Below are 72,089 nucleotides of genomic sequence, written 5' to 3' on the forward strand. Positions count from 1 at the left end.
GGGTGTTGATTTGAATAGCTAGTGCTATGCTTGTTTTTGTCACCACATTGGCATTTGATGATGGTGCACATACAATTATTGACAAGTTGTCATGTGTAGTATGATCTGGATTGGTGATTTCATTGATAAGGGGTTCATGAACAACTTGTGTATTGGAATCATGAGGGAGACTAGGAGAAATGATAATGGGATCTTGTTTAGGAGGTGGATGTTGGATGGTACTTAAAAGAACATCTTTCTCTTTCGAAACAAGGGTGTTATTATGAGTGGAATAGAAAAGAATGAGGGGATCATCATAAGATTCTTGATAGGTGGAGTCTTCATCAAAAACTGGGTAGGATGAAAAAGTTTGTTCTTGATATTGATTTATTTCATGACTGATTTCTTCTAATTTGGGATTGTCATCCTGACATAGGGAAGGAGTTTGGCTATTCATGGGAGATTCTTGGAAGGTTTCAACCTTTTGACTTGATGAGAAAGGATTCTAAATGAGACTCTCTGAATCATGACTTGGATTAGATTGGATTTGTGCTATGGATAGCCCTTGGGAGATTGTGCTATTAGATGAAGACAGCGAGGATTGGTCTTGTGTAACCTTAGGGGATGATGAAATGGTGGATAGATGTGGTTGATTTGGACTCTGGTTGAAATGGATTTGATTTTGGTTGAAAGGAGTATGATTTTGGTTGAAAGAGGTTTGATTTTGGTTGAATGAGTTTTGACATGGACTTTGTTTGAAAGGGATTTGATTTTGGTTGAAATGAGTTGGAATGTTCCGTCGATATGAATTTTAATTTAGACCTTCATTGAAACGGAGTTGATTTTGGTTGAAAGAGGTACTTTGAGTGTTGGGTTGATATGATTGGTATGATTGATATGTTGGGTTGAAAGAAGGTTGACATGACTCTAATGTTGGTTGAACTAAGGTAGGAATGATTTTGTTGAAGATTGAAGGTTGGTATGTTTGAATGGTCTCATAAGATGAATAAGGCTAGCCTTATAATGATTCCCTCGTGGTTATCACCTCCCTCATCATATTTTCTAACCAACCCCTATGGTTGTGTTGGTGAATAGATTTGTCTTCTCAAAACACCTGCACAAAATGACTCCTAAACACCCAAGGCTAAAAGACAAACTTGTAACACAATAGTTGAGTCACTTGCCACAATTATATACAAGTGCTCTCTGCTTATTTTCCAAGGTGCAGCTACCTTTGAATGATTCGCAAAGAATCAAATAACTTGCTATGCCTTTAACCTGAAGACAAAGAAGTTAAACTAACATTCATCCATTAACATGAGATGAATGTGATTACAGATTAATGAGTTTAAAGAAAACTAAATAAAAGGCACAAAGGCCATTTGTCTAATCTTCCAACTTCAAGGAAACAAAGAAAGATTGACATTTCATTTTGGATATATGAGTAATTAAAATTCAAAGATTTTGACAAACACATACGCATTTTAAATGAACAGGATAGCATCTGAAATGATTGGGACAACTCAAAGATCATCTCCAATCAAAGAAAACATACTTAAACTCAAAGATTTAACATAAGTTCTCTTCTTTTTACAAAATGCCAAAAACATGGCTCAAAGACCATTCAATCCTGTAGACAATCTCCTCCCCCTTTCCCTTGGCTACCATCCCTCTTTTTCTCTCAGTGAGACACTTTCAATTACCAAAAACTAAATCCTGGCATGTCATATGTTTGTAGCTGGATATAAATAACTGTCTTCATTCCTTCAACACTTTCTTGGCTTCAATCTAATATTTAATCATAATGTTTTAATCTAAAAACATTATAACTCAAAATACATAATATTTATGAATTAACTATGGGTTCCACTGTTACAAATATAAGTCGTGCTTAGTTAATATTTGAAAATAGTAAACTTGGTTGTTGTTGGTCACTTTGGATAGACCCACGCTCAGTCCACCATATCTTTTGAAGGAGACATAATTCGGTTAATCTCTCCAGTGGAAACGTGCACAACTTGTCTATGCACAACATATCAAAAAATGAGAAAAATCCAACTGTGGAATCAAAAGATATGCCCCCTACAACATGAAGGTTTTTCTATTACAAAAATCAGAACATGTTCTTTGTTCTACACTTGTATTCTGTCAAGTGTATCTTGCAAACCAGATTGAATTTCCACAATTCTTTTGGTGAGAATTTATAAAAAATAGGTTTCATAAAAAATATTCAAAATCTAGCTTGATCCAATGATTGAAGTGAGAGATATACCCCCTGCACAGAGACTGATTTTGCTATCTCAGAAAATTTGTATTTACAAGCTGCATTGAAATTTATAAACATTCTTCGTGCTAATTCTTTCACAATCCTCTAGGAAAAAAAATAATCAATTACTGCCTAAGTAAATGGTGAATCAAATTCCTCTTCCAAACTTTTCTTGGTTGACCAAATTTGTCCATTGATTGCTTTGTCTCTCCATTTTGGTTGTGCATTGAACCTTTGAACTTCATTGAACATGTTGAACATCCCTGAACTGTTTGAACTTCCCTGAACTGTTTGAATAGTATATGACATATCACTTGCACAACACTTAAGTGAATGTTAGCTCGAAAATGTCTTAGACACAACTTAGAACCTACAGTACCTAAATGAACACTATGAACTTTGTTCAAGATGGTTCAAGGGGTTCAAGAGGTTCAACAGACCATTGAACCTTAATGTTAAGGATCTAAAAAAATGATTTACAAGTGGATAAGGGATTGAACCAATGAATTTTTAACAAGACAAAGACTCAACCAAAATTTTTGCAAGGCGGCTCACTCTTGTTATGAGGGACGAATGACAAGGTAACAGGTTGCTAGGACTAGTCATGTCTCTCATTTGTTGTTGCAAAGTATTGATTTGTTGAGCTAATGTTTCTATGAATGGCGATGGAATATGAATGGAAGAGATGATTTCTTCACCTTCCCTATGAAATGCATAACACCAATCCATGATGTGTCCTTGATTGGTCTGAACCTAAGATCACAACATGTAAGATGTTTTCTTCATTTCTAGAATGTTGCAAGAGTTTAATTTGATGTTGACATTGACAAGCTTGTTTGCTGCAGGGTTTTGATCTTGTTAATATTGAAACTTGACTTTGTTGAGGGATTTGATCTTGTTGATGTTTTTGACAAAACTTTGGTTGAGATTCCACTTTGTTTTTGGTATTTTCTAAAATGTTTGAACTTGGTGAAATGTAGCAAAGGACACAAAAGACACATCAAAAAGAATAAAACCATGAAAAGAATACTTGTTTAAGGATCTTTTTTCAAATTCCCATGAATGTTGGAGTATTTTTTAAGACCCTATTTTGTTTTTTGTTATATTTGGGAAATTTGATATCATAGCAAGCAGACTCTCCTAAGGTCAAAAGGTCACAAGTATTATCACACCACACATCTTGATACTTCGTCAGCTTAAACAACCCTATCACACCCTAAGGTGCGCCCATTTTTTTGCCTTTTTCTGAAAATTAGACCAAAGAAGATTACTCCACAGTTTGCCCATTATCCTAGGAGATATATGGTGTGATAACTCAATGATGAATATCTTGTACCAAACTGGTACTGAGACGGGGGGGTGAATCAGTACCAACACAATGTCTTAAAAAATGGTTTGACAGCAAATACTCCAAATGACTGACAAATAGGGATACTGGTAAAACAGAGTGCAACCGGTAACATCCAGTTTAGCTCAGTCAGTCATGAACCAGTCACTCAATAAGCTTTCTGCTTAGCTCAATACTAGAGTATCATTATATTCCTATGCATAAATAGGTAAACTTTTTCATTAGATCTTCACAACAGTGAGTTCAATATGTTTTATAGACAGGCATAAAACATAGAACCTTCATGTGCTTAATAGATAAAACAAAGCATCACAAGACAAAAGCATTTCACATGACACACATATTTTCACATGGAAACCCAACTGGGAAAAACCACAGTGGGGATAAATACCCACAAGTTTCTTTTTGAACTCTTTAAAAGTTCGCTCTGTTAGGAGCCTTGTCTGATTAAGGACATTACAATAGGTTCTGGTAGGAACCGATCCTGTTAGGAATCACCCAGTTAAGGGATACTTGGTTAAGGGTTAAACCCATTAGGGTCACCTTGTTAGAGGATTTCAAGAACTCAATAGCTGAAAGGATCTCCTAAGCTTCTGTATCTTCTCAGAACTCATTAGCCTCGAGTTACCCGGTTAAGGGATTTGAATCAAGCTAGTTAAGACCACCCAATTTAAGGGATTTTGAATCAAGTCAGTTAAGGCTACCTTGTTAGGGGATTTTACAACTCTTGAAGTGGTTAGAGGTCAATAGGTATTACAATGATCTATTAATAGCACTCAATGCTAATGCAGATCTGTTTAGGCTCCTCTTTTCCTTCTGCACATTCACTTTATAGGTATCTCTTCTCTCCTTTGGTCTGGCAAGAATCACGTATCACTTTCCTTGGATACACACTCACAACTTTTGCCAACAACCTCAGAAAGAAATCCAACATCAACCTTATAGGAAACATATAGGTCGGTAGCAAAAACCCTAAACCCTAAACCTATTAGGTTAAGCAATTCAAACGGTTAGATCCTGACCATTGAATCATGCAACATTAAATGCAACAATCTTGAATCGATCTCAAGACATTGTCCATCGTCCATTATCCACCATTTTCATGGCAGCTGATAACCCATCAAATGTTATCACTGTTTGACAGAGTTCGCACATTCTTGAGGTAGATAGGAATAGTCATCTTCATGCAAGATCCTTTATGTACACAGAGCTTACATGGCAACATGATCTATCCTCCATACTACTAACTCCTCACACAAGGATCACTGATTGAGTCACACAAACTTAAGCTACTCCAACCAGAAACCCCAAAGTGGAAGCTAACTACCAACCGGTAGTCATACAATGCTTCCATGTGCCAGTTCCCATAACTACATGCTGGTTCACCTTGAACAACTATGTTGCTTCACTTTGACATATAGACCGGTTCATACATATGTCGGTTCCTCTCTCTCTTCACCTATCACATGTGCTGGTTCACACCATGTCTCATATTGACATCAATGACAACATACAATATCATTATGTCTTCATGTTAGTTTACATAATGCCATGTCGGTTCATATAATGCCAACAATCTCCCCCTTTGGCATTGATGGCAATATACAAAAGATATCTTCTTGCTTCACTCCTTCTCCCCCTTTGACAACAGTGCCAAAGTGGAGATACAATCATCATTGTTCCATCATGCTACTCCCCCTGAGGACTAGCATCCTTAAACACACCAATCAACCAAAGATTTGTCTTTCTAGTACCTGACTGATGTGGAACAATCATTTTAGTTCACCTCCTAAAGGGGCAATACCCCTAATTCACCTCTCAAATGCACAAATGTTGTCTTTGGGAGAGGATTGGTGAATATGTCTGCTAATTGCTCCTTACTAGACACATGCTCCAGTGCAATCTCTTTATTCTGAAATTTTTCCCTTAAGAAATGATGCTTAAGCTCAAAATGCTTGGTTCTAGAATGTAAAACCAGATTCTTTGATAAATTGATAGCACTTGTGTTATCACAGAATATACTTACCGGTTCAAATACAGGGATCTTGAAGCCTTCTAGTACATGCTTCATCCAGATTGTCTGAGTATAGTTCATGAAAGATGCAACATACTCTGCTTCCACTGTAGACTGAGAGATACAAATCTGCTTTTTACTCATCCATGAGACCAGCCTACCACTGAGAAAGAATGCACCACCGGTTGTGCTCTTCTGGTCATCCACATTACCAGCCCAATCAGCATTTGTGAATACTTTCAGATTGAAATTATTGCTATATGGGTACCACAATCCATAGTCAACTATTCCCTTCAGATACCTAAGAATCCACTTGACTGCACTCAAGTGAGATTCTCTTGGACTCTTCTGGAACCTTGCAGTGATGCCAACTGCATGTGCAATATCTGGTCTACTATGCCCTACATAATGCAACTTACCAATCATTGATCGGTATTCCTTCTCATCAACCAGTGTGAAATCATCCTCCTTTGTCAATTTGCAACTGGTCACCATCGGTGTACCAACCGGTTTGCTATCTTCCATGCCAAAAGTATTCAAAACCTCTTTGACATATTTGGACTGAGTGATGAAGATTTCATCTTCCATCTACTAGATCTGCAGTCCAATGAAGAACTTAATCTCCCCTATGAGTGACATCTCAAATTCTTTCTTCATCTCATCAACAAACTCATGACTCATCTTGTCATCTCCAGCAAAGATGATGTCATCAATAAAAACTTCATAGATTAGAATCTGATCTCCTTCAGACTTCAAGTAGATATTGCTATCTTCACTTGTTCTCTCAAAACCAATCTTCACAAGATGGGAATGTAGGCGCTCATACCATGCCCTAGGTGCTTGCTTTAGACCATATAATGCTTTATGTAGCCTACATACCATGTCACTGTCTTCAGATAGGGCAAACCCATCTGGTTGCTCAATATACACCTCCTCTTCAAGTACACCATTTAGGAATTGAGATTTTACATCCATTTGATATACCTTGAACCTCTTAAAAGATGCATATGCAAGAAGCATACAAACTCCTTCCAATCTGGCTATAGGAGCAAAGGTTTCCCCATAGTCTTCACCTTCTTCTTGAGCATATCCTTTGCATACCAGTCTGCCTTTATTCCTAATCATTGTGCCATCCTCATTCAACTTATTTCTGAACACCCATTTGGTGCCAATGACATTTTTATGCTCTGGTCTGGGTACCAAGGACCACGTACCATTTTTTTCTATCTGGTCAAGTTCTTTTTCCATTGCCTTGATCCAGTCTTCATCTTTATGAGCCTCTTTGAATGACTTAGGCTCAAATTTAGAGATCATACATGAGTTTTCTCTGATCTTTCTTCTGGTAAGGATTCCTGCATCCTTATCACCTATGATCTTCTTGGGATCATGATTCAACTTGACATACCGAGGAATGGTCTTAACTGGTTCTTCTTATTTTTCTTCTTCATCCTCATCTTTATTAGTATCAGCATTCACCAGTTCAGGAACATTGTTAGTGGTACTCGGTTGACTGACAATCGGTTCTCAAAAAGTTGCAATCGGTTTATTTATAGCTTTCTCACTGCCGGTTTCCTCAGTCTTCTCAGAGGATTCATCAACTCTTACATTGATGCTTTCCATAATTCTCTGAGTCCTATTGTTGTAGCACTTGAAAGCTTTACTCTTGGTGGAATATCCTAGAAATATTCCCTCATCACATTTAGCTTCAAATTTGCCCTGATGTTGACTCCTCTTGATGTAACATTTGCTACCAAGTACCTTAAAGTAGTTAACCATAGGTGTCTTACCAGTCCAATACTCATAAGGAGTTTTGTCCTTACCCTTTTTGATGAGTACCCGGTTCATAGTGTAGACTACAGTGCTCACCACTTCTCTCCAAAAGGTGTGAGCAACCTTTCCTTGGATCAACATGGTTCTAGCTGCTTCAACCACAGTCTCATTATTCCTCTTTGCTAGGCCATTCTGCTGTGGAGTCCAAGGGGCAGATAGTTATCTCTTGATGCCAAATTCTTCACAATACTTGTTGAATTCACTAGAAGTGAATTCCCCTCCTTGATCAGTTCTGAGACATTTGATCCTTTTACCATTTTCCTTCTCCACTAATGCTCTGAAAGCTTTGAATTTTCCAAAAGCTTCAGACTTGTCTTTCAAGAATGTGACCTACATCATTCTTGAGTAGTCATCAGTGAGAATCATGAAGTACCTATCACCCTGCACACTTCTAGTTTTCATAGGACCACATAAATCAGTATGCATAAGATCAAGCAAGTTGTCAGTAGTGAAATATTTAACTTTAAAGGTTGAGGAAGACATTTTCCCCAATTGACATTCTCTACACAAGGTATTATCTGGTTTGCTCAGCATTGGCAACCCTCTAACTGCCTTGATCTTACTAGCCTTCACAATGTTATCAAAGTTCACATGGCAGAATCTCCTATGCCATATCCAATTATCATCAAGCTTAGCCATAAGACATGTACTTATATTTGCATTCAGATGAAATAAGTTACCTTTAGTCTACATGTCGGTGGCTACCAATTTACCATCTTTACCTTTGATTCTGCAAACTCTATTCTTGAATTGCAGAGTGAGACCACTGTCATTTAGCTGGGCAACACTTAGAAGGTTGTGTCTGAGACCATCAACCCAATACACATTTTCAGCACTACTCTTTCCATTTAAAGAGATGGACCCTCTACTTTTGACCATGCATGGTGCATCATTGCCAAAGCGAACCACACCACCATCATACTCTTCTAAGGATAGAAACTTGCTCTGGTCACCAGTCATATGGTGAGAACAACCACTATCAATGATCCACTCATTGGAATCATCAAACCGGGAGACAAGAGCCTTCTTGTCTGCCACATCTTTCTTTACAATAACAAACACGATGTCTTCATTCTCTTCATCTTCTGATTCCTTATCTATGACACCTTCATCAACTACCACAAAACAATTTCTTCGGTTTCCTCCTTTGAATTTATTGAACCTTTCTAGTTTATCCTTGTTGTCATTATTAGGATAGTTCATAGTAATATGTCCTATCCGGTTACAGGAGAAACATTTCAAAGGTATCTTACCTTTGTATTTACCAGTTCCTTTTGAGAATTTCCTAGCAAGAACTGCTTCAAATTCCATTAGAAACTCTTCATCCTTCATTTCTCTGTTCTGATTAGGTTCCCCACTAGTGCTAGCCTCTTTTCCTTTTCTGGAAGGTATAGCAAAGGCTCTAAAAGCTAATTCTGACTTTTGAACACTACCATCAAAACTATTCAGCTCATAGGTTGTCAACTTGGCTATGATGAGTCCAAGGATGCCTTAGACTTGTCTATTGATCTCAGCTCCTAAATAGCAGCAACCCTTATTGCATAGACCGGCAACAGGGATCTCAGGACTTTGCTAACCACAGTGGAATCTTCTAATTTGCCACCTGCACTCTTTATTTCTCCAACTACTATTTTGATTCTTATTCCATACTGCTGAATGGTCTCTCCTTCAACCATCCGCATGTCTTCAAACTTTCCTCTCAAGCTCTCTTCCTTAGCCTATTTTACATGCTCATCACCACCATAGATATTTTCAAGAGCATCCCATACCTCTTTGGGATTTGCCTTGTCCTAAACATCAATGAACTCAATGTCAGATAGACTACTGATGAGGGCTTCCATGACTTACCCATTTTCTTGAATCTCTCTCTTTTGGTCATCGGTGAGAGTATCGATAGGAACAACATATGCATTTTCAACATAACTCCAGTGTTGAACACCCATGCTTTTGATGGATATCTCCATCCTGGCTTTCCATATACCAAAATTTTCCCTGTTAAACTTTGGACCTTCCCTCTTCATCATTTGACTAGGATCTTTTCCTCAAGTGGTTAAGCTTACAACACAGAGGACCTGGAGGGGTCTGATACCAATTGATAACTTAATGATGAATATCTTGTACCAAACCGATACTGAGAGGGGGGGGTGAATCAATACCAACACAATGTCTTCAAGAATGGTTTGACAGCAAATACTCCAAATGATTGACAAACAGGGATACCGGTAAAACAGAGTGCAACCGGTAACATCCAATATAGCTCAGTCAGTCATGAACCAGTCACTCAATAAGCTTTCCTCTTAGCTCAATACTATAGTATCATTATATTCTTATGCATAAACAGGTAAACTTATTCGTTAGATCTTCACAACAGTGAGTTCAATATGTTTTATAGACAGGCATAAAACATAGAACCTTCATGTGCTTAACAGATAAAACAAAGCATCACAAAACAAAAGTATTTCACATGACACACATATTTTCACGTGGAAACCCAACTGGGAAAAACCATGGTGGGGATGAATACCCACAAGTTGTTTTTTGAACTCTTTAGAAGTCCACTCTGTTAGGAGCCTTGTCCGGTTAAGGACATTACAATAGGTTATGGTAGGAACCGATCCTATTAGGAATCACCTGGTTAAGGGATACCCGGTTAAGGGTTAAACCCGTTAGGGTCACCTTGTTAGAGGATTTCAAGAACTCAATAGCTAAAAGCATCTCCTAAGCTTCTCTAGCTTCTCAGAACTCATTAGCCTCGAGTTACCCGGTTAAGGGATTTGAATCAAGTTGGTTAAGACCACCCGATTTAAGGGATTTTGAATCAAGCCAGTTAAGGCTACCTTGTTAGGGGATTTTACAACTGTTGAAGTGGTTAGAGATCAATAGGTATTGCAATGATCTGTTAACAGCACTCAATGCTAATGCAAATCTATTTAGGCTCCTCTTTTCCTTTTGCACATTCACTTTGCAGGTATCTCTTCTCTCCTTTGGTATGGCAAGAATCACGTATCACTTTCCTTGGATACACACTCACAACTTTTACCAACAACCTCAAAAAGAAATCCAACATCGACCTTATAGGAAACATACAGGTCGGTAGCAAAAACCCTAAACACTAAACCTGTTAGGTTAAGCAATTCAAACTATTTGATCCTGACCGTTGAATCATGTTGCATTAAATGCAACAATCTTGAATCGATCTCAAGGCATTCTTCATCGTCCATTATCCATCGTTTTCATGGCTGTTGATAACCCATCACACGTTATCATCATTTGACAGACTTCGCACATTCTCGAGGTAGATAGGAATAGTCATCTTCATGCAAGATCTTTTACGCACACAGAGCTTACATGGCAACACGATCTGTCCTCCATCATACTACTAACTCATGACACAAGGATCACCGATTGATTCACACAAACTTATGGTACTCCAATCGGAAACCCCAAAGTGGAAGCTACCTACCAACTGGTAGTCATACAATACTTCCATGTGCTGGTTCCCATAACTACATGCCGGTTCACCTTGAACAACTATGTCGCTTCACTTTGGCATATAGACTGGTTCATACATATGTCGGTTCCTCTCTCTCTTCTCCTATCACATGTGTTGGTTCACACCATGTCTTATATTGATATCAATGACAACATACAATATCATTATGTCTTCATGCTGGTTTACATAATGCCATGTCGGTTCACATAATGCCAACATGGTGAGTGTCTTGGGGTAGATTCTTTCCCACCCTTGCACTGTGATAAACCAAGTGTCTATTTAGTGACTCAACTGGACTTCTAGTTTCTATGGTGTTTAGAATGGGTTTCGTTCTAGTGGTCACAATCAGCAGCGTTTTACGCTCCATTGAGGGAGGTCTCCCAGTATGTAGAGGTTACATTCTACATATTTTAAGGTAGCATATAGGCATTGAGGGAGGCATAACGTCGTTGTAACATCATATAACACATGTCGCATATGATTTTCATCACATACACATTTATTTATAGTGGCTCTGATTACTTGGCTTTAGCCATTGCCACTTAGGTCATTATCCTCTCACTGACCTTAATGGTACTCTAAGGGCAACTCGGGAGGGCAGGCCTTCTAAAGGATTTAATTGCAAGAAAAAAATTAAAGCATAAAAGAAAAGAGTGATTTTCTGATCACCCATTGAAGGGGAGAGCATAATACCTATCTCTTCGAAGACACAAAAAACAAAATATTTTTTTATCCTTCCATTGCAATGATTTTCTATTCTAAGTGGAGATGTTGCTCCACATAGACATGGTGTTCATTTTTAACCTTCATAGCAATTTGTGAAAGAACGTGAAAGAATTTGATTTTGTTCTTTTTAAAAGCACCAAAAGAAGTTCTCTACTCTAACCCTGCAAAGGAAATAATGTTAGTAGACACATGGTGGGCTATCCAGCCTAATTTCCTTCCATTGGTTGCAAAAAATATGCCTTTGTATTTATCAATGATCTGTTATAAAACAAAACAGTAAAAGACTAGAATTTAAGAAAAATAAAAGAATAAAGAGGTGTTTTTATGGTTTTTTATTTTTTATTTTTTTTTATTTTTTTTTATTTTTTTTAATTTTTACATGAGGAACTTGCTAAAAAATGAAAACTATCAAAAATAGAAACTTTTCAGAAACAAAAACCTACCAAAAATGCAAACTTTCCAAAAATAGAAACCTGCCAAAAATGGAAACCTGCAAAAAATGAAAACTTTACAGAAATGGAAACCTAGAAAAAATGGAAACTTTCCAAAAATGAAAACCTACCAAAAATGGAAACTTTTCAGAAATGGAAACCTGCCAAAAATGGAAACTTGCCAAAAATGGAAACTTTCTAGATGTAGAAACTTGCAAAAAAAAAAACTTTTCAAAAATGGAAACTTTCCAAAAATGGAAACATTCCAAAAATGGAAACTTACCAAAAATGGAAACTTTTCAGAAATGGATACTTGCGAAAAACGGAAACCTGGTAGAAATGGAAACCTACCAAAAATAAAAAATTGAAAAAATGGAAACCTGCCAAAAATGGAAACTTTCTAGAAATGGAAACTTGCCAAAAATGAAAACTTTCTAGAAATGGAAACCTGCTAAAAACGGAAACCTGCCAAAAATGGTTCCATAAAATTTCAAATTGTTGTTACTTCATGTCGGGTTCACCAAATGTTTCATGCTTAAAAATCATTAATGCAGAAATGGGAAATAAGGACGAATCACCAAATCCTTAACTATCAAAGCAATTTCAAACAAAAACCAATAGAAATTAACACAAGATAAGAATAAATTCAAATAAATGAAACTCCCTCATCCTGTATCGTGGCTTCCATTGTGCTTCTCTGAATTGTTCTTGTGGGTGGCTCTCAGGTATTATACTGGGATTCTTGCATAGATTAGACAATTGTTTGAAGACTGTGATTCTAGAATGAATTGAGCAAATAGGTTGAATTTATAGATTTTCAACACACAGGAGGTGAGGATTTGAACTCAAGTGTTGATTGATAGATAACTGATTTAGATTGATCATTTAATTCATTAGATTGATCTGTCAACAAAATTGATTGGAGAGTGAACTCAATTGATTGACTAGTAGACTTAATAGACTAGCTAGTTGACTAGTTTGATTGATTAGAAGACTGAATTGATTAGAGAGATAAGTGGGCTGATTAATCAGTAGACTGAATAGATAGATTAGTCAAAAAAAGGTGATTGAGAGTTACAAAGGATGATTGGTGAGTTAACAGAGTTAACTGATTTGATCAATCAGTTCTGATTTTAGCATGTGTTGTAGGATTTTGAAATTGAAATTGAATTTGATTTTCATTTTCAATTTGAATTTGAATTTGAATTTGGACTTTCGAATGCTGAAATGCACATGAAATTAACTGAAATGAAGATTTGGGGAAATATGAATTTGATGATTTGGAATTAGATGAAATGATATGAAATTCGAATTTGAGGAAACATGAAATTTAAATGAAATTAATTGGAATTATAATTTGGGGAAATGGAAGAATTTAATTAATTAATTTAAATAATTTAAATGAAATTATTTAAACATTAGAAATAAACTTAATTAAATAATAAAGATTATTTAACTAAGGAATAAATCAAAATTAATTAAATAGTTAATATTTAATTAATAATTGAAATAGGGTTAACTGATTAAAATGATTTGAGAATACAAATAGAATAATTAGAAGTGTTGAAGGGTGATGATTATAAGAAATAGTTAGTTTAATCAAATAATTAAAGAATTACTTAATTAAATAGATGCATAATTAGTGTAAAATTAATGAGACATTTTTAGGTGTCTACACATATCTATCATCCGCATGCAATTAATTCAAGTTTCTATGAGAAAGCTAAGCCAATAAACTTTGTCTTCGATACAATCACGATGAAGTTCTCTGATACATAGTCTCACATCTCCATTCCATATCGGTATTTTCTCACCAATTTGACATTCATATATCATGTAGGAATGGAATTATCATTTAGTTGCTTTCATTAACTCATGAAAGTTCATTCATTATCATTTATTTGCATTAGGTACATTTATTCATTAAATGCATTCATTCATTCATTTAAGTGCATTTTTTATCATTTAGTTGCATTTCAAGTCATTGCATTCATTCCTTCATTTAAGTGCATTTTTTATCATTTAGTTGAATTTCAGATCATTGCATTCATTCCTTCATTTAAGTGCATTTATTATCATTTAGTTGTATTTCAAATCATTGCACTCATTCCTTTATTTAAGTGCATTTATTATCATTTAGTTGCATTTCAAATCATTGCATTCATTTAGATTCCTTTAAGTGCATTTATTATCATTTAGGTGCATTTCATATCATTGCATTCATTTAGATTCGTTAAGTGCATTCATTATCATTTAATTGCATTTCAAATCATTTCATTCATTTAGATTCATTAAGCGCATTTGTTTATTCATCATTAAGTGCATTCATTTAAAAACAAACATGACATTTTTATAAACATTTTATTCATTTAGGTACATCTAAAAAATGCATAAGTTTACTCATATCATTATCTCATCATTTCAAACATATACAGTATTATCTATCAAATATCATTATTCATTATCTAAATCTCATCATTTAGCATAAATCATCATCATTTCATCACATTAATATCATTATAAAAGAATCATTCATCTATTAACCTACATCCACATATTAGCAAATCACCCATATCACATATATAGAAATCATATCATCAACATATACATCTAGAAAGAAAACATCCCCATTCCATGTATCTAAGCATAACTCATATCATCATCCTGCATAAAGTAGACATATCATCACATGGATCCATATTATATCATCCACAAAAATGACATATCATCATATATCGCATCAAAAATAACACATGTATCAGAGTACAATGATGTCTAAAAATATCAGCTACCCAGACCCATCCAAGTATCAGTCTAGTAAAAATGTAACAGTGCATAGAAACACCTTAAATGACACTTTGGCCAGATGCTGCTCCCCCACCACCCTCACCATCTCCCCAAGGAGGACCCATCACACCACCACTACTCTAATCCCTATGTGACCGCTCTGATCTCACCCGCCGCATCTAGGAGTAGCTCATCGCTCGCTAACTACTTGGCACAACCTGCTCATATAATCCCTACCAGTAGTCAATCTCTGCAGCTACTCACCGCATCTCCCTCATCATATCCCTAGTCGAGCCCTATCCCTACACTCCCTCAAAAAATTGAACTCTATCCTATAGTTCCCTCACTCTATCCACCGCATCTTCTCTCTCTTACACAACTACAGTCAATTCAGCCTCCCATGCAAAAAGATGGACATCCCTGGTTGCAATCTCTACATCTCTATCCTCCAACTATGCCTCAGCTTCTTTTAGGCGAGTCTGCAACCGTAATATCATAAAATATCATTGGTCTCCCTCACCCCCACCTATTTCTCCCTGTTCCATCTCCATCGGCTCCTCTCCACCACCTACGGCTTCGTGTCCCATCTCCAGCACCTTATCACCACCCTCTCCACCACTGACATCTCTCCCTCCTCTCACTGCTCCTTGTATGAGCAGACCCTGTGACAATCCTAAAGGCTTCCAACCTCTACCTCTCCTCTGTAATCGTCCTCCTCCACTACCTCCACCTCCAAATCCACCTCCACCACCAAATCCTCCACCTCCACCTCCTCCTCCTCCAAAACCTCCCCCACCTGTTCCACCTCCACCTACTCCTCCTCCTTTGTCATGGTGCTCTGTCATCATCAAATGATGGTATGGGATTTGTCAGATCTGAGATCTGCAGAATCAGATGAGCAATGCGATACTATGTATACTCCTTTGTCACCCTCACATCTACAATCTTTGGCCTCATCTACCATGGTCTCGCCTGTAAAGTCCAAAACTTTGCAAGGGCCTGATCATAGGGAAAAACTGACCCCCATTGAAATATCTCTCACACTACCCGTTCATACTCCTCCAAACCCCTCAGCATACTCTACCTCTATCCAAATTGTCTTGTCACTCTCCCTAGCAACTATCTCTCCATAATATGGGATGTGCAACCAATAAAAAATTAAGTCATATATACATACGGTAAGGCCTCTCCATCACCCTCCCAGTCCTCACAATCAATGTAAGGCCTCCATATGACCACTTCTAAGTCATCTAATGCCCACTGCCAAAACTCTAACTTCCCCAAATGGGGCTGGGTCATGAAACCTCTATACATAAATACATAGGGTTGATCTATTTCCCTAAACCTCAAAAATACCAATTGTGTGACTAGCAAGTTCTCCCAAGCCCAAATATGTAACAAAGGGATGCCTACACCGAGTGATCTACTCTCTCGATACATTTCCTTGTGCAAATCCCTATAGAGTCACACCAAAACACATGGCCCCCATACATAGTGAGTCCCCTCTGTCACCATCTTCTCTAATACCTGGTCCCACCCAATGGCCAATCCATGTGAATGCAGATTGAGGCAAAGAAAACCCGTTACAATACCTACTAGTACTGATGGTAGTGGCTCATAGAGCACCACTATGTCCTCCCACACCACAGAGCCATCCTTAATTATATATCCTTAGTAAATATCCACTGTATGGCTATTGTCCCCATGGTGCGATCATATGTCACAAGCTCCCCTCTAATCGAGATATGCAGTATCCTCCAAACATCCTCTAGTGTCATAGTCATCTCTCCCATTGCCAAATCAAAGAAGCATGTCTCATTGTGCTATCGCTCGGCCAATGCTATCAGTAATCCGCAATTCGTCTGAATCATAAGTAGGTACATCATATCATATAAATCAGTTGCACATACACAATCAATCTCTACCTCAAACAACTGCTCACACAGCAGCTGTGTCATGAGATGTCGCTCCCACATCTGTAAGATGGGTAGATCCTCCAACACATATCAACAAATATCAGTTGTTTTGCTACAAACTTTGTTAAGTTTCAACCTAGACTATCAACAGATACTTTTTAATCAATTATCTTTGGGTCTCAATAGGTAATCGATTATGGCAATCCTAAACTACAATAGGCATTTATTACAATGACCTAGTCTCAATAGGGCTGCTATGATTCACAAAAATAACCAATCAATCACTCAACACATGCATCAAGTGATATTTTATCTAACACTGGGGCATTTATCACAATTGTACCACTGTCTTGACAATAGCGCTATACTTGAAGCACAAACGCGCTACACCTGAAGCACAAACGTACTAGAACAACAATAGCACTACAAAAGCTATACAATTGTGCTATTTTATAGCAACAACGCCACAACAACTATAGAAAAGTGTTAAACTACAAGAGCACTATAACTATGATACAAATGCACTAAACTGAAAAACGCGCTAAAACGACTATGCAAAAGTGCCATTGGGGAATCATAGTGCTACTTTAGGTGACAAAAGCACTAAAACATAGGTCTAGTGCTATTCTCTTCCTTGGATTTTGACACTTGAAAAAACATGATAAAAATGTATCAAAAGCAAAATTCAACATTTTCATATCGGTAGTCCATAGTCCTCTGGTCACTAGTATTGACGGATTCGCTCTAGTCGGTGATCTGCTATAGGTACGAACATGATGACTGTTGCTCACTCCTTCGTCCAAGGTCACTATCAAAGCTCCAAACTGCCAAGGACATAGGTGCAAATCAGATAGTTTTACCCCTTCCCCTCCAAATATACACCCCCCAGCCCTAGCCCTACTTCACCCCGCTCACTATCGTGGTCCCTGTGAACTTCTGAAGCCTCTCATTTCTCTGTATTCACTCTGTTTTCTCCCATTCTTTCATTCATTATTTCTAATTTCTTCTATTCTACCTCCCCCCAACTTCTTTCTCTTTTTTGAGAGATTGCTCAATTTTTTGGAATTTTTTAGCCCATCTCTCAAGGGGGCATACCATCCACTAAATTAACATTTCTGGGGTATATTTCTCATACCTATCTTTCTTTCTTCAAAATGACATGATAAACAGAACCATCTCAAAGAGGGGCAAATGTAGACACATAAATTTTTTCCACTTAATTAAATAAATATTTAGTATTTATTTGATTATTTAAACCATCAATCAACAATTAATTAAATCGATATTTAATTAATTCATCTTGAGCCTCTTCTCCTATTAATTAAATAAATTATTGAATTTATTTAAATTAATTCATGAAACCATATTCCAACAATTAATTAAACGAATATAGCATATTTGTTTAAATTAACCCCCCTTTCCTCATTTAAATATTTATTTAAATCTCTAAAATCCCTCCCACTTGCATTCTCCTACAAATGCAAGTTGCACCAATAAATACATTTAATTTCTAAATAAAATCCTATTTTCTCTCACCCACCAAAACCCACTTGCCTCTTAAACCCCTTCTAGATTCTTCTAATCCATTCCAATTTAGCCTAATTCATCTCCTAATTATTGTAACATTCCTAAGAAAAGAGAAGTCATTTCTCAAAGCCTTCAGAGTCTTTGAAATGCATTAAAGGCTTTTTATCCTTCAACAAATTAACCCCCAAAGTCTTCTAAACCATTTATGGCTCTTACATAACCATCAATGGTTAAACTCAACTCACCCACATGGTTTGAGACTTTTCCTCTAACTCAACCCTCATTTAACTCATGGGTCTCTTCAAGCATTCATTGCTTTGACAATGGTTATCCCATTAACTCTTGCACAAGAGTTTATCCATTGGATAAAGGCATTATTCATTGGATAAAAGCTTTATCCACAAACTCAAGCCTAACCAAACCCTCCTAGGGTAACCTTAATGTCATCTCAAACATTTAATGCTTCTTCCCTCTCCTCTCAAGTCATCTCATGTTGACATTTGTCATCAGGCGATTAGTTTGAAAGCCATCACATGGATTGATTAACTTTCAATCCTAGCCCTTGTTAAGATTACTCAATCTTGACTATCCATTGCCCTATTTCCCCTATAAATAGAGCTCTTATTCTTCATTTTCAGGATCAAAAGTCTTTTGTGCATCAAACTTATAGTCATTTTAGAGAGCATTAAGAAGCATTTGCATTGTTATTATACTAAGATTTACATAGACTATAGGATCTTTCTCATAGTAAATCATCCACACTTGCATAAGTATTTGTTTTCATGTTTACAACCATCTTGAATCTTCATCTGACATCCATGGATAGTGCTAAAAGCTGAGAGCTACACTCATGTGGGACTTGGAGAGGAGAGTAACAAGGGAGGAGCATCTATGAGCATTTTGGGGAGCATCTTGGTGGGTTTTCTTTCTCTTTTTCATTTATGTATGTTCTTTATTGTGTGTTTTATATCTCTGTGGATATGCATCTTAAGGGTTTTAAGTTCACTTGTGTTTTGTTTTGGTTGTGACTAATCTACTAACATTTGAACTTATCTTTTGTGCCTTGTGCCCCTTTTGACGTGCATCAATAATCATTTTAAAATTAAAATGTTTGAATACAATAAATATATAAATAATAAATCTCAAATATTTTAACTAAAATATTGTATATTATTGTTAATAATTGATTTTTAAAGCTAAATATTGTTAAAAAGAGTTTTATTTGACTTTGACAATCGATTTTAATATTATATATGATTTCCAATACATTAAAAATGGTAACTAAAACTATTATATAAAATTATTTTGTATTCAATTTAAAATATTTAAAAGATAAATAATCAAAATGAAATACAATTTTTCTAATTTTAAAAATAAATTTATTTATTATCAAAATATTTAAAATAAATTTATTTCTTATAATATATTACATATACAAACAAAGATTAAAAATTCATCTTTATATTTACACATTAAAAGATAGTAAGCATAACTATATAATAGAAAATGTATAATATCTTTTTAACAATGAAAAAGTTGTCTTTAATGCAATGAAAAAGAAACGAAAGAATTTAGAACATTAAATATATATTTTATATATATATATATAGAGAGAGAGAGAGAGGGAGAAAGAGTTGAGTAATAGATACGTAAAGTATATAGAGGCATTCGGGGTGTGAATACAACATTCCTTCTTTATCACCATGTGATGCCGAAAGATTAGATTGATTATATGTGCTCTGTCACGCGCATGGTCGAATATACAACAGAGTCTAAGGTTGTTTAAATATTAGGCATTAAATATGTGTACGAATGTAGGATTACGTGGTATATAGCTGGAGACAAACTAAACACTAATATTTTACTAATACTTGTATAACTTTCTTTTTATTATCGTATGACATAAAAACAACATAACAAAAATGTTTTTAAAAAATTGTTAATTTGAACATGTTAACAAATATATTATTCTTAATATATTTTCATAATGTACAAATGTAATTATGTTATGGCATATATAACTAGCTTACATATATTTGATTTTAATCAAATATATATATAATACACCGAGAGATATCCTTCTAGAGGCGCCTATTAGAGTTCGGGGTACATGATAAAAATAGACGCCTCGAGAAGGATATCTCTTGGTGTATTTTATATATATATATATATATATATATATATATATATATGATTAAAATCAAATATATGTAAGCTAGTAGCAGTCACGACGCAACATGGGAAACAATAAAAAATTTAAAATAGAACTATATAATTTTATATTATTAATGTTTGTTGCAATAATATGTAATATTATTATTGCAATTATTATTATTGTGAGATTTTGCCAAGATCAAGAGCTCAATGAAATGTACAAAATAGAGACACAATATAGGACAAGAATAAACTGTATTCTCATCAATAAAAAATGATCAATAATATCAAATTACATACAATGTAGATGAGCTTGCTTATTTAGGCAAGGCTAGGGATATGTGAGCACACAAACATGACATGTGGCTCAATAAGAAACAAGGGTAGGTAGGAGATAGGTGTGGGTAGGTAGGAGAAATAATATAATAGTCCACATGAGGTGCATCACCCACTGAATGGAAGAAACAAAACCAAAGGTGTATCCATGAAGTCTCCCCAATCATGAAGGGAAGATGTATGAAGAAAACTCATGATGAAAGGAATCTCTGAAAACTACTCAAGTGTCCCCATGTCGATGCTAAAAGATACCCCTTCCAAAGGTGGTGAACTGCTCCACACTGCTGAAAAAGGCACTCCAAGATCTAGTGGAGATGGATGTAGAACATGTCCCAAAGACTCACATGTCTCCTCAAAAAATAAAGAGACCTCCTCCAACTGTTGTACATAAGTATCCACAATCATGTCAACCTTGAAAGAATGATCATGTAGAGAATGAACAAGAGGTTTAGAGTGTGCCCTCGCAACAATCGAAGAAGGATCACCTTCATCAAAGAGAAGATGAATGTCATCAATGATGTCTCCCAGATCTGCAATGTAGGATTCCACAAACAAACCTGCAATATCTGTCAAGTAATCATCCCATGAATCTGAAGCTGGAAGACAATGAATATCCTGCTACACTGAATTACACGAAGGCAAAACTGTCGCACTATCCGCATCATCGGGTGTAATAGGTGATGTGATATCAATATGAGGAGATGAAATACAAGGCTCAAGAATGGGGTCACATGTGAGAATCCCCATGTTCAAGTGCCCAAAGTTCTCCTCAAAATCTAAACCATCACAAGAAATGTGATCATCATGTATAGAATCATCAAATGTGAAATCATCATCATCAACAAAATCTGAAAAGGAGTATAACCGAGATGCATGATCAACCACCCCAGTTGCAATGATAGCTCTAGTCTCCAAGTCTCTAATGAAAACTGACTCAGGTGTGAACTCCACAACCCTCTTAGTTGCGCCATGTGTGATTTGATAGATAGAAAGGAGATTGTTTGTCAAGTGGGGTACACACAACACATCATTGAAGGAGTTATCCCCAATGTCAATAGATCCTTTCCCAATCACATCCATGTATGTATGATTTCCCATCAAAATCTGTGGCATGGTGTAAAGCTCAAATGTAGAGAACGTAGACTGCAAAGATGCCATATGATGAGAAGCCCCTGAATCTAGAAGCCATCTCCCTAAATCGTGACTTGTAGTAGCACAAAGAGCTTTTCCTTTCCTTGTCCCAAAAGAGTGAATCTTCCCACTTGTAGAGGCCATGAATGCTTGCCCTTTTCCTTTTGAATGTGAGGAAGTGGAAGTTGATGAATCATCCTTCTTGTAGACTTTAGGCAAATCAATGTTATGCTTTTTGATGATATGTGTGCGCTCATCAATCTTCTTAGAATGGCAACGATGCTCCTCATGACCAATCTTTTTACAATAAGCACAAGTAGGTCTCTCCCTCTTTGGTGAATTATCTCTCTTGGAAAAGGATGAATCTCCTTGTTTTGGAGAAGATGGTACTTTGTCCTTAGGCTTTGATTGCCATTTCTTCTTGTTTGAGTTGTCCTTTCCTTGATTTCCTTTGTTCCCTTGATTTGCCACTAATGCTTGAGACTTAGAAGTCTTAAGAATGCCCATGCTTATCAACTTATTTTGTTCCATCATCAACATTTCATTAAAAGCATCAAATGTAGGCATTGTGTAGCTTGAACCCATTGTCATCCTATGGGTTTGGAAACTAGAAACAAATGCTGCATATTCTTGTGGAAGCTTGCCTATCAAGTTGAATATCAATTGAGTATCCTTCTTATCAATGCCACAATCTTTGAGTTGTGCCCTCAACTCATTTGCCTTAGTGACATAATCTTGTATAGTATCAAAGTTCTTGGGATCTAACATGGTGAGATCACTATCAATTTGATATCCCCTAATCTCATCAACTTGACCATACAAGTCTTGAAACTTTTGCCAAGCATCCTTGATTAGAGTACACTTCTCAATATGAAAAATGAGATCCTTTGATACATGCTTTCTTAAGGTACCAATTGCCATGATATTTTTAGTGAGCCAATACAAGTGACCAACTGGATCAACCTTAGGATCAACGGGAGCAACAATAGTTCCATCAATGTAATGAGTGAGTCCTTTTTCCATAAGTTTACTTCATGCATCAATTTTCCAAGTAGCATAATTATGAGGAGTTAAGAGAGGAAACTTAGAACAACCCATATTAGAAAAAAGGAAGGAACAAAAGAGCACAAAAGCATAAGAGACAGCCCCCCAAATTCACTCAATCAAAGTACCCCCCACAAATGATGATTTTGGCACTTTATATGTAGTGCGTGTACAATAGGCCACTTGCAAACAATGGCAAGGTGGACTTCTGATTTTGTTTTACAACTGCCCCAATAGGCTGAGAGCTACAAAGCAAAATATCAGAAGATAGATCTATGCAATACAAATGCCAAATTGGCCAAATAAGACCATATGATGAAAGTACAATTTCTACCCACAAATGTTGCAAACTGATAGCATATTCTGAGAGTAGACAAAAAATAACACACTTTAAAAAAAAATAGCACTTGAAAAGGAGTTTGTATGAGCCCAAATGGAGACCTGGAAGTTGCAGAAACAGGGATTAGACAGGTACAGTCACCAAAAAATGAGAATTATAAAAAATCTATCCATCAAAATCAAAAAATAATTCCACCACATGAAAATACATGAAATTATAGCCCATTTCAAAAAAAATTGCACCCAAAAAGGAGCAAAAATGAGCAAGTTATGGCCATTTGAAGTTGAACTACAAAATCAAAAAGCTCAATGAGAGGGGCCTGCAAAATTTTTGAAAAATGATGACATCATCAAAATGTGGGGTTAAATTTGATGATCGTATGACTGTCATGAAAACTTCACCTCCATGCTGACTAGGCATCCGTACAGTACGGACTTATGATGTGGCACGATCTGGTTAGCCAAAAAAATATTATGTGGTTGTATGGAAATCTAACGTGGCAGTGTTATGTGTCCACGGGCCAGTGGCATCCTACCATGTGGTGGGCGTGGATTCACCGGGTTCCCTGTAGAGTCTACGTGGCGGAGGAGCTGACCAGGTGAGGTGGTCCGATGACTAGACTGCGACGTGGCAAGTGCCGGTGGTGCCGGTGACTGTGGTCAGTGCCGGGGACGAGCCGCCGGTGCCGGGATGAGCCACCGATGCCGATAACTGTGGCCGGTACCGGTGATGGGGGCCGGTTTCGGGAGGAGCCGCCAATGCCGGTGACTGTGGAGCTGCTGCCGGGATACAGAAGTTGTCGGGAAGGTCACCAAGAACTGCCGCCGAGGAGATGGATGCTGCAGGCAGGACGCGGTGGGAGTGGGGAGATCCGCCGGCAAGTGAGCAGGTTTTGCAGTGGTACGATCGACAGACCTACAGACGTGGTACGGGGGTCACAAGGGGGTCTGTGGACCCCCCTAAAACAATTTTTGATTTTTTTTGAAAAATTTTCCGAAATTGTTTTTTTTCGAATTTTTTTTTTTTTTTTTTTGACGAAATTTTTTTTTTTGATTTTTATTTTTCGGAAAATATAAAAAAAAATTTGAAATTCATACAATAATAGTAAAATTGGCGAAAAAAATTTTCTCACCAAAATAGGCCGACTTTATAACCAAAATTCATGGAAACGGCCACCTGAATGCAATGGCGAGGTCGGATCTGGTCTAGGATGCCTCCAAAAGATGCTGCTCCTCAAATCTGCCTCTTGACGTCACAATAATGCCTCTTCAAGATGAATCAATGAAGCCCCAATGGCTCTGATACCATGTGAGATTTTGCCAAGATCAAGAGCTTAATGAAATGTACAAAATAGAGACACAATATAGGACAAGAATAAACTGTATTCTCATCAATAGAAAATGATCAATAATATCAAATTACATACAATGTAGATGGGCTTGCTTATATAGGCAAGGCTAGGGATATGTGAGCACACAAACATGACATGTGGCTCAATAAGAAACAAGGGTAGGTAGGAAATAGGTGTGGATAGGTAGGAGAAATAATATAATAGTCCACATGAGGTGGATCACCAACTAAATGTGGAGTGTAACAACAAGATCAACACCATAAAAGGTGGAATTTCTCCTACACACACTATCCCAATGTGGCACAAACACCCAAGTGTCTCATACCCAAACTACTATGAAATGCATTTCCTAAGTAAACTTAAGTAAGTGTAATAATATCCAAGATGAATAATTATTTACACCAACAATTATTATTTTCTATTTTTTTTGGAATAATATTATAATATATTATTATTAATTTATTTTGTTTTGATTATTATGGTATTATTTTTATAATTTATTGAAAATAATATTCATAATATGTATTTGAAATATTTTAAATGTATTATATTATTATTTTAAATTATTGTTAGTTATAATATTATTTTTATAGATTTATTACTAAAGTATAATACTATTATATTCTTATTTTGAAACTGTAATATTGTTTTATAGTTATTAAGTGTATAATATCAGGGTTAGGGTTTAAATCTTGGTTAGAGGTAGGGTTAGGATTATGGTTATAGGTAAGATTATGATCATGGTAGAATAATAATTATGATAAGATATAGGTGAAAATTACTGTTAGGGTTAAGGCTAATATCATAGTTAGGTTTATGCTTAGGATTAGGGTTAATCTTACTGATTGTAATTAGGGTTAAGGTTAAAGACTATAATCATTAATTATAAATAAAATTAAGGTTAGGGTTAGAATTATAATTAGGATAAGAGTTAGGGTTAGGGTTAGAGATAGTACGTGATGATAGCTATAAGAGTTAGGGTTTGGGTTAGGATTAGGGTTGGGGCTAGAATAGGGTTAGGGTCAGGGTTAGAATTATAATTAAGGTTAGGGTTAGAATTATAATTAGCATTATGGTTAAAGATTATAATTAGTGATTATAATAAAAATTAGGGTTAGGGTTAGGGTTATAATTATAATTAGGTAGTGTTATAATTATGATTATGGCTAGGGTTATAGTTAGGATTATAAGGTTATATACAATTAATAAATAGATATAAGGTTAGGTTAAAGATTATAATTAATAATTAGATATAAAGTTAGCTTTTAGGGATAACGTGAAGCATAGGTTGGATTTACAATCAAGGTTACTTTAGGGTTTAAATAGTAATTACGGTTAAGGTTAATTTTAAGGTTAGGTTATTATAAGGGTTCAGTTACAGTTAGTGCTAGAGTTTAAGTTACAGTTAGTGCTAGAGTTTAAGTATGGTTAGAATTAGGGTTGTTATTGAAGTACATTATGGTTAGGGTTGAATTAGTAGTACATTTCAATTAGAATAAGGGTTTGGGCTAGATTAGGGTTATGATTAGAGTACAATTAGGGTTAGGGTTAAGTTTAGGGCTAGGATTCGATTATGGTTAGTATAATGGTTAAGATTATAATTATTATTAGGGTTAATGATATAATTGTGTCAAGCGTTAGGGTTACAGTTAGTGTTGGGCTTAGGATTAATAATATTTGGGCTTAGGATTAGGGTTAATCTTAGGGTTAGGTTTTGGATTAGATATATAGTTAGGTTTAGGGTTAAAGATTGTAATTATTAATTATGAGTAATATTGAGGTTTTGATTATGATAATGATTAACATTAAGGTTTTGATTATGGAAATTTCTATAATGTGAGTGGATAAAAATCAAACATTATATTTATTTGATTTATATTAGCATTATTACAACAACTTTCAATCCATTAGTTAAAATGTGTAAAAATTGTAAAGATTTACAAAATATTAAATAATTAATATTAAAAATGAAATTGTTATCTATTGTGACAATTATTATTATTATATACATGAGCCTTATCAATACAACAATTTTTGAATCATTTGAAAAATAAATTTATTGGTGGAGAAAATGCATAAAATAGACTATCGAACACTCAATAGTTATAGTAAAGTATGTAATAGTAATTGAGGAAAATTTGAACATAATTTATTAAAACATTTCATGGGAATTAAAGTGAATTTAAACATAATTCATTAAGAATCAGAATTTACAATCCAAAATTTTAATTTTTATTATTCAATCCAAAATTGACTACAATCATAATAGTTACAAAATTTAGTAGGCTCAATAATTGTCCATTGGTTTTTACACATTCCCTAATAGCACATAGTGCCCAGTTGGGCCATTATTTAACAACTACATAAAACTTCAATATTTAAGAAGTATTAAAGATCGACCAAGAAGTAACTAAATGAATAACACTTCATTGTAATGATGTAAATACATAACAAATTCTTCAACGATGAGGATGGTATTCTGACCCTTGTTCTCATAATGATCGTGATATACTTCTTTTAAAGAATCTGGAAATTTAATGCTATTGCAGAAACTTCCTTAACTTTTGTTACAACATCTTCCATTTGCAATATTTCCAATTCTTCAACATCATCTATCATTAAGGCCGTGTTTTCATATTCTTTGACAATTTTGTTGCAGTAATCCAAAATTGTTCCTACACATTTGTCCATATGGCTCTCAATGAATTCATTTGAATTCACGGATACATTTGGGCTTGCAACAACAATTTCTGATGCATTTTCAGAAACTTCCATGTTTTGATTATTTGCTGAATATAAGTAACATAAAATGGAAGTTAGTATTTTAAAATTATGAGAATGAAAATATCCATAAATAGTTACAACATAATATTAAAAAATATTAACTTTTAGTAATAAAAAATATGCATAAAATAAACCATCAAACACTTAATAGTGATAGTAAAGTATGTAATAGTAATTGAGGAAAATTTGAACATAATTTATTAAAACATTTCATAGGCATTAAAGCAAATTCGAACATAATTCATTAAAAAATAGAGTTTACAATCCAAAATTTTTATTTTTATTATTCAATCCAAAATTGACTACAATCATAATAGTTACAATCATAACAATAATAGTCATTGAAGCAATCTTGGATTTGATATAGTAAAGTATTTAAGATTAATTGGAGAAAATTTGAACATAATTTATTGAAACATTTAATAAGCATTGAAGCAAATTCGAAAATAGTTCAATAAAACATTCAATAGACAGTAAAGAAAATTTGAATATAATGTGTTAAATGTTTTCCCCATTTTAATAGAATTAATTTATGCTTATTAGATTCACTTGAAATTTTACTTCTTTTTTTATATGTATATAATAAGAGAATAAATAAAAAATAGAGTTTACAATCCTAAATTTTAATTTTTATTACTCAATCCAAAATTTTAATTTTTTATTACTCAATCCAAAATTGGTTACATTCATATTAGTTACAAAATTTTGTAGACTCTTATTTATGATTTTCTTAAGGTCTCATTACAAAAAGATTTGTTGAAGGTCCCATTGCAATTGTGTCCATTGTCCTTTGATCCACTCTTGAGCAGGGCATAGGTCGGACTTAGGATATGCTTTCATAGTACAAGTATCAGGAAAGTAGATTTGGAAGAGCTCTTTCCCATCAAAACGTGATATAAATTTATTCAGAATAATACCCCTCCACCAACAATTAGTGTCAAGCGCTTCTACTACAAAGCCAAGTGAGCAGTCAATGGGCATTTGCTTGTATGGTGGAATGGGTCTCATATTTTTTAAATATACCTCCTCCACCAGTGGCTCTCCATTCAAATCCTCTGTAATGAATCTATCATATTGAAAAAAGAATGTATGGTTCTCATGACTATCATTTCCAAATGCAATGATAGTTCCTTCAAACCAAGCTCCTCTGAATCCCTCCTCTTCACTACACACCTCCACCTTCATTCCTACGCTCACCTCCATTTTTCTGATGAATTATCACTAACAAAATTAAGTTAAAAAAATATGATAGAAAAAGCTATATAAGAGAAGGCTATGCATATAACATATTAAGTTTGATATTTAATTTAAATTCACTATGATGTCAACTATTCATCAATTTAAAACTAAAGAAAATAGTATTGTTAGTAAAGAAAATTTGTTCACATAGTTCAAGTTTTGAAAATTATAGATATATAATGAGAAATAACATTGTAAAAATTAAGTTGTACCCTTTTCAACTACAAATGATGACTTGTAATGCAACTAACAATCGGTCATAGTAGTAAACATAGTAAAGTACAAATTTTTTTAACTACAATAGTAAACCATTAACATTGTAAGAAATAAGAATGCTCAAATATGAGTTTAATACATCTTAACAAAAATATAGTATTTTATTAATTCATCAACAATAATCAAGTTTGTAGTCTTAACATTTTTATAAATTACTATAAAACTTCTAATTGAAGCAAATTTGAAGAAAAATATATTACATCAAATTATCTTCTAAAAATTTGAGTCTATTTTCTTCAGCTTTCCGCTTGGAAAGTTGTTTGCCATTTTTCATTTTTTCATAACGATCATATGTGAATGGTGGCATTATTCTAAGACCTTCTAGAGACTTCACATGAGATACTGCGACAAATGTCAATCCTATTCTTTCTCTTGGTCCTATATCAATTGTAGCTTTTGAGAGAGTCAACCCTTGAGACTTATGTATTGTCAATGCCCATGCCAATCTTAATGGCAATTGAAGTGTTCCACCCCTCTGTATTGGTGTTATTGGAATTATATTTGGATGATGATCCTCAAATGGTATTCCAGAATAACTATCAAATTCAACCATCACATATGTAGGTGGTTCAAGAGGAGCACTTCCTGGTTTGTAAACTATCTTTCGAATATACCCTAGAGCTCCATTTACAAGACCTACTTGTATCCAAAGATTTGAAGTCAGCATCACCCTTGAATTCTTACTGATCAACAACTCTAGATCAAGTTCATCATTTGAACAATCCTCTATTGTATTAACACTTCTTGCTCTTGTTGCAAGACTACGTACAACGAGATGGTTCAATGAATATAGCATTCTCTTATTGTGATTATGAACATTTTCATTTGTAGAGAACAAGTGGACAGCATTGTCAAAATTATTGTTGCTCACAACATCTAAGCTAATAGGGGTTCTCATCATCAGCAACTTCCAGTCATCAATTTTTGGGTTTGCATCTCTTAGATTTGTCAAAAGTTGACAAAACCTTTGTTGCTGAATGTTTTCTCCATCTTGTCTGAATACTTTATCTAAAGTAATCATAGTTTTGAATTCTTCCCATAATAACTTTGCCCTTCTATTGCTATCATATGCTGGTCTATCATTCACAAGAGGTAACTGGCCCAATTCTCCAACCAAAATCATCGATATACCTAAAAGATAATCAATAAAAATTATTGTTAGACTATATACAAATATTATATCAATCTAATACATATGAGTTTATTAGTAATATTTGAAATATACCTCAAAGCTCATGTCTACACTTTGTGGGAATGCTTGTCTAAGTCAAGAATCTATATTCTCCAACATGTTTTGACCAATGAAGCTCATTTCATCAATCAAAATGTATTTGATATGTGACATTTCTTCTTGAAAACTTGTAAGCCTTGTTCCTTCTAGTTCTGAAAAATCTCTTATTGGAATTTTTAGTTTTGAATGAACTGTAGAGGCTCCTATATTGAAGGCTGCAACTCCTGTTGGTGCAAGTAATAGAAGGGGAGAATGACATGGCGTTGTTGCATTTTGAAAAGATTGACTAATGGCACCAATCAGATATGATCTTCCTGTTCCTGTTGTTCCTTGAATTATCATGAACAAAGACATCCCTTCCCGATTGCTATAATAATGTGTCATAATTATGTTGACTGTCTTTTGTTGTTTATCACTGAGGGTTGTGTAGTTGATGCATTGTGGTATATCATCATAGATGAGACATCCATGCTCCTTCATGTTGCTTATGAAATTGATTGCTCCAACTGTGTACTCTTCACCTTCATATTCATTAGACCAATCTATATTTCTATCAATGTCTCTTCTTCCCAACATATCTACTTCAGAATGTTGAATATGTTGACCTTGATGAATTCTAGATATAATCTCCCATTCATGCTCTATAGTACTTTGCTGAATAGTTCCATTTTCTTCATTTTCAAAATCACTGGTAGCTTCAAAATTTTGTACAGTTATTATTCTTTCCACATGCCAAGGATTATAATTAAATGACTCCCATTTTTCTTTTATGGAGTCATTGTCATGACCAATATCTCTTTCAATGTTACAGAATGGTTTGTAGAGTAATAACTCTGATAAACAAAAGTCAGTCCAATCATCTAAATCATGTGAAGGAATGTTTAAAAATCATGGAAAAACTCTAACAATAGCAGCTCTTTGTCTTGGCCCCCATTTGTTGTCACCTCTTCTTCTAGGATTGTATATCCATGATTTGGCTGCATCAATCAATGCGACACCTTCCATAGAAATAGGTCTTGTTTTATATCCATCAATGAAAGATTTTGTTTGTTCATTATCATTCTCCTCATTATTTACTATTACAAGTTTGAAAACTTCACGTGACACATTTAGATTAACAAATCTTCTGCTGCTCTCCATCAACGGAAGTTCTAATAACATGTGACATGTTTCTTGAGCTCCAATGTCTCTTTCTATAATTGTCTCTATTAGAATCCTTCTATATGCTCATGCAGCTAAGTCATTAGGGTTTTCCATGTTTGAAATACGCATCAACATCTGCCGATATGTTTGTGAGCTTTTCTCGGCTTTTGCTGCATACTTTGCAATGTATTTGATTATTGCATGCTTGGAAAGAACAGGTTGTCAATCTATATTTTCTCTCCACAATTGCAGTATGTGGCGGTTATGTGAATTCACTCTGTCATCATTTCTTGCCAGTTCAAAAAAAAATTCACCTGTTTCTATGTCTTGATATAATCTAGATCCCCTCAAATTCAATGGCCAAGGAGCATTGTACCTATAATCAATATTAATGTGAGTTAAGTATTTCATTTATTTGTTTATGTAGTCGTTACATATTGATATACATATACTATTTGATAATAAAAAATTACCTACAAACCATCCTTTCCCCTTTTTTTCATAGGCATGCACCTTCTTTACAGACCATGTGTCGTTCTACATAGTTTAGTATCTCTTCATAATCATGTTCAATATCCATCTCTGCAAGTTGTGTCGTATTTTTGAGACATGGATGCTGAACAAAATTTTGGAATGCCTACAATTGATAATAGAAAAAATTAATATATTACTTATATGATAAACTATATAGCATGTCATATAATATTAGATATATATGTTGAAATATTATATAAACATGCCTGAATATTTCTTTGATGGGGATCTTCTCTAGGATTCCATGCATGGATAATGGAATGAAAATATCTCTCAGCACTTTTTCTTTCCTCCTCATTTGACTAGTCAATGTTGTCCATATTGGGTGCTCCATTGATCCATATGAATCCATGCACATGTGGTGACCCCCTATGTTGCCATTCATATCTTGACTAATAATCTTTAACATTCATTCCTTTTTCTAGAATTTCTTTTCTGAATAATGAATGTCTTAAGTGCATGTAATGTGTGACTATATGAGTATAGTTTATTACATTTTTTCTTTTCCAATTTTGAGCTTCACGTGGAGTTGTTGGTGTTGCTCCTAGCATTAGTGCATGCAAATCTGGCCAATACATATCAGCTGCACTTAATGTGAAGAATATTGTAGGAGAGCCAATTTGATGAAGCATATATGTCAACTCTGCACGACATTTAGCCCAATATGACCTTGTACCCCTCAATGATGTTCCAAACCACATCAACCTATCAGCCAGATTATTGTGTGGCATGTTTTCCATATGCTAATGCAACTCATTGATGGTGATTGGCATATCTTGAAAACTTCTTTTTGCAAACACTGCAGATGAATTTTGTGCACAATGTCTCATAATCATGTGTTCATCATAAAATACCTAAATCTTGGATGTTGGCCAAAGTGATGATCCCTATATCGCAATAGATGTTTCACATATTCATGCAAATGCACTCGCCTCAATCGTGGTTCTAGCTAGTCACATCTACCATCAAGAAACAATATTGGAAATGCCATATCAAGTAATCCTGATGTGACATATTCATTAATAGGAGATGTACCAATACCTGGCCATTCAATCAATGTTGTTGAATTTGCATTAGGGTTATTAACCCATGCATGGATTAATTCCATTTCTCTTTGGGCATTAGGTGGTCTTGAAGCCATTGATGTTGTGTGTTCTATTATATTACCTTCTTCGAACTCCATGACTGGACCCACAAATATGACTTCATTTGCATCAGAATCAAACTCCATGTGCATTGTTTTCAATTTATTGAAAATATTTTCATCAGAATTTCTTGGCAAATCATTGAGAGCATTTTCATCAATTCTAACATTTGCATAAAACTTATCATGCTCTACTTTGTATTTAAGTGCTTTGTACACATGATCCCTATTGACTATAAAGTTATAATTTGTGCCATGTTGATCCCTTATTCAGACAATAATGATTGGTAAATGCTCTATTGTATGTGGCAAAATTTGAGAAATTTGTTCTACATTTTGTGGAAAGCTAATCGTGTGTCCTTTATATTTAAATTGACCACTAGTTGCATGTGTAACCTGTAGTATTGGGTTGACACGTGCAATCAACATCTCTTCTACTTGTGTCAATTTTGAAAGTTCTTCTAGTTGAGGGCCAAGATCCATATTATTTGAAGATGAAAATCTATGATTTCCTCTCTCTTGTTGACATCGGTTGCATACAGGTCCTTCAGAGTTGCGATATACTTTGATTCCAAGATAATATTCTTGACAAATATAACACATCTTTGGAGTTCTAAATCCATCTAATTGAATTCGAAACTACATTTGGAATCTTCTAAAATCTGATTGAAGCATACCATTTGGGTTGGGTATGTTTTGTATAGTACCTTGTACAGCCACATTCATTTCTGTTTGACTTCCATGTTGTGGTGTTTCTGGTACATGTTCTATTGATCCTAAATTTTCATTTTGAATATTGAACTCAATATTTCTTACAAATGGATGATTATATATCTCATTTGATTGGGGATTAACTTGATGCCTTTCTTGTCTTTCAGAATGAGAGACTTGTTGAGATGTACATTGACGACTGTTTCTATTCCCATTTGTTTCATCTCTACTTTCATATTCCAATTGTTCCACTGTTACTTCTGCCCTTCTCCTAGCATATCTTTGTCTATCACCTTCATTGCGTATTCTTCTTTGTTCTTCTCTTTGAACATCTGTCATTTGTTCTTGTTGTCGTCTGCGATACTCTCTTTGATATTCTCTTCTTTGTTCCTCTGATTCAAAATTTAGTCTTGGTCGTACCATAGTTGGTATCGATAAAATTGAAGTTAAAAAACTAAATAAAATTGTTTCGCTTATTATCTAGCACTTTTTGATCATCAAGATCCCTCAAAGGGGCAAGATGAGAGCATGCGATAAAAGAGAAAAGGTCATCAAATATAATGCTAATGATTCTAATGAGAAGGTGCACAACTAAAAGAATTATTTATTTATTTCACTTTGATGTTATATTAATGAAATTTCAATCATATTCATGTAGTGGCATCAACTTGTAGATAAGAAGTTCAAAACATTACACTATTATATATTTATTTCTAAAATTGTATTTACAACTATATGGTGGCATTGCCTTCCATAAGAGAAATAAAAAACATTCTAAATTTATATATAGATTTGAAATAACGTGTTTGCATTCATCTCGGATCATTTCCTTGCAAAGAAGAAGTAAATATTTTACTTATGCATATTGCTTCTAGATAATAAAAAAAAATTCTAAAACAAAATTAATATGTATTTGGCAACATTGCCTTCCAAGTAAAAATTTAAATAGCAAAAATTGAAATGAAAAAAGAAAATAGAGTTTCTTCCCTTATTATCTAACACTTTTTGATCATCAAGATCCATCAAAGGGCAAGATGAGAGCATACGGTGAGAGACAAAAGGTTGACAATTAACTAAGAAATATATTTATTTATTTCATTATATATTAACTAAATTGCCATCACATTCATGAAGTTCCATCACCTTGTAGATAAGAAGTTAAAAAAAATAGATTATTATTATATTTATTTCTAAAATTGCATTTACAACTATATGGCGGCATTGCCTTCCACAAGATAAACAAAAAAAATCCTGAAAATTGCAATAACATGTATTTGGCGGCATTGCCTTCCAAATAAAAATAAACTTTCTAGTTTTATATATATATATATATAAAGATTCCAATCACTTAGATGATAAATGAAATTTCTAATTTTATATATAATTACTATAGTTTAAAAATTAACCAATCTGAAAGTTGAAAGACTCCTCTTGTGTGAAAAATGAAGAAAAAACTTGGCTCTGTGATAAAATTGTAAAATTTATAATTAGTAAGAAAAATTTTATGTTATTTTTTGTAAGTCAAAACTTAAGTAAAATTTTTACTCAAAAATTTTATGTTATTTTTCGTAAGTCAAAACTTAAGTATAAGACTTTTCATTGACTAAGTATGATTCATCTCCTCCAAGAGTTTAATTGTACTTGTAAATTAAAAATACATAGAAAAACTTTTCGATAGACATTTTGTGCCAACCAAAGCATGAGGAATTATGCTTAGATCATAGCAGATAATTCACTTAGAAGACCACAAAAGTATGATGGCTAGTATAATAGCTCTCATGGGTATGATTCACCCTTAAAAACAGACAAACAATAGCATGGGACCATTTAAAAAAAACCCTGTTTATCCACTACGATGAATTTTATGGAAGTGGGCCGCCATGAAATCCAATAGAAATACCAGATTACGTGGGACCCATTTCTCTCTATATAATACAGACGAAGATCATTTTTTTTGGTTTTGTTTTGGCCATATTAAATTCTACTGGTGACAGAGACCAATAATCGCACGACACTACGTTACAAAATGGCAAATTTCTCACGGTTTGTACCTGCTTTATGAAGAGCATTGAGTGGGAGGAGGTCACACGATCGATTCCTGTCAAGCGTGGCACAGAATGCAGGGGAAGCGAGCGGTTACCACTTGGGGAATGGGCCTTTGAGCATGAAGGTGGCGGTGTTTTGGGAGCTTGGAAAGCCCTTGACATTTGAAGACTTCCACATGCCCCGCCCCAAGACTGGGGAACTTCTTATAAAAACTAAAGGTATTTATTTGTATTTCAATTTCTCTCACTCACTCTTATGTATGATGGATTTTTTTTTTTAATTTATTGGTTGGAGATCCTTCTCCTTAGCTTTCTTTAGGGCCAGAATCGAATTCCGCAGAGCTCTTTAAATGCTAAACGTCTTCACTTGTTAAACCAGTACAGAAAATTTTAATGATTAACCAGCGATTCTTTAACTAGTGATTCTTCTGTTGGTTGTACAAGAGACTTTTAATTAGTCACTGATTTATAACATGTATATATGAATCAATTTTGAAATCAAACAGCTTAAAGAGCAAGGAGAATAATAAATATCATTCTCAATGGAAAATTTATATATAATATTATCAGCTAACACTGTTTGTAGAAAAATAAGGTGTCACCAATATATATAGATATATTGGTTCTACCCTCTCACTGCCTACATTAAGGAAAGGAGAAGTTGGTATTGTGTTTCTCATTCTTCATCGCCTGCTTCCATTATGAAGAGAGATGAGCATGTAGAGATAGAGATAGAGAAGGTAGAAATAGAGGCCCTGAGATGTGAGAATATGAAGTTGCAAAGGCAGGTGGAGGAAAGCCAATGTTACGAAGCAGAGTTAATGGCAGATTTGGAGAAGGTAAGTCGGAAGAAGTGGAGGAGTGGTTATGTTCACAGCTTGGGGAAGTGGAGGCAGAGTTTGTTCTTTAGGCGCAAGATTACAATCACCAAATCAATTCTTTGAAGTAAGAACTGGCTCAAATGCAAGCCCTAAAATGATTTGGGTATCAGAAACAAAAGGTGTAATGATCAAGGGATAAATGAAACGATGCATACCTGATTTTGGCAAAACTGTAAGGTGTTTGCAACAAATATTCTACAGAGAAAATGTAGAAGAGCAGAAAGCCCTGATGCACTGAAAATTGTACAAAAATACAATTGTTAATTCCTCTACAAGAAAGGAAAACTGAATTTAAAATAAAATTTTTTGTAAAGCCAGCTTACCAATAACATACTCTTCTTCAGCAAGATGCCCAAATATGGACTATAACTTTGCAAACAAATATTTTGGAAGCAAATCACTGCTAAAAAGGAATGTCAGATATCTTCAAAACAAATGATTGGAAAAGAGAACGAAATATCCTTTAAAAAGACCGATAGTGAAGAGGAAAGTGAATGGTTTTCCACCGCCACCACAACTACAAAAGCCTGAAACGGATGCCCTTTCAGTAGCATGACTCTGCTGTCATTACAAATGGCCTTTTGATAGCATAACTTTGCTGCGGTTACAAATGAAATCGTTGGCCTTTCACTATTATTGCAATTAATGGATATAACCATTATTATTATTCACACAAGATGGCAACACTCTTCGAATTTCATATGCTAGACTATAACTGCCCTTTCTTTTTTGTTTCACGGATGTGCTGACATTGTATAGGATGCCTCTTGGCGTAAAAATAGAAGAAATTCATTTCATTTGTTTTGTATTTGTATCTAAACTAGTATAGATATCTTAAATACATCTATCTAAAGTAATGCCAAGAGGTATCAATTGAACAAAAAAATTATTTTATTTCATTTTAAATTATATTTACTACATACAAAAATATTTAAAGTATATTGTATGTACTTAATTTTTTTATTCAATAATTGACATCTTATTATTTATATATATATATATTTTTTTTTGGTAGGTAATAGGCCGAAGCCGCAGTATTTTGAATTATTATTATTATTATTATTATTATTATTATGTTTGATTAGATTGACCCTAGACCTTCCCCATTTTATGGAAGGCCAAGAGTCACAACTTAGAATTCATTTTAGATGTCCCTATTGGGAATTGAACTTGGGTCTCCATAGTGAGAACCCCGTGTTTTAACCAATTAAGCTCAACCCCTTGGACAGACATCTTATTTTTTATATTGAAATTTTAAACTTCTTATCATTGTTCAAAAAAATCATTAAAATGAAAATTTATAAAATATTTTGTAAAGAATATTGTAATTATGAAATGGTGGAATATTTTTAAATATCTTTGTTTTTTATATTATATTTATATATCTATCAAAAACTTATAATTTTGATGAGTGTATATATTGTTTTATATGTTATTTATTTTTAAAATATTAAATTTCTAATTAATATTAATATTTTGACAAGTGAATGATTGTCAAATTTAAACTAAAAGATAAGAGTTGTCATTTACACAATCACACCATTTCATTCCGCCCCTGCCTACCAATGAAGAATGCCTCTCCGGATTAATAAATAGACACGTAATTTAGCCATAAATCCAGTCATTACAAACTGGTAATAAAAATAAGCAAATAAAATGCAATAAACATTCAATTTTCCATAACAAAATCTAACCTATTAAAATCAAGTCCCTTAAGTAGTGTAGAAAAATTAGTATTCAAAATGCAATAACATCTAATGATGGATGTGGTCATCTTTTTCAACATATCTATTTTAAAAATTTATTTTTTACAATTCTCTATATGTTGTTTCATCCTACATTAATACTAATTGTATAGAAGTTCAAATCTACAACTACTCTCATCAACAAAATTGGACATTATTTAAGTGCATTATTTTTAATTTTCAATTTAATTGTTCACTCATGCTTTCTTTCTTTAAATCTTATAGAATTTTCGTGAGATATCATTCCAAATTTTATTATTTTTCTTCATAAAATAACTACGTAGACACCTTGGATAAAAAAATATCTTTTAAGTATCAAATGAGCCACATTTCATAAGAATTTTTAAAAAAATTAATAGAAAACAATATTGTAGTGTCATAAAATTGTGACCCTAGCAATTTTCAACTGCATTAGGGTCCTCACGCAAGTGAGATCAAATCCTCTAGCCTGATTGGAAGACAAGAGATTGCTCAACCTCTGAATGGCTTCTTTCTTGGTCTCTACATCACCCTGTCTACACTCTGCCCTGGAGAAAGGGGTAGGACAGGGGCATGATGCCACTGTCCCCCCTTGGATAGGGTCATGGCACCATTGTCCTCCTAGGACAAGGGTGTGGTGTCCCTATCCCTGCCCTATTTTGGGGCAGGACCCTTCCTACAGTTGCATTGTTGGTTGTGCATTAGGCAGGAAACTCCCCCGATATTGGCCTGTGATGAAAATCAAATCCACTAACAAGTATTTGAGGGGAATTTGTCCTCTCATTTGCATAAGTGGGAGAAGTGGGATAAGTTCAATAAGGTGGAATTCTGATAAGATCATGTTACACAAGCAATCAAGCATTCAAGAGAATTCAAGCATTCGAGCATTCTATTCTAGTATTGAGCATTCTTAAGTCTCCCTTCAAGGCTAGGTGTTGCATTCAAGTCAAGGATTCAACCATTGAAGAGGAGATTGATTCCAACATTCAATTCCACACAAGAATTTCTATCAACATTGTTATCACAACCTCCCTTGACGTGATTTACAATTCAGTCTTTCATTTACAGCTACTTGCTAGTACTTTCTTTTATTACTTGGTTAATTCAAAACTTGGGGTTTGACCTAAAGGCAAACCCCCAATCCCAACCCATTTTCCTCTCTTTTTTGTGTGCAGGTTGCAGGTGCATAGCTGTACTTTCAGATTCGGACTTCATTTGTAGAGGCAGAAAAACCCTTTTCATTTCACAGATTTTTTAGAGGACCATGTAGGTTCCCGCCACAGTCCAAGCAAATTTTCCTTAGATTCGTAGGGTGACTTCCTCTCAAGATATTACTGCCAGAGCCAGCTTCGCAGCTTCATCCGATACTCTGATCTCAAGTTATAATTAGTTCTTTGTCACTTTTGCACTACATAATTTAGTCAATTCCTTTCCATTTCAAATAGGACGAGGATATCAACTTATCATTCCCATTTTATTTAGAATTAAGTCTTCATCCTTGAAGGTTGAATCTAGTGAATTCTCCTCTCCCTTCCAAATGTAATTTGGTGAAAAGTGTTTGAAGGGTAATAAATAGTGAAACTCTCATGTGTCTTTAAGAGAAAGGGTATTTTTCCTCTTCATTTCATCAATCATGATTTTCCCCTGTTACAAATATATAAATTGCAAAAAATTACTCTCGTATTAATAAAAAACCATGCGAGTTTATTAGAAAACTGACTCTAATCCATTATAATTTGAATATATGCTACTTTAAAGGAACATACAACAAATGAGAGATGCCCAAATCTTAGTATAAGTTCATGCATCAAACTATACGCATATCACCCTATGACCATATTATAACATCCTAAAATTGCACCCCTTGCAATTTTTGACTACATTTGGGTCTTTGACCTAGTGTTTGCGCTCCTCGGCCTGATCGAAGACATGAATATGCTCATGCACATCAAAAACACATTGAAATTCAACCCTACATATTACTTGCACCTTGATCCTACCCCAAAATAGGGCAGGACCAGGGCATGGAGCCCTAGGATCCACTAGGACCAAGGCGTGGTGTCCTGGGATCCCCTATTTGGGATGTCCCTTGATCCTCTCCCCTCTCACCTAACTAAAATTTGAAGTGGGAATTCAATCCTATGTTGGCCCAATTCAAAAAATCAGTCAATTAAACCCACTAGCAAGTATATAAGAGGGATTTCCCTTCTAATTTGATAGCTAAAAAAATTCAATCAAGCATTCAAGAGAAAATGAGAATTTTAATTCTTCCTTCAAGCTTTGGAGCAACAATAGAGAAAAGATTTCAAGCATTGAAGAGGAGATCAACATTGTACTTCATGAAATCCTAATTCCATCTGGAGGCAAACAAAACTTCACAAGGAGGTATAAGCATTTCAATTTCATTGAATTCAACATCCCCTCAAAGAGGAGGATTTATACTTTTTGTCATTTCATTTACATTATTTCAACCACTTGGTTAATTCCAAACCTAGGGTTTGATTTGAAGATAAAACCCCATTCCCAACACATTTCCCTTTCTTTCTATGTGTAAGAAATAGGTGCATAGCTTTACTTCTAAAATTAAGTTGTATTCACAGAGACAGAAAAACCTTTTTCAATGTGCAGATGTTCGGAGGACCGATAGGAGGGCGCCCCTGTCTAGACACATAGTCCCTACAACTTTTGCTAGATTTCGCAGAACAACTCTGAATAATCTCAAACTTCTCAGATCTAGGTGCACAGCAGAATCCTGAATTCGTAGCTCACTATTTTCGCATATTTTATTTTCATTTCCAGCATTTACTCCTAATTCAATTAATCAACTTACAAAAGAGGGTTAATTCCATTCAAATTTTCTTAGTATTCAATTCTTGCATCAATTTGGATTGGATCTAGTAGATTCATCCCCCTCTTTGGAATGTAAAGTCCCCCTCCCCCACAAGTGAAAATTAGAGCCTAGTAAATTCCCTCTTCTTCCAAGTCACGAATTGGCTAATGTTCTCAAATTTTCCACTTTATATTTTGGTGAACCCAATGTGTCTTATGCTTGCTTCTGATTTTTGTTTTCAGATCTGAGTGCATGTAATTTAAAATTCAAATTTCCAATTACAAGTATAATTTCTTCGTAAATTAAAAAAAATTAGAGGTTAAATTCACAAAAAACCTAATTTTTAGATTCACAATTGAGCTTGTCATTTGTCTAAATTGGATTGATTTTTTTAGATCTAAGAACTCTTCATTTTACAATTCAAGTTTTCATTAACACTTTTAATTTTCTAAAGTTTTAAAAATTAAGTGGTTAAATCATAAAACCCTTATTTTTTTAAAATTGACCTTGTGGATTGTGTTGATCTTAGATTTGGTCTTTGCTTAAATTTCAAAAATTCATTTTCCCTCAATGCAACATTCAAATTTTTAAATTTAAGTGGTTTATGCAACAAACCCTGATTATTAAATTTAAATTAATCTTGTGTAATTTCAAATCTTCCTTTAATCATTTAATTGGATCAATTAAATCTAAAATCTATTTTTGTCCCACTAGACATCATAAAAGTTGGCCCTTAGGTGTGCCCTTTTTGTTGTCTTTTCAATTAACACTTTTATCAAACATTCTAAGTGTGTCCTATTTCGACCTTCAAGGTTTAATTTTACATATCTAGGAATCTCCAGTTTTCATATCTTTCTAGAATTCACATTAAAATTATAATATCTCACTTCCCTGAAAATTTGAAAAAAGTTGGTCAGACCGTGTGTTCGAACCAAGTCGCTGCCTACTTTGTCCAGACTTTTTCCACTGAAATTTTGGAAGTTAGTTTTGACTATATTTTACTGCACAATTCCAGAGATTTGTGAAATTTTATTGATTTTAGGTCACCCTAAGGTCGAAAACAAATCTGAATTGCAACATTTCCATTATCAATTTGAATTTTGAAATTAAGTGGTTCACTATGCACACCCTAATTTTTAAAATTAAATTGAAATCTGCAATACCTTAACATTTTTTCTTCTAACCCTAAGGTGTAGTTTATTTTTGACACAAAGATGGAAGATGATGACAGTGGCACTACCCTAGATTGGCATGATATCAAGGATTCAAAGGACCTTGAGTATAGATCAAAGAAATAAGGGGAGCCTATGGTGACCCTGAGAACTAATAGTAGTAGAATAACCAACCCTCCAAGGTGGGCGGCAAGCAAATTTAAATCTAGTAAAAGGAAAATGCAAGACCAGGAGACCCCCATCAGAAAGAAAACAAAATTGACCAAGTCAAGTGGGTCCAAAGACAAGGACCATGAGATTAGGTTAGACATTCCCATCAATGTGGATAATGAGAAACATGGGACTGTGAATAAGGAGAAAGAAGGGGAGAAAAAGGAGGAGAAGATGTTGGAAGACCTGATTTTGGAGGGCACTAGAGGCTAGGAAAAATGTTGGAAGTGGGTGGATAAGCAAATTGGAACTCTAAAAGATGGCATTAAAGGAATTATTGAAACCTTCACAGACTCCCCTGGGCCTAGTAAAACTGAGAAAATCATGAGCATGATTCAGAATATATCTCGTGATGTTGAAACTATGAAGATCTTCTACGAGCACAAAATTGATAAGCTAGAGGAGTATGTGTATGACATTAAAGACGCCCTGAATAATCTAGTGGAAATCAACAGGGAAGTGATGAGTAACAGTGCTGAAGGTTTGGAGAAAATCAATGCCATGATGGCTAACTATAGAACCAGATCCATAGCTAGTGAACCTCCCTTGGGGGAAATAGAAAAATAATGTTTCAGAGGGTGGTCACAGTGCTATTGGTGGGTAGACTATTTCGGGTCCCTGTATTAGGACTAGGAGCTGAAACCAGGAATAGGGTACCTCCTGATTCATCATGGAGGATCTAGAGAAAATCAACAAGAAGATTATTCAGACGAACACTGAACTGGTGAACTCTCTCAGTTGAGTTCTTTTTCTTGTTCTTTTGGGTCTTTTCATCTTATTTTTTGGTGTTGGGTCTGTGTGGAGTTTGTCCTCTATTTCTCTTTTGTTTAATGTCTTATTGGCTGTTGGCCTTGATCTGTAAAACTTTGGGCTTCAGGTCCCTATAAAACCTGTTTATCTTTATCAAAAACATTTCAAAAATTTTAATTAAGAGGTTAAATTTGGATAACCTTAATTGTAAATATTGACTTTCCCTCCTTTCACACTTTTAAAATTAAAACCCTAATTTTCAATTTCTTTTCCCTAGTGCATTAGTTTTACTACTATTAGTCCTACCTATAGTATCCCCGTTAGAAGAAGTTGTAGAATTAAGGCAGCCCAAGGTTTAATTACCAAGGAAATGGAGCCTAATTGGCTAGCTTTTTTAATGAGGATATTGCTACTTCTTCCCATCCTTCAGATATTCTTGTTTATCCTCTTGATAATTCTCACAATGAGGAGGAATCACTAACAAGAGTATTCATTGACTAATTAGCGAAGATGGACAATCAATTTGACAGTCTTCAACAATGGATGAGTCAAGAATACCTAGAAAGTAAAGATCTCCCATTGATTGAAGGATTAAAAATAATTATTCAAAGTGATAAGCATGATGTTGATATCTTGCATGGCATTGCTCATATGGTTGATTCTAATATAATACCTATGAAGAGTTATTCTCAAAACTTAGGTTATACAATACCTCCTAATCAAGTTAATCATTCCATTCCTTTGACAACTCCTATGACTAGTGTTCCTACCTTCACATAAAACATCATGGCTACGTCTACACAAAATCTCATACCTATAAATGTTAGTCATGGGGTCAATACCTCTTCTTTCATTCCTCCTACCATGAGTGTTCCCCTTGTTATCCAATCACATTCACCACCTATAAATGTTATTGAAGGGGGCAACTCCTTTAATCACAATTCTTTCATTCCTCCCATGAGTCTTCCATGTACTACCCAATCTTCTCCATTACCCACTTATCATAGTGTTCCACCTCCTTATTATCAACCTCTTCCTTCATTCAACAATGGTACTCCTCCCTCTCAATAAAACATTTCTAATTCCAATCCTTCTACCAAAGCTACAATCAGTAGTCTTTCCCAAATAGTGTCTTCCTTACAACAACAAATAGCTTCCATGAATCAATCCAAGTATAATTATGCCCACATTAAATGTAGCAAGTACATTATCCCATGACATTGTAATAGCCATCCCACCTAAACATGAAGAAGTCCCTCAATTGGAACTTTATAATGGAAAAGGTGATCCTTTAAGTCATGTTAAAACATTTCAAACTTTGTGTAGTGACTTTGCTCATGGTCAAAGATTGTTAGAAAAATCGTTTACTAGAACATTAAGGGATAGAGCTTTGCAATGGTATTGTTCTTTTCCTCCTTATTCTATTACTTCTTTTCAACAACTAGCTAATGCTTTTATTCAACAATTTCACAATGGCATTGGTCCTAAAGTAACTTTGACTAATTTAATGCATTGTAAACAAGGTGTTAAAGAAAAAGTGACTGATTTTATTTGTAGATATAAGCATTTGTATTCTCAGATTTCTTTTCCTATGCCTGATCAAGATATTCGAAATATTTTCATTGCTAATTTATAAAATAAACATTAGGGATAAACTTCTTTTAACTGAGTTTACTTCCTTTCTGTTGTTGTGCGTAGTACTGTTATTTGTTAAGAATCAGTTATTACCGAGAGGGGGGTGAATCAGTAATAACAATAAACTTTAACACTTTAACAACCACCAAAAACTTCTTTCAAAACAACTCGTAAACAATACCGGTAATAACTGAAATCATACCGCTGATTAGATTCATCAAACTATTCTTCTAAGTGTTCATCAACATACATGCAATAAAAAGATATCAACTCAACACATAAGAAATTAAGCAACACATTAACACTAGGATTTTGAGATGGAAACCCAAATGGGAAAAACCACAGTGAGAATTGGTACCCACTAGATTTTTGCACTCTTTGGGAATGCACCCTGTTAGGAGCCTAGCCTAGTTAAGAGCTTATAAATATGCCTAGTTAGGAGCAAACCTTGTTAGAAGTCCCTAGGTTAAGGGATTTATACAATTAGACCTATCAGGACCTACCCAATTAAAGGATTTTGAGAGATTGTTACAACTGTTAGGGAACAACAAAAGTATGATCTGAAAATAGAACTCCTTGTTTGCTTGTATAGATCCTTTTCTACTCCAATTTGCTTCACTCTTGCAGACACACACTGGTTCAGCCACACACTCTTCCTTTGATCACCAATAGAGTAAATCATCATAGACTTGCCCTAAATAGACTTTACAACTTAGTCAATTACAAAACCCTAAGCTCATACTAAGTTTTACATCATAGATCATCACAGATATTTACAAGTCATTAGAGATCATCATATGGATCATTACAATCAATTACAAATCAATTACAATCATTGAATGATCACCACACATCAATCGGATACATTTTCAAACCCTTAGCTCATTCTCATAAGGACTTCTCTCATTCCCAAGAAATTTTCTCTTAGATCATTCCAAAACATCATTTAAACACTTCACGTGAATTTAGCCATGTCATCACCATCTTACAAACATAATGTAATACATTGCCAAACTCAAAATCATTACTTGGTTATAAGATTTGAATACCGGTTCTTAAACCCTACTAAAACCCTAAAGAAAATACATCAATCAATCACAAACATGACTTCCGATACCCAAAACATGATGTGATTATGGTCATAACCTCATTACAATATTACAAACACATATTCCAAACGCAACACAAAATTATTCATCAATCTCAAGATCCAATTACTTAAGCATAACACAATTTTACATTTACCGGTAAAGTCCTATTTGCCACTTCACTATCAAATCCATTCCATAGCTTTCTAGTCAATCATAGATGACTTAGATAACATGATAAAATAATGTAACCATAGTTTCCATCAATGACAACACAAACTGATCATCAAGTCATCAAACAACATCTCAACTATATCATCACCAACAATCCTTATTCCAGTTCATCAATATCATCAACAGTTATGCCAATATGCCAACAATCTCCCCTTTTGGCATTGATGGCAACACTGAAAAACATCATCATGTTGAACTGAACTGATATGTTCTGTACTTGCTCAACCTTCTCAACATCTCCTCTTCTGTCAGTTATCTAATTCTTCTTCTCATGGCTGATCTTCAACTAATTATTCTCCCCCTTTGACATCAATACCAAAGGTACAAATACCTCTATCATCGTCATCTTTGCTCCTGCCATCTCTATTTATCTCATCATAGCTACTCCCCCTGAGGAGTAGCCCACATCACATCAATCCAAAACTGAAATGTATTCAATGAATCTACCAGATTGATGCATCACCAGCATCTGAGTTGATCTTGTGCAGGGGTACAATCCCTAATCTACCTCTGAGATATTCAAAGGTTGTCTTAGGCAAAGGTTTAGTGAATATATCTATTAACTTCTCTTTGCTAGACACATACTCCATTTTTATTTTCTTGTCATGTACTCTTTCTCTTAGAAAGTGATAATTCAACTCAATGTGCTTTGTTCTTGCATGTAATACAAGATTTTTTGATATATTAATGAATATTCACTGGTTCAGACATGTCTTCCTTAAAACCTTCCAAAATATGTCTCATCCATACAGCCTGAGTACAATTCATTGATGCTACCATATATTTTGCTTCAATTATAGATTGTCAAATACAAGATTGTTTCTTGCTTATCTAGGACACCAATCTTTCTCCTAAAAAGAAAGCTCCATTGGTTGTGCTTTTCTAGTCATCAACATTTGCAGCCCAGTCTACATCTGTGAAAACTTTTATAGAAATATTATCATTGTGAGGATACCATAAACCATAATCAACTATTCCTTTCAAATACCTGAATATCCTTTTTACCACTACCATGTGTGTCTCCTTAGGATCTTTCTGAAATATTGCAACCAATCCAACAACATGTGCAATAACTAGTCTACTGTGAACAACATAATGCAACTTTCCAATCATAGACATATAGTATTTCTCATCCACATATGGTGAATCATCTTATTTTGACAATTTACAACCTATCACCATTGTAGTACCAACCAGTTTACAATCTTCCATGCCAAAAGTCTTCAAGACTTCTTTTACATACTTAGTTTGACAGATAAATATTTCATTCTCCAGTTGTTGAATCTGTAAACCAATAAATAATTTTATCTCACCGATAAGAGACATCTCAAATTCTTTCTTCATTTCATCTACAAAAGACATACACACATCATCATTTCCACCAAATATTATATCATCAACCAAAACTTCAGTAAGTAAGATTTTGTCTCCATCAGTCTTCAAATATATGTTACTATCTTCACTAGTTCTCTATAATCCTATCTTGACCAGATGTGCATGCAATCTTTTAAACCATGCTCTGGGAGCTTTCTTAAGTCCATATAGTACCTTGTGTAGTTTGCAAACCATATTTTCATCTTCACTCAATGCAAAACCATTCGTTTGTTCTATATATACTTCTTCTTCCAAGATACCATTCAGAAAAGATAATTTAACGTCCATCTGATATACCTTAAATCCTTTAAAAGCAGTAGAGGAAAACAACATTCTAACACCTTCAAGGCTTGCCACCAGTGCAAAGGTTTCACCATAGTCTTCACCTTCTTCTTGTGCATACCCTTTGCAAACCAACTTCGCCTTGTTTCTAACAACTTCACCATCCTCATTAAGTTTGTTTCTGAATACCCATTTTGTCCCAATAACATTTTTGTCTTCCAGTCTAGGAACAAGAGACCATGTGTTGTTCTTCTCAATTTGGTCAAGTTCTTCATTTATTGCATTCAATGAGTCTTCATCTTTCAAAGCTTCTTTGGCATTCTTTGGCTTAGTAGTTGAAATCAAACAAGAATTCTCTCTAATTTTTTTTCTTGTCTTCACACCAGCATTCTTGTCTCCTATAATCTACTCTTCAGAATTATTTATCCTTACATATCTTGGGATTACCATTTTTGGTGAAATGCTTTCTACTTCATGTTCATCATCTTCTTCATCGCTTACCAATTGAGCTCCTATTTATGCATTGTTCTACTCATCTTCCTTCTACACTTTCGGTTCAATATACACAAGTTTTTCTTTATCCTCAACAAGCTCAAATATGCTAGACTCATCAGATTTGTCAGAAAATTTATCAATTTTAATCATTCACACTCTCAACTATTTTCTTTGTCCTTTTATTATAACATTTGAATGATTTACTCTTGGTAGAATATCCAAGAAATATCCCTTCATCACTCTTCACATCAAACTTTCTAGTAAAATAATCTCTCTTAATAAAACACATATTATGAAAAACTTTAAAGTAGCTGACATTAGTAATCTTACAATGTCAAAGTTCATAAGGTGTTTTATCATTACCTTTCTTCACAAGAACCTGGTTCAAAGTATAAACAATAGTGCTAACTACTTCTCTCCAAAACATTTTTGGAACATCTCCTTGTATCAACATTATTCTAGCAGCTTCCACTATTGTTCTGTTTCTCTTGTCTACAATACCATTCTGTTGTGGAGTCCTAGGTGTTGACATCTGTCTCTTTATTCCATGTTCTTCATAATAACTAGTAAACTCATCAGAAGTAAATTCTCCATCCCGATCATATATTAAGCACTTTAGATTCTTGTAGGCTTCCTTTTCAACTAGGGCTTTAAAGATCTTGAATTTGTTGAATGCCTCTAATTTCTCCTTCAAGAAAGTTACCTGCGTCATCCTTGAAAAATCATCAATAAAAATCATAAAATACTTATCACCATAAAAACTTCTAGTCCTCATAGGACCACATAGATCAATATGCACTAAATCAAGAATATGCTCTAAAGAAAAAGATTTAATCTTAAAAGATGTCAAATTCATCTTAACCATCTGACAATCTTTGCATAACACATTATCTAGTTTAACAAGTTGGGGCATACCTCTCACCATACTTGATTTGTTGACCTTTATCAAATTATCAAAGTTGACATGACAAAACCTTTTGTGCCACAATCAGCTATCTTCAATTTTAGCCACCAAACAACTATTCACATTATCATTCAGATGAAAAAGATTACCTCTTTTATTCTATATACTCTAGTCGGTTATCTCTATCAAAATATTCAGTCGGTATGCACAGTCTAGTCGGTTATAGAAGAAAGTAGTCACAGAGCCTAGTATGCACTGAGTTGTCTACCGAGTATCATTCCATGTCTACCAAGCATCAAAGATGACACATCGAGTTGATATACACCGAGTGAAATATGTTACCAGATTCATTGAACCTAGACATACATATGGAAAGGTGTTACAAGATCAAGGAACATAGAACTATTATCACATTGGAAATTGCACTTAAAGATTGTGTATGACTTCGAGGTCATCTAAGGGTATATGCATGAAGTTGTTGTACCAAAAAGGTGCCACACTTCAAAAAAAAATTAAAAAGCCCATAAGGCGCATGCACTATAGGGCGTGTGCCCTATAAGGCATGCACCTTATAAGGCATATATGTATTATAAACAGAAAAAAAACCTTGCTCCGCATTTCTGCATTCCAAACCCGTGTTTTGGTATTTTTGGGTGCTATTTTCTTGCGCTCGCCCTTTGTAAAAGCTTGAAATTGGGCACTAAGTTGTCCATCTCTCATCAAAATGCCGCCACACCATCAAAGAGCTCGAAGAGCTCAAAGAGGTATTTATTTTTATTTTCTTATTGTCATTTTTCTATTAATTTGAAGATTAAACTAGGTTTATTGATTTAAATTTATTTTCATTATCAGAAAATGAGATTAGACAAGAAAATATTGAAAACACTCAATCACCTCCTCATGAAGACCATATTGAAGAAGAAGCACATCAATTAGCTCCTCATGAAGACCATATTGAAGAAGAAGCACATCAAGAACCTCCTACAATCCCTAGACACCCCATAGGTACACAAGAAAACCTATTAGGTCAAATAGAAAATAGCCAAAAAGAGCTTGAAGGTTTAATCACAAGGCTAAAAGATCCCATTGGAACAAACTCCCATAGGACAAACCTTACCAATTCTTTGCAATCTATTGTATTATCATATGCGGTAGTGAAGAAAAAGAAAATTAATAAATTTGACTTGTGTGCTCTTTTTACGGACCCCCGAATGAATCAACCTTTACACCCTGGATGTAGGAGATTCCCTATTCATTGGTGTCATCATGAAGGGATTAAGAACAATTTTTGGGATAGGTGGTGGATGGTATTTGATCAGCCCCCATGCAATAATCATGAGGTACTCCAATACTTTTTGAGAAAACTGTACTATGAGTTTGTCCTTAATGAGATCCCAAACTATTTTGATTTTCTAGATTTCCAAGGTAGAGGTGGGGGTTCCTCGCATGATAGAGAGGGTGCACAGCATGATCCAAATCTCCCACCAAGGCCCTTGGCTAGATCTATGGTGGAGCATGTTATTATTCCTTCCATTGTGAAGGAGAGTATTGAGGTTGAAACTCTAGACTCGATTAGCTCACTCACTCAAACCCTTATATAGTATGCTAGTCCTCTAGTAGAGGGTGATGCGAGTGATGATGTTGATTCTTCTAGGCATCAAGTTATAGCTCATTTTTGTCGATCTTTTGGTTCTCTTTGCACTTATAATCCTAATAGTTCTGAGAATGCATGTGCACGAGCGGAGTTTGCTACAAAAAACATTGTCATGACAAAATCCTTGCTGAACGAAACATTTGGCATTGATACCCAAGTGAATTTCATTACAAGTTCATTTCATTCTTTTTATTAAATCTTATATGTAAATTTGAGAATATATCTAAATTAGTAAATTATTATGAGAAAAATCAGGGTCAAAGTGTTCATAATACTAGCAACATTCTTGCAGCACCCTTTTTCACTACTTTGTTGACTCCACAGGTATACAATGAGTGAAAAAATATAATTATTATATGTAGATAGTTGAACCTTATGTGAATGATTTTCTAATTACTCGTTTTGGATGTCAAATAGTTTTATGCTAGAGCTTCAACATCAACACCTCGTAGTGTGTTTCATTGACAATCTTTCACCCAGGTAAACAATTTATCTTTAATGTTGTTATTAAATAATATAGATAGTTTTGGCCATTAATCAATATACTTTGTTTAATTTTCAGATGTTGAATTCAGAGACTCCTCCTTCTGTCCATGCATCAATGGAGCATGGTGTTGCTGCAACAATAGCAAGTTCAACTACTTTAACAGAAGTATGAGACATATTTGTAAATTTAGTAAATTTAGCATTACATTTGTTATCTTAAATATATGTTATTGAAAATTTTAACGACACTTGTATTTAGTTTAATTTATATTGTGATGCTTACAGGAGGGGCTTGTCACTCCAGATCATGAACGTGCACCTGTTGTGGATGAACATCATGATTATTTGTATGTGGTAAGTGACTATTCTATTATATGTCATTCTAAAATTCAATTTTTGTATATGATAACATCATTCTTTTCATTGTATCGGGTGGAGTTACAAAAAAATCTGGAGACAAGGTCGAGTGGATGTACTCGAAAGACACCTGCATCATATACATCTCCATCCCCTCGACAGGAAAAGATATCTCGTGATTTGTTTCCTTCTCCTAGAGGGAAATGAATAGAATAGGATCCTATGTTGTATGCCTATATGGCAATTTTGAACATATGTGACATTCTATCACCATATGGCTTTTGGCAAGCTCTTATTTGACTTTATTGGATGCCATGTTGTATGCCTATATGGCAAATTCAAACATATGTTTTTTATTACAAATTTGTGACATTATATGTCCATATGGCTTTTGGCAAGCCCCTATTTGACTTTATTGGATATCATGTTGTATGCCTTTATAGCAATTTTGAACATATGTTTTGTTTTATGAATATGTGAAATTCTAAGTCCATATGGCTTTTGGCAAGCCTATTTGTTTGTATTGGATATATTTGATAGTTTTAATGGTATACAATGTTGCATGGATTTGTAGCTTTTTGGTTAATGCAAATCATTTATCATGGTTATCCATAATTGCAGTACAAATGATTAGATGAATAATTGCAAAAAGTTTATTATTACTTAAGCTTTGAACCTAAATATGTGTTTGTAATCCAAGACACAAGCCACCCCGACGCATATGAGCTGATGGTTCAATGTCATAACATGACCCTGCAAGATCAGATGGATCGTTCTTATGATTAATGGGCACGGAGAAACGCGATGCCGAATATTGACAACTTTGAGCAATTTGAGCACTTGGGCGATTTGGCTGCTAGGGTGTGGCCCGCAATGATCAAGTGAGTTGGAAAACAAAAAGAAGGCATTCCTAGCATAAACCCAGCCACCCCAATGTGTACGAGCTAATGGTTTGGTGCCGCGACGAGCAGATTGAAAGATGGGGAGTTGTGCAACTTTTCACTGAACTCATCTGTCACTTTTTGTCACGACTAAGAAAGAGTCACCACAAGCAACTAGATCCGAGTCTACCCAAACTGAGAGAGGCTTTTTTAGAGTGCCATAACATGACCCCATAGGATTAAATAGATCATTCTTATGTTTAATAGGCACGAAGAAATGTGATGCCAAATATTGACAACTTTGAGCATTTTGAGCACTTGGGTGATTTGGCTGCTAGGGTGTGGCCAACAACGATTGGGGGAGTTGGAGAGAAAAAAAAAGGAATTCCAAGTGTAAACCTATCCACCCCGACACGTACAAGCTGACGGTTTGGTGCCACGATGATCGAATTGAAAGATGGGGCATTGTGCAACTTTTCATTAAACTCATCTGTCGCTTTTTGTCACGACCGAGAAAGAGTTGCCACGAGCAACTGGATCTGAGTCTACCCAAATCGAGAGAGAATTTTTTAGAGTGCCATAACACAACCCTATAGGATTAGATGGATCATTCTTGTGATTAACAGGCATGGAGAAACGTGATGCCAAATATTGACAACTTTGAGCAATTTGAGCACTTGGGCGATTTGGCTACTAGGGTGTGGCCTACGATGATCGGGCAAGTTAGAGAGAAAAAAGAAGGAATTCCTAGCATAAACCTGGCCACCCTGACGCATACGAGCTGACAGTTTGGTGCTGCGACGAGCAGATTGAAAGATGGGGCATTGTGCAACTTTTCATTGAACTCATCTATCGCTTTTTGTCGCGACCGAGAAAGAGTCACCACAAGCAACTGGATCTGAGTCTACCCAAACTGAGAGAGAATTTTGTAGAGTACCATAACATGACCCCGTAGGATCAAACGGATCATTCTTATGATTAACGGGCACAGAGAAATGTGATGCCGAATATTGACAACTTTGAGCAATTTGAGCACTTGGGCGATTTGGCTACTAGGGTGTGGCCCGCAATGATCGAGCAAGTTGGAGAGAAAAAAGAAGGCATTCCAAGCATAAAACCAGCCACCTCAATGCGTATGAGCTGATGGTTCGGTGCCGCGACGAGTGGATTGAAAGATGGGGCATTGTGCAACTTTTCATTGAACTCATTTGTCGCTTTTTATCTCGACCGAGAAAGAGTCGCCATGAGTAGTTGAATCCGAGTCTACCCAAACCGAGAGAGACTTTTTTAGAGTGCCATAAAATGACCTTGTAAGCTTAGATGGATCGTTCTTATGATTAATGGGCATGGAGAAATGTGATGCCGAATATTGACAACTTTGAGCATTTTGAACACTTGGGCGATTTGGCTACTAGGGTGTGGCCCGCAACGATCAAGTGAGTTGGAGAGAAAAAAGAAGGCATTCCTAGTGTAAACCCAACCACCTTGATGCGTATGAGCTAACGGTTCAGTGCCACGATGAGCAGATTGAAAGATGGGGCATTGTGCAACTTTTCATTGAACTCATATGTCGCTTTTTGTCATGACCGAGAAAGAGTCACCACGAGTAATTGGATCCAATTCTACCTAAACCGAGAGAGGGATTTTTACAATGCCATAACATGACCCTGTAGGATTAGATGGATCGTTCTTATGATTAACGGGCATGAAGAAACGTGATGCCGAATATTAACAACTTTGAGCAATTTGAGCACTTGGGCGATTTGGCTGCTAGGGTGTGGCCCACAACGATCGGGCAAGTTGGAGAGAAAAAGGAAGGAATTACTAGCATAAACCTAGCCACCCTGATGTGTACAAGCTGATAGTTTGATGTCATGACAAGCGGATTGAAAGATGGGGCATTGTGCAACTTTTCATTGAACTCATCTGTCGCTTTTTGTCGCGACTGAGAAAGAGTCACCACGAGCAACTAGATCCGATTCTACCCAAACTGAGAGAGGCTTTTTTAGAGTGCCATAACATGACCCTATAGGATCAGATGGATCATTTTTATGATTAATGGGCATGGAGAAACGTGATGCCGAATATTGACAACTTTGAGCAATTTGAGCACTTCAGCGATTTAGCTGCTAGGGTGTGGCCTGCAACGATCAAGAAAGTTAGAGAGAAAAAAGAAGGCATTCCTAGTGTAAACCTAGCCACCCCAATGCGTACGAGCTGACAGTTTGGTGCTGTGATGAGCGGATAGAAAGATGGGGCATTGTGCAACTTTTCATTGAACTCATTTGTCGCTTTTTGTCACGACCGAGAAAGAGTTGCCACGAGCAACTAGATCTGAGTCTACCCAAACCAAGAGAGGATTTTTTAGAGTGCCATAACATGACACCGTATGATCAGACAGATCATTATTATGATTAACGGGCATGGAGAAACGTGATGCCGAATATTGACAACTTTCAGCATTTTGAGCACTTGGGCGATTTGGCTGCTAGGGTGTAGCCCGCAATGATCGGGAGAGTTGGAGAGAAAAAAGAAGGCATTCCAAGTGTAAAACTAGCCACCTTGATGTGTATGAGCTGACGGTTTAGTGCCACGATGAGCGGATTGTGCAACTTTTCATTGAACTCATCTGACGCTTTTTGTCACGACCGAGAAAGAGTCGCCACGAGCAACTAGATTTGAGTCTACCCAAATTGAGAGAGGCTTTTTTACAGTGCCATAACACAACCCCATAGGATCAGATGGATTGTTCTTATGATTAACGAGCATAGAGAAATGTGATGCCGAATATTGACAACTTTGAGCATTTTGAGCACTTGGGCGATTTGGCTACTAGGGTGTGGCCTGCAATGATCAGGTGAGTTGGAGAGCAAAAAGAAGGAATTCCTAGCATAAAACCAGCCACCCTGATGTGTACGAGCTGAAAATTCAGTGCTGTGACGAACGGATTGAAATATGGGGCATTGTGCAACTTTTCATTGAACTCATCTGATGCTTTTTGTCGTGATCGAGAAAGAGTCACCACGAGCAACTGGATCTGACTCTACCCAAACCGAGAGAGGATTTTTTATAGTGCCATAACACAACCCCATAGGATTAGATGGATCATTCTTATGATTAACAGGCATGGAGAAATGTGATGCCGAATATTGACAACTTTGAGCAATTTGAGCACTTGGGCGATTTTGCTGCTAGGGTGTGGCCCGCAATGATCGGGCAAGTTGGAGAGAAAAATAAAGGCATTCCTAGAGTAAACCCAGCCACCCTGATGCATATGAGCTAATGGTTCAGTGCCACAACGAGCAGATTGAAAGATGGGGCATTGTGCAACTTTTCATTGAACTCATCTGACGCTTTTTGTCATGACCAAGAAAGAGTCACCATGAGCTACTAGATCAGATTCTACCCAAACCGAGAGAGGCTTTTTTAGAGTGCCATAACATGACCCCATAAGATTAGATAGATCATTCTTATGATTAACGGGCACAGAGAAACATGATGCTGAATATTGACAACTTTGAGCAATTTGAGCACTTGGCCGATTTGGCTGCTAGGGTGTGGCCCACAACGATCGAGCGAGTTGGAGAGAAAAAAGAAGGCATTCCTAGCATAAACCCAGCCACCCTGATGTGTACGAGCTAACGGTTTGATGTCGCAACGTGCGGATTGAAAGATGGGGCATTGTGCAACTTTTCATTGAACTCATCTATCGCTTTTTGTCGCGACCGAGAAAGAGTCGCCATGAGCAACTAGATCCAAGTCTACCCAAACCGAGAGAGGCTTCTTTAGAGTGCCATAACATGACCCCACATGATCAGATGGATCGTTCTTTCATGTCACTGAAAAACCATGCCAAATTTTGACAATTTTTCACGCTTTAAGTGATTGACAACAAATGAGCATTATTTACATCTTTTACCATATTAACAGGGTATACTTCACGAAATGATCCCATGTGATCTCTAATGGTCCAAAATGACATTATTTACATAAAATCACACAAAACAAGACAAAAACATAATTTTTTATATTACAATGCCTCGAGTAGTCAAAAATACAAGTCATGTACATATATCCAAATAAGATTGATATTATAATTTTTTACATTTACATTTAATCCAATGAACCATTTGGATCTACTCTACTCTTTATCGTGTCTAGTATGGCCTCATGGTCAGACTAACGAACCTTTCATAGGTTCTTTTTTAGTGGTCTACCCCCATATCTGATCAAATGAACATTTGAAGCTACAACAAGGTTAGAATAATGAAGAATCTTCCTATGTGTCTCGAAGTCCTCGAACAACCACAACTTAGACTTCTTCACTGGGTACCTTCTAAGCCATGTACCAGTAACAACTACTGATCCTGTGGGGTACTCAATATTTTCTCCATCTACCGTAGGGAGATCCAATTTCTTTTTTGTGTCCACACAATGACACAGGTAATAATTTGTTCCTTCTTCATTGTCTTCAGTTGCAATTATTGCATAAACATGCCTTGCAATTATAAAGTGAGAAGAATTTAGCAAACAACTAAGGTAAAATATTAAAGTACAAAAATTGCATGTGGATAATTTACCTGGTTGGACTAAATCAGACACATGGTCAAAGTCAATTGATGCTTCCATCTGTGTGAGTTGTAGTGCACTCAGAGGTCGGTATGTCTCAAGTGGGATTAGAGATCTCATACACCATTCATCCACCCACTCCTTTGACTCACAGTCATTATAGGCACCATCTCTACATGAAGAACAATAACATGCCATCCGCCGCATATGGATAGTCCATGAACCTACATTAGATCTTTTGAAAGAGTGTAGCTCACTCGATCCTTTCAATGTACAACAATCTTCTAATTTTGGAATGTTAGTATCATCTACCAACTAAAAAAATCTGTGAACTAAAGACTTACCTTGATTACCTGGACCAATTCTACCATTGCACCATTAAACAATTGAGTTTGCATCTTTCAATTTTGCATTCCCTTTGTACTTTAACTCTTCTCATGCTAAAGCTCTTTTAATACATGCTCCTCCACCATCATGCTCCCCTTTTCCATGCCCAGCCTCAGAGAAATTCCACATATGTTGAATAGCAGTCAACTTATGCATCCTACTCAACCAATAAAACATCTGAGAGTTCTTAAATTGAGATGCACAATTATCTAACCATATGATATGTTGACAGAATGATATGCCTCGGCTAGCCAAATCATCGTAGAATATCTGAAAACAACCTTGCACAAACTCTGTAGAGTGTGAGCGATCATCACTTATGTAAAAATGATACTCCCTCAATATCTTCCTATCCTCTTCCATACTATCATGTGCATGAATGAATGCTATATGCACAAATATGGCAACTTGTGTGGAGTTGTAATATTGTGATTGCACCTCGTTTTGCAGTTGTAGTGTGTAGTTCTCTGCAAAGTCAACAATTGAAATGATTGTATGAAGTGGAAATGTGTCCTTGCATAGCTTAAATTGTGAGTCCAACCAATGAGCTCGATGGTTATACCTTGCATACTCATACACTATATTCTCATGAAAGATGCCCATAAACTAATACACTAGAATCTTCTCACTAACCAATTCACACCTTTTTGCTTCTTTTCCATCTTTTACCATGTAGGCCACTGTCTTATATTTTCCAAATTCTACTAATTCATTACCAATTTCTTGTCCAATATCCATATGTTGACAAATTTGTAAATGTCGCAACCCACCACAATCAACACATGTGCCATCCAAGCAACACTTATTGTAATATACTTGACCATCTACTCTTTCACATAAGATGCTACATATGAATTCCCTTGAAGATGTCAATGGACCATTTATGTTGCATTCCTTCAAAACATTGTTAGCATGCAAATCTATACATATGTGTTGATAAACATCATAATGGTTAGAAAATTCAATATGTACTCTACAACAACAAGTTGTGTGTGTGTGATTTATTTTGACATAAAAAGGCTTTACCATTTCAAAGAACCTTTGACTAATTTTTATTTGAGGATACATACGTTGAAACTTGGTAAAAAATTGTGTTTGAGTCATATCCAAAAAATGTTTTGGATGTGGATCACGGATTTTACTACCAATCCTCCTTCTTACAACATCTCTTTGATTTGGAGAGACCCTTGTGTTATTCTTCCAAAATTCTTCAATTAGGGATCTCAAGGCTTCAACAATTGCTTTATCTTTCCGTGGTAATCTATCAAAAATGCCCATAACTCATTGTTATATGGATCCTCCACTCTTTGTCGCCTTCCCAAAGCTCTCATTAGAGTTTGTCTACTTATCTTCAATTGTTTACTTGTCTTTATAAGGAGGCAAGCTTTCTTAGTTTGAGTGCTTACAATTGTTGATGTAATGACACGTCATGTGGCATTACTATCTTTTGTGCATGAGTTAGAACCAACAGTATCATATGCATTCATCCTATTCTTCATAATAGATTTGTCACTTGATTCAATCGATGTTCTTAGCCCAAGAATCTTCATTATAGGCCTAAATTTCAGATTTCTCATCATTTCAACAAATAGTTGACATCTTCCTGTCTCATTTAAAGGCTCAAAAAATATTTTCCATATCCGGTTAGCATGTCTTTGACAAGTACGCTTCAAAAACTTGTCAACCATTGGTTTCAAAACATTAGCATCAATATCAATCAAATACTTAGGCTTTCTCTGCAAAACTCTAGGAGGTGTTCTCAAACTTTGAGTTATCTCAAGATTAGGAATGTCAACAACATTAGGGATAGGTGGCATACCTTCAAGCGGAGATGAAAATGATGACATACCTTGAAATTGAGGTGTACAAGATGGTGTAGCTCCAATACTTGATGTCAGTCATGAAGTACTTGCAACGTCAAATGTCATAGAGGGAGTGCATTCAATATGAGATGTTGTAGACACCAACGGTGTGCCAATAAGAGATGGTGTGCCGTCAACTTGAGATGTAAGAGATGGGATGTCTTCAACTTGAATTGTTGTAGACATGCTCTCAACCTCGGGATTCAATTGTCTCATTGCACGAAGGTTTTGCATCCGTTGCCTTTGTGTGGCCAATTTTGTCTCTCTCTTAGATTGGATGGATATTTCATGTTCCTCTTCAATTGGCACCTCTTCAATTGACACCTCTTCTATGGTATTCAATTTCCTTTGTTCACGAAGTTGCTTCATTCCTTCTCTTTTTTTTGCATTCTTAGCTTCATGCTCTTCCGGTGTTACATTTTTTGGTCGTTTCCTTGGCATGATGATGATGTTGCATATGTTAAAATGGATATATGAAATTGAAATTATTTCATGTATCCCTTTTCTAAATTATTTCATAAGATCTTAAAAAGGATGTATGAAATTGCAAATTTTGTTTTAAACCACTAAACAATTAATTTTCTTATGCAACTTCCTTCAAATGCATTGTTAAATCTAATGTAAATCTAATAGGATTATAATCAATTTTGACTCACACTTTTATTCTAACATTTAAACAAAATAACACTTAATAAGTATTTGAATTCTAAAAACAAGAAAATATTACCTCAATTATTCAAATTTGATAAAAAAACTATGTTCTTCCTCTTTGACGTTGCCAAATGAAAAAAAAGGTGGTGGAGAGCTAATGGAATGTATAAAATAACATTGCATAAAATGTCAACACCATGCAAAAAGCATTTTTTTGTCTGATCATGCACCGAAAGAAGACAAGAAGAGAGAATGCGGGCTTGGATCATGGGTTAAGGGTCATATAACCGTTTTTTAGTGCAACTCATTTCGCTAGCACCAAATGACTTCCATTGAAATTTTTTACCTTTGATAAATTTATACTCTATACCCTATAACCTTTTTTTTGAGCAGCTCATTTGGCACTGGCACTAGCCAAATGACTTCCATTGAAATTTTTTTCCTTTGATAAATTTCTACTCTATACCCTATAACCCTTTTTTAGTGCAGCTCATTTGGCTAGCACCAAATGACTTCCATTGAAATTTTTTAACCTTTGATAAATTTCTACTCTATACACTATAGTTTGATAGCCACAACCATAAAAATTAAACCATATGACTCTTTAGGACATAATATGGTGTCTTAGGACACTATATGACCCCTTAGGACATAATATGGTGTTGTTATGGGTCGTATGGACACCTAAGGGGTCATATGATGTCCTATGGGACCATAGGACACCATATGACCCCTTAGGTGTCGTTAGGGGTCATATGGTGTCCTATGACCCCTTACGACACCATATGACCCCCTATGACACAATAGGGTGTCGTTATGGGTTGTATGGTGTCCTACGGGGTCATATGGTGTTTTATGACCCATAAGGACACCATATGACCCCTTAGGTCACAATACGGTGTCGTTATGGGCCGTATGGTGTCCCAAGGGTTTATATGGTGTCCTATGACCCCTTAGGACATCATATGACCCCTTACGACATAATATGGTGTTTCTATGGGTGGTATGGACACCTAAGGGGTCATATGATGTCCTATGGGGCAATAGGATAATATATGACCCCTTAGGTGTTGTTATGGGTCATATGGTGTTGTAAGGGGTCATATGGTGTCCAATGACACCTTAGGACAACATATGACAGCCTAGGACACAATAGGGTGTCGTTATGGGTCGTATGGTGTCCTAAGGGGTCATACGGTGTCTTATGACCCCTTAGGAAACCATATGACCCCTTAGGACATAATATGGTGTCGTTATGGGTCGTATGGACACCTAAGGGGTCATATGGACACCTAAGGGGTCATATGGTGTCCTATGGGGCCATAGGACACCATATGACCCCTTAGGTGTCATTATGGGTCGTAATGTGTCGTAAGGGGTCAAATGGTGTCCTATTACACCTTAGGACACCATCTGACCCACTAGGACACAATAGGGTGTTGTTATGGGTCGTATGGTATCCTAAGGGGTCATATGGTGTCCTATGACCCATTAGCACACCATATGACCCCCTAGGACATAATAGGGTGTTGTTATGGGTTGTATGGTGTCCTAAGGGGTCATATGGTGTCTTATGACCCCTTATGACACCATATGACACCTTAGGACACAATACGGTGTCGTTATGGGTCGTATGGTGTCCTAAGGGGTCATATGTTGTCCTATGACCCCTTAGGACACCATATGACATCTTAGGACATAATATGGTGTTGTTATGGGTTGTATGGACACCTAAGGGGTCATATGATGTCCTATGGGGCCATAGGACACCATATGACCCCTTAGGTGTTGTTATGGGTCATATGGTGTCAAAGGGGTCATATGGTGTCCTATGACACCTTAGGACACCATATGACCCCCTATGACACAATAGGGTGTTGTTATGGTTTGTATGGTATCCTAAGGGGTCATATGGTGTCTTATGACCCCTTAGGACAGCATATGACCCCTTAGGACACAATAAAGTGTTGTTATGGGTCGTAGGGTGTCCTAAGGGGTCGTATGGTGTCTTATGACTCCTTATGACACCATATGACCCACTAGGACACAATATGGTGTCGTTATGGGTCATATGGACACCTAAGGGGTCATATGGTGTCCTATGGGGCCATACGACACCATATGACCCCTTAGCTATTGTTATGGGTCGTATGGTGTCGTAAGGGGTCAGATGGTGTCCAATGACACCTTAGGACACCATATGACCCCCTAGGACACAATAGGGTGTCATTATGGGTCGTATGGTATCCTAAGGGGTCATATGGTGTCTTATGACCCCTTATGACACCATATGACCCCTTAGGACAAAATACATTGTCGTTATGGGTCGTATGGTCTCCTAAGGGGTCATATGGTGTCCTATGACCCCTTAGGACACCATATGACCCCTTAGGACACAATATGGTGTCGTTATGGATCTTATGGATACCTAAGGGGTCATATGGTGTCTTATGGGGCCATAGGACACCATATGACCACTTAGGTGTTGTTATAGGTCGTATGGTGTCGTAAGGGATCATATGGTTTCATATGACACCTTAGGACACCATATGCCCCCCTAGGACACAATAGGGTATCATAATGGGTCGTATGGTGTCGTAAGGGGTCATATGGTGTGTTATGACCCCTTAGGACAGCATACAACCCCCTAGGACACAATAGGGGGTCGTTATGGGTTGTATGGTGTCCTAATGGGTCATATGGTGTCTTGTGACCCCTTACGACACCATATGACCCATTAGGACACAATACAGTGTTGTTATGGGTCGTATGGTGTCCTAAGGGGTCATATGGTGTACTATCACCCCTTAGGACACCATCTGACCCCTTAGGACATAATATTGTGTTGTTATTTGTCGTATGGACACCTAAGGGGTCATATGATGTCCTATGGAGCCATAGGACAACATATTACCCCTTACATATCGTTATGGGTTGTATGGTGTCGTAAGGTGTCATATGGTGTCCTACGACACCTTAAAAGACCATATGACCCCCTAGGACACAATAGGGTGTCATTATGGGTCGTACGGTGTCCTAAGGGGTCATATGGTGTCTTATGACCCCTTAGGACACCATATGACCCCTTACGACACAATATGGTGTCATTATGGGTTGTAGGGACACCTAAGGGGTCATATGGTGTCCTATGGGGCCATAGGACAGCATATGATCCCTTAAGTGTCATTATGGGATGTATTGTGCCACAAGGGGTTACATGGTATCTTATGACCCCTTAGGACACCATATGACCACCTAGGACACAATAAGGTGTCGTTATGGGTCGTACGGTGTCCTAAGGGGTCATATAGTGTCTTATGACCCCTTAGGACACCATATGACCCCTTACGACACAATATGGTGTCATTATAGGTTGTAGGGACACCTAAGGGGTCATATGGTGTCCTATGGGGCCATAGGACACCATATGATCCCTTAAGTGTCATTATGGGACGTATTGTGTCATAAGGGGTTACATGGTATCTTATGACCCCTTAGGACACCATATGACCCCCTAGGACACAATAGGGTGTCGTTATGGGTCATATGGTGTACTAAGTGGTCATGTGGTGTCGTATGACCCCTTATGGCACCATATGACCCCTTAGGACACAATACGGTGTCGTTATGGGTTATATGGTGTCCTAAGGGGTCATATGGCATTCTATGACCCCTAAGGACATAATATGGCATTGTTATGGGTCGTATGGACACCTAAGGGGTCATATAATGTCCTATGGGGCCATAGGACACCTTATGACCCCTTAGGTGTTGTTATGGGTTGTATGGTGTCGTAAGGGGTCATATGGTGTCCTATGACACCTTAGGACACCGTATGACCCCCTAGGACACAATAGGGTGTCGTTATGGGTCGTACGGTGTCCTAAGGGGTCCTATGGTATCTTATAACAGCTTAGGATAGAATACAGTGTCGTTATGGGTCGTATGGTGTCCTAAGGGGTCATATGGTGTCCTTTGACTGCTTAGGACACCATATGAACCATTAGGACACAATATGGTGTTGTTATGGGTCATATGGACAACTAAGGGGTCATATGGTGTCCTGTGGAGCCATAGGACACCATATGACCCCTTAGGTGTCGTTATGGGTCATATTTTGTCGTAAGGGGTTATATGGTGTCCTATGACCCCTTAGGACACCATATTATCCCGTAGGACACAATAGGGTGTCGTTATGGGTCGTATGGTGTCCTAAGGGGTCATATGGTGTCTTATGACCCCTTAGGACACCATATGACCCCCTAGTACACAATAGGGTGTCGTTATGGGTCGTATAAGGGGTCATATGGTGTCTTATGACCCCTTATGACACCATATGACCCATTAGGACACAATACGGTATCGTTATGGGTCATTATGGATCATATGGTGTCCTATAGGGTCATATGGTGTCCTAAGACCCCTTAGGACACCATATGAGGACATAATATGGTGTTGTTATGGGTTGTATGGACACCTAAGGGGTCATATGATGTCCTATGGGGCCACAGGAGACCATATGACCCCTTAGGTATCATTATGGGTCGTATGGTGTCGTAATGGGTGTTATGGTGTCGTACAACACCTTAGGACACCATATGACGTCCTAGGACACAATAGGTTGTCGTTATGGGTCGTATGGTGTCCTAAGAGGTCACATGGTGTCTTATGATCGCTTACGATACCATATGACACCTTAGGACACAATACAGTGTCATTATGGGTTGTATGGTGTCCCAAAGGGTCATATGGTGTCCTAAGGGATCATATGGTGTCTTATGACCTCTTAGGAAACCATATGACCCATTAGGACACAATATTGTCTCGCTATGGGTCGCATGGACACCATATGACCCCTTAGGTGTCATAATGGGTCGTATGGTGTCATAAGGGGTCATATGGTTTCCTATGACCCCTTAGGACACCATATGACCCCTAGGACATAATAGGGTGTCAATATGGGTCGTATGGTGTCCTAACAAGTCATATGGTGTCTTATGACCCCTTAGGACACAATATGGTGTGGTTATGGGTCAAATGGTCTCCTAAGGGGTCATATGGTGTCCTATAACCCCTTAGGATACCATATTACCCCTAAGGACACAATATGGTGTCGTTATGGGTCATATGGACACCTAAGGGGTCATATGGTGTCCTATGAGGCCATAGGACACCATATGACCCCTTAGGTGTCGTTATGGGTCATACTCTATCGTAAGGGGTCATATGGTGTCCTATGACCCCTTAGGACACCATATGACCCCCTAGGATACAATAGGGTGTCGTCATGGGTCGTATGGCGTCCTAAGGAGTCATATGGTGTCTTATGACCCCTTAGGACACCATATGACACCCTAGGACATAATAGGGTGTCGTTATGGGTCGTATGGTGTCGCAACAGGTCATATGTTGTCCTACAACCTCTTAGGACACCATATGACCCCTTAGGACACAATAGGGTGTTGTTATGGGTTGTGTGGTGTCGTAAGGGGTCATATAGTTTCCTATCACCCTTTAGGACACAATATGTTTTCGTTATGGGTCATATGGTGTCCTAAGGGGTCATAGGACACCATATAACCCCTTAGGAAAAAATATGACCCCTAACAACACCTAAGGGGTCTTATGGTGTCCTATGACCCATTAAGACACCATATGGTGTCATTATGTGTCCTATGGTGTCCTAAGGGGTCATATTGTGTCCTATGACCACTTAGGAAAAAATACGGTGTCGTTTTGGGTCCTATGGTAAGCTAAGAGATCATATGGTGTCCAATGACCACATAGGACACCATATGACCCTTTAAGTGTCGTTAGGGGTCATGTTGTGTTTTAAGGGGTAATATGGTGTCCTATGACCCCTTAGGACCTAGAGAGAGGAGGGAGTGAGGAAAAAACTGAGGGAAAGAGGTGAGAGAGGGAATTAGATGGGTGTAAGGATGAAGAGGGAGATAGCTCAAGGGATAGGAGAATAAGGGAAGTGTGAGAACTAGAGAGGGGAGGGATAAAGAAGAGTTTGTATCTATTCCATATTTTGCGCGTGCCAAATAGGGAGAGCACCAAATGTGTACATAGAAACCCCCATCTCACCTCTCCCTTCTTTATCTCCCTTCCCTCATAGTTCCATCTCTCTCTATGAACTATATCTCATATTCTCTCTCTCCCCTTACCTCTTCTTGGGCTCTTCATTCTTATATATACATACTCTTCTTTGTCCCCCCCCTTTCTAGCTCTCACAATTCCCTTATGACCCCTTAGAACACAATATGGTGTCGTTATGGGTCACATGGTGTCCTAAGGGGTCATATGGTGTCCTATGACACCTTAGGAGACCATATGACCCCTTAGGACATAATATGGTGTTGTTATGGGTCATATAGACACCTGAGGGGTCATATGATGTCCTATGGGGCCATAGGACACCATATGACCCCTTAGGTGTTGTTATGGGTTGTATGGTGTCGTAATGGGTCATATGGTGTCCAATGACACCTTAGGACACCATATGACCCCCTACGACACAATAGGGTGTCGTTATGGGTTGTATGGTGTCCTAAGGGGTCATATAGTGTCCTATGACCCCTTAGGACACCATATGACCCCTTAGGACACAATATGGTGTTGTTATGGGTCGTATGGACACCTAAGGGCTCATATGGTGTCCTATTTGGCCATAGGACACCATATGACCCCTTAGGTGTTGTTATCGGTCGTATGGTGTCGTAAGGGGTCAAATGCTGTCCTATGACACCATATGACACCCTAGGAGACAATAGGGTTTCGTTATGGGTCGTACAGTGTCCTAAGGGGTCATATGGTGTCTTATGACCAATTAGCACACCAAATGACCTCCTAGGACACAATAGGGTGTCGTTATTGGTCGTATGGTATCCTAAGGGTTCATATGTTGTCATATGACACCTTATGATACCATATGATTCCTTACGACACAATATGGTGTCGCTATGGGTCGTATGGTGTCCTAAGGGGTCATATGGTGTCCTATGACCCCTTAGGACACCATATTACCTCTTAGGACATAATATGGTGTTGTTATGGGTCGTATGGACACCTAAGGAGTCATATGATGTCTTATGGGGCCATAGGACACCATATGACCCCTTAGGTGTCATTACGGGTCATATGGTGTCATAAGGGATCATATGGTCTCCTACGACACCTTAGGACGCCATATGACCCCCTAGGACACAATAGGGTGTCGTTACGGGTCGTATGGTGTCCTAAGGGGTCATATGGTGTCTTATGATGCCTTAGGACACAATACGGTGTTGTTATGGGTCACATGGTGTCCTAAGGGGTCATATGGTGTCCTATGACCCCTTAGGACGCCATATGACCCATTAGGACACAATATGCTATCATTATGGGTCGTATGGACACCTAAGGGGTCATATGGTGTCCTATGGGGCCATAGGACACCATATGACCCCTTAGGTGTTGTTCTAGGTCGTATGGTGTCGCAAGGGGTCATATGTTGTCCTATGACCCCTTCGAACACCATATGACCCCCTAGAACACAATAGGGTGTTGTTATGGGTCGTATTGTTTCCTAAGGTGTCATATGGTGTCTTATGACCCCTTATAACACCAGATGTCCCCTTAGGACACAATACGATGTCGTTATGGGTCGTATGGTGTCCAAAGGGGTCATATGGTGTCCTATGACCCCTTACGACACCATATGACCCCTTAGGACACAATATGGTGTCGTTATGGGTTGTATGGACTCCTAAGCGGTCATGTGGTGTCTTATGGGGCCATATGACACCATATGACCCCTTAGGTGTCGTTATGGGTCGTATGGTTTCATAAGGGGTGATATGGTGTCTTATGACACCTTAGGATACCATATGACCCCCTAGGACACAATAGGGTGTCCTTATGGGTCGTATGGTGTCCTAAGGGTTCATATGGTGTCTTATGACCCTATGAACCCCTAGGACATAATAGGGTGTCATTATGAGTTGTATGGTGTCCTAAGGGTTCATATGGTGTCTAAGACCCCTTATGACACCATATGAACCCTTAGGACACAATACGGTGTCCTTATGGGTCGTATGGTGTCCTAAGGGGTCATGTGGTGTCCGATGACCCCTTAGGACACCATATGACCCCTTATGACATAATATGGTGTTTTTATGCATAGTATGGACACCTAAGTGCTCATATGATGTCCTATGGGGTCATAGGACACCATATGACCCCTTACATGTCATTATGGGTTGTGTGGTGTCGTAAGAGGTCATATACTATCCTATGACACCTTAGGACACCATATGACCCCCTAGGACACAATATGGTGTCGTTATGGGTCGTATGGTATCCTAAGGGGTTATATGATGTCTTATGACCCCTTAGGACACCATATGACCCATTAGGAAACAATATCATGTCATTATCAGTCGTATGGACACCTAAGGTGTCATATGCTGTCCTGTGGGGCCATACGACAGGATATGACCCCTTAGGTGTCGTTATGGGTTGTATGGTGTCGTAAGGGGTCATATGGTGTCCAATGACACATTACGACACCATATGACCCCCTAGGACACAATAGGGTGTCGTTATGGGTCTTATGGTGTCTTATGACCCCTTATGATACCATATCACCCCTTAGGACACAATGCGGTGTTGTTACTGATTGTATGGTGTCCTAAGGTTTCATATGGTGTTCTATGACCACTTAGGACACCATATGACCCCTTAGGACATAATATGGTGTTGTTATGGGTTGCATGGACACCTAAGGGGTCATATGATGTCCTATGGGGCCATAGGACACCATATGACCCCTTAGGTGTTGTTATGGGTCGAATGGTGTTGTAAGGGGTCATATGGTGTCCTATGACATCTTAGGACATCATATGACCCCCTAGGAAAAAATAGGGTGTCGTTATGGTTCGTACGGTGTCCTAAGGGGTCATATAGTGTCCTATGACCCCTTAGGACACAATACGGTGTCATTATGGGTCGTATGGTGTCCTAAGGGGTCATACGATGTCCTATGACCCCTAATGACACCATATGACCCATTAGGACACAATATGGTGTCGTTATGGGCCATATAGACACCTAAGGGGTCATATGGTGTCGTATGGGGCCATAGGACACCATATGACCCCTTAGGTGTCATTAAGGGTCATATTGTGTCGTAAGGGGTCATATGGTGTCTTATGACCCCTTAGGACACCATATGACCCCCTAGGACACAATAGGGTGTCGTTATGGGTCGTATGGTGTCCCAAGGGGTCATATGGTGTCTTATGACCCCTTATGACACCATATGACCCCTTAGGTGTCGTTATATGTTGTATGGTGTCGTAAGGGGTCATATGGTGTCCTATGACACCTTAGGACACCATATGACCCCCTGGGACACAATAGGGTGTCGTTATGGGTCGTATGGTTTCCTAAGGGGTCATATGGTGTCTTATGACCCCTTACGACAACATGTGACACCTTACGACACAATACGATGTCCTAAGGGGTCGTATGGTGTCCTAAGTGGTCATATGGTGTTCTATGACCCCTTAGGACAGCATATGACCTATTATGACACAATATGGTGTCGTTATGGGTCGTATGGTGTCCTAAGGGATCATATGGTGTCTTATAACCCTTTAGGACACCAGATGACCCCTCATGACACAATATGGTGTTTATATGGGTCGTATGGACAACATATGACCCCTTATGTGTCATTATGGGTCGTATGGTGTCGTAAGGGGTCATATGGTGTCCTATGAGCCCTTAGGACATCATATGACCCCCTAGGACATAATAGGATGTCATTATGGGTCGTATGGTGTCCTAAGGGGTCATATGGTGTCTTATGACCCTTTAGGACACCATATGACACCTTAGGACACAATACGGTGTCGTTATGGGTTGTATGGTGTCCTGAGGGGTCATATGGTGTCTTATGACCCCTTAGGACACCATATGACCCATTACGACACAATATGGTGTTGTTATGGGTCGTATGGAAACTTAAGGTATCATGTGGTGTCCTATGGGGCCATAGGACACCATATGACCCCTTACGTGTTGTTCTAGGTTGTATGGTGTCGTAAGGGGTCATATAGTTTCTTATGACCCCTTAGGACACCATATGAACCCCTAGGAAACAATAGGGTGTCATTATGGGTAGTATGGTGTCCTAACGGGTCATATGGTCTCTTAGTACCCCTTATGACACCATATGACCCCTTAGGACTCAATACCCTATCATTACGGGTCGTATGGTGTTCTAAGGCATCATATGGTGTCCTATGACCCCTTCCAACACCATACCACCCCTTAGAACACAATATGGTGTCGTTATGGGTCGTATGGATACCTAAACGGTCATATGGTGTCCTATGGGGCCATAGGACACCATATGAAACCTTAAGTGTTGTTATGGGTCGTATGGTGTCGTAAGGGATCATATGGTGTCCTATGACACCTTAGGACACCATATGACCCCGTAGGACACAATAGGGTGTCGTTATGGGTCGTATGGTGTCCTAAGGGGTCATATGGTGTGTTATGACCCCTTAGGACACCGTATGACCCCCTAGGACACAATAGGGTTTCGTTATGGGTCGTATGGTTTCCGAAGGGCTCATACGATGTCTTATGACCCCTTATGACACCATATGACCCCTTAGGACATAATACGGTGTCATTATCGGTCGTATTGTGTCCTAAGTGGTCATATGGTGTATTATGACCCCTTAGGACACCATATGACCCCTTAGGACATAATATGGTGCTATTATGTTTCATATGGACACCTAAGGGGTCATATGATGTCCTATGGGACAATAGGACACCATATGACCCCTTACATATCGTTATAGGTCGTATGGTGTCGTAAGGGGTCATATGGTGTCCTATGACACCTTAGGACACCGTATGACCCCCTAGGACACAATAGGGTGTCGTTATGGGTTGTACGGTGTCCTAAGGGGTCATATGGTGTCTTATGACCCCTCAGCACACCATATGACCCCTTACTACACAATATGGTGTCATTATGGGTGGTATGGAAACCTAAGGGGTTATGTGGTGTCCTATGGGGCAATAGGATACCATATGACCCCTTATGTGTCATTTGGGGTCATCTGCTATCATAAGGGGTCATATGGTGTCCGATGACACCTTAGGACACCATATGACCCCCTAGGACACAATAGGGTATCGTTATGGATCGTATGGTGTCCTAAGGGGTCATATGGTATCTTAAGACCCATTAGGACACCATATGACCCCCTTGGACACAATAGGGTGTCGTTATGGGTCGTATTGTGTAGTAAGTGGTCATATGGTGTCGTATGAACCCTTATGACACCATATGACCCCTTAGGACACAATACGGTGTTGTTATGGGTTGTATGGTGTCCTAAGGGGTCATATGGTATTCTATGACCCCTTAGGACATAATATGGTGTTGTTACGGGTCTGATGGACACCGAAGGAGTCATATGATGTCCTATGGTGCCATAGGACACCATATGACCCCTTACATGTCATTATGGGTTGTATGGTGTCGTAAGGGGTCATATGGTGTCTTGTGACACCTTAGGATACCATATGACCCCCTTGGAAACAATAGGGTGTCATAATGAGTCGTATGGTGTCCTAAGGGGTAATATGGTGTCTTATGACCCCTTAGGACATAATACGATGTTGTTATGGGTCGTATGGTTTCCTAAGGGTTCATATGGTGTCCTATGACCCCTTAGGACACCATATGACCCATTAGGACACAATATGGTGTTGTTATGTGTCATATGGACAACTAAGCGGTCATATGGTGTCCTATGGGGCCATAGGACACCATATGACCGCTTAGGTGTTGTTATGGGTCGTATGGTA

At 36.9% G+C, this 72,089-nt stretch overlaps 1 protein-coding gene across 1 annotated transcript; it reads right to left on the reverse strand.

Annotated features, from left to right (window-relative positions):
• Positions 1–29,168: 29,168 nt before the first annotated feature.
• On the reverse strand, positions 29,169–30,095 carry LOC131874410 (uncharacterized). The gene has a single exon (XM_059217775.1). The coding sequence runs from the start codon at positions 30,093–30,095 to the stop codon at positions 29,169–29,171; it is 927 nt and encodes a 308-aa protein (XP_059073758.1).
• Positions 30,096–72,089: the final 41,994 nt, after the last annotated feature.

The sequence above is a fragment of the Cryptomeria japonica genome, chromosome 3, assembly GCF_030272615.1.
Source record: "Cryptomeria japonica chromosome 3, Sugi_1.0, whole genome shotgun sequence".
Classification (NCBI taxonomy): Eukaryota; Viridiplantae; Streptophyta; class Pinopsida; order Cupressales; family Cupressaceae; genus Cryptomeria; species Cryptomeria japonica.

Bases quoted from the DNA above. Each gene is read 5' to 3' on its own strand.
- LOC131874410 (XM_059217775.1), bottom strand. From the start codon at position 30,095: ATGATTTTGGTTGGAGAATTGGGCCAGTTACCTCTTGTGAATGATAGA.